The sequence below is a fragment of the Pantherophis guttatus genome, chromosome 2, assembly GCF_059756535.1.
Source record: "Pantherophis guttatus breed Tessera chromosome 2, ASM5975653v1, whole genome shotgun sequence".
Taxonomy (NCBI): domain Eukaryota; kingdom Metazoa; phylum Chordata; class Lepidosauria; order Squamata; family Colubridae; genus Pantherophis; species Pantherophis guttatus.
Window position 1 is genome coordinate 257,194,754 of NC_142064.1, and position 72,089 is coordinate 257,266,842.

Here is a 72,089-nt window from a genome sequence, read left to right on the forward strand (position 1 = left end):
CTACCCAGAGGTGGCATTTGCCAGTTTCCAAACTACTTAAAATTTTCACTACTAGTTCTCCAGAACCTGTCAGAACCTGCTGAATTTTACCCCTGGACGATAGGAACATTAGTACACTTATGCATGCTCCCTCTACTGACCACTTAAATATGAAGTAAGATCCATGGAAGTCAATTTGTGACTGAAATTGTGAAAATTTGTAGCTGAGACAACTGAATCAGGTAGGGCATTCCAGACTTTGACAAGTCTATTACAGAAATCATATTTTTACAGTAAAGTTTAGAACGATTTAAATGGAGTTTAATGCGGTTGTTCACGGACATATTATTGCAATTAACACAGAAAAAGTCATTTACAGGTAAAACAATATTATGTATAATTTTGTATTCAATACCTAGGCCTGACCACAAGTGCCACAGCTCTAAGTTATCCAAACCGAGAATTTTGAGCCTAGTAGCATAGGGAATTCTATTGTGTAAAGAATTGTGCAAGACTTTTCTCGTGAAGTACTTCTGAACCTACTCAATTGTACTGATGTCAGATTTTGGTGGGGATTCCAAACAGTTGAACAATACTCTAAGATTGGTCTAGCATAAGTTTCATACGATCTAATACTCAATAGAATGTTTCCAGAAAAAAAAAGCTTCACCAAATTAACTCTTAATGCTTTTTTAGCAATGCTGGTACAGTGAGCATTGGAGCATTAATTGTCAGAGATAAATACACCTAGGTCCTTAACAAGGTGAGGGTCATCTGCTAGATCAGGGGTCCCCAAACTTTTGGACCTCAGGGACCACTAAATTCATAATTTTAAATCCCACGGACCGCTAATATTATCTGCCTAATGACCGGCTGGGTGGGTGTGGCCAACTTGATGTCACTCACGTCAAAGGGCGCCTTGCCAGCCTCTACTTGCCACTCCTCGCCTACCCGCCTGGGCTCCTTAGGGCCCCAAGAGGAAGCAGTTGTTGGAGCTAAGCATCCACCATGAGAAAGAGTTGGCAAAACATCTGGCTCAGTTCAAGTTGGATCTGACCGAGAAGGAGGCTTAGCAGAAGCACCTCACTGAGGACTACGAGCATAGGCTTTCCAAGCAGAGGGAAGACCTGTGGGAGTACAAGGCCAGTTACCGGCGCCTGGAGGCTCAGCAGGCTGAGATGGTCAGCCAATTCCAGGCCATGATGCAGTCTCACTGGAACAAGGCCCTCTGGCTCTTCGCCACCAGCAGCACTTCCCTCCAGCCTTCACTCAAAGCCCCGCACCAGGGGGCTGAAACAGACCCCAAGTCGAAATTTCTTCCCCCCTCTGACCCACACAAGAAGACCCCAAAGGGGGAGATTCTCTGCAGCAACACAAACTTTCATTGCATGTATCTGACTCAGGGGCCGTAGTTTGAGGACCCCTGATTTAGTGCAATATAAAAAATGCAAATAATTTTTCTGAGGACCACCAAAATTTTCTCATGGACAACCTGTGGTCCACGGACCACCAGTTGGTTATCACTTGCTAGATCAATGCTACCTTTTTTATACTTGACATTCTGATTACGTTTACCAATATGTAAGACAGAGCATTTATGAATCGAAATTTGACCATTCAGACACGTAGTTGAGATCACTTTGCAAAACAACAGAATTATCTGTAAAACTGAATAATTTTACATCATTGGTAAAAAGAATGCAATTGATTTTAAGTTGATCATATAAATCATTGATATAGAAACAAAAAAAGATGATGAAATTTCTTATGTTGCAGTGAGACCATCTTCTATCACATTCTGCCCTTCTTGTTGGCTGTTCATGAAGTCAACCAGAATTCAAGGCTCTTACCCAACATCACCCTTGGCTACAACATCTATGAGAACTTTTTCAGTGCAAGAATGACATATGAGGCCATGCTGGATGTGCTGTCTACAGGACAGGAGAACATCCCAAACTACAGATGTGGAAGACAAAAGAACCTGCTGGCAATTCTTGAAGAGATGGATTCTGAACTCTTTGATCACATTTCCAATGTCTTGAGCATCTATAAAATTCCACAGGTATAAAGCCAACTGAAATTAATTCCATGTTATAAATTGTTCAGATTTGCCTAGCAGGCAGTACTTGTATATATTTCTCCCAATAAGTTGAAATTCAGAGAGTAAATATTAGAAGATATGAAAGAATTGTTAATTCACAAAGTATGTATCTATACATAAAGTGATGGGGTGCCGCTGGTTTGGACCAGTTCTAGCAAACTGGTAGTTCCAGCAATCAGTTGTCCCTGCCCACCTACCTGCCTCCACCCTATCCTGTCCTATATTTCCGTGTTTCTCAGCTCAGCTGATTTGCGTGGCATGGTGGATTTCCGCACCTCAGCTGTTTTACTTACTGGGTAAGTAAGTAAGTTCTAGAGCTTGAAATTGGTGTATTTTGAATGCTGTACACAAATGCAAAGTGTGAGCTCACAGAACCAGTTTTTAAACCGGTTGCAGTCTACCATTCTATGAATATACGTACTTTGGCTTCAGGCCATGTGGCCAACAGGCCTCTGGTAGTAGAAAAAGTCTGGGTGTGACCATTGGGAATTTTGAAAATTATGACTTTTGAAAAGTAAGACTTTGTCATAGAACGTATGAGGGTTGAATCAGTGACTTTTAAACATTTTGAAAATTTAGTGACCAATGCAAAAGAGATTTTGTTCCGTGGAATCATAGAATAAAAAGTACATCTCCTTACACAGAGGAGGAATGATCAGACCATTACAGACAAATTTCTGTCCAAGTTTTCCTTCAAAATAACCAGCAGTAGAGCTCCAGGAGGCAGGCTATTCCAACTCTTAATAACTCTCACAGTGAGGAATTCCTCATTTCGTTATAAAATTGAGAGTGAAGTAAAAAATTCAAAAGAAAGATATGAAAAAAGAATGAATAGCTTAAATGGACTCCAGAGGATGGTAGAGGACAGGAAGGCCTAGAGAAACATTGTTCATGGGGTCACGATGGATTATTGAGGGGGGAATATAACAATATTTTAATATTGTTATATTTTAAGCCCAACATACGAAACAATCAAATAAGCGGTAATAATCTATGACAAATTCATATATTTGTCAGTTTAAAAAAATATTCCATAAGTGTATAGCAGTATTCCAGTATTTGTGAGGCTGCCATAAAGAGGAGGAGGTCAATTTATTTTCCAAAGCACCAGAAGGCAAGACAAGAAGCAATGGATGGAAGCTAATCAAGGAGGGAAGCAACCTGGAATTAAGGCTTTGAGGACAATTAATCATTGGAACAGATTGCCTTCAGAAGTTGTGGGTGCTTCATCACTGGGGCTTTTTAAGAAGAGACTGGACAGTCACTTGTGTGAAATGGTCTTGGGTCTGCTGCTTGAGCAGGGGGTTGGACTAGGGCTGGGGTGTCACTCGATTTCATTGAGGGCCACATCCAGGTGGTGTCTGACTTTGGGCGGAGGCATGGCCAAGGTGGGAATGGGCAGCATGACGTCACTTGTGTCAGGGGCACCTGTGGTGGCCTGAATGCTCTGCCAGCGAAAATGGGCTCCCAAGCTCCATTTTCATCTGGGATGGCCTCTTGCAACCCTCTGCCAGCTTAAACAGAGCTCGGAGGGGGCATGCATGGCCCTCACAAGCTTTATTTTTGGCTGGGAAGCATCCTGCAATCCTCTGCTTGCCAAAACAGAGCTCAGGAGGGCCATGTCCGGCCCTCTCTAACTCCATTTTCACTGGCAGAGACACTGTGGGCTGGTCCTTTGCTATTTCAAGGGCGGCCACACAGACCAGATCTAAGCACCCTGCAGGCCAGATCCAGCCCTCGGGCCTTGAGTTTGATACCCCTAGATTAGGGTCTCCTACTTGAGCAGGTAGTTGGATTGGAAGACTTTCCGGCTCTATTCTGATTGACTAATTGACTGAGTGGATGGGTGACCCACAGAGTTATAATGTGACCAGAAGGGTGTGCTCTATGAGGACCTCCAATGAACGTACAGATAATTCAGAGCTCCCTGGTTTCAAAGGGAGCATACAAGACAACAGGACAGGACATCAAGGGAATTAGCAAAATTCATGCAGTTATCGTTTGAATTGTCTCTCAGCAGTGTGGAAAGGCTCTTAGATTTACCATCTGACTTATCATTAAAACTGGCACAAACTACTGTGGTTTTTTTGTTGTTTGTTTGTTTTTAATTTTTCCAAACTACTGTTGGAAGAAATATCCTTCTGGGTTCAGTTCCAAGGTGGGGGGAAAGACACTGGATTCAAGGAAGTTACTTGGAAAGATGGTATTAATGGTGGACAGGATCACACGCCTTGATGATGTTGGGTGAAGAAAAAAAGGGAAGAGATGCTGAGATTGACTGAGTTTTATGCCCTCTCTGGGATTTTGAATTTGAGCTTTATTCTGATTGGTTGTCAGACTCCCATGGGGCCATACAAGGGCAACTCTGTAGGTTGTGTTTTGAGTCCATGATTGGTTGAGCCTTGCTGGATGGTGATGTACTGAAAGGGCTTTGGAATTGCTATTATGGTTCTGCCTGAAGCAGGTAGATCTTTGTTATGTAGAATAGACTGGCTCAGGCCTTAATGACCCACTGACAAAGGTGGGGGGGGGCTGAGTTTCTGCCTCCCTTTTATGAGAAATATTCTTCCCTTTTAATATTTCCTAAAATATCTCATTTTCCTAGGAGGGCATGGCTGCTAACTTCCTACACTACCAGTACCTTCTCTTTTATCTTAGATTAACTATAATGTCATCAACCAGATGGCTGAGAAAAATCATCATGTTCCTTTTTCATATCGGATGACCCCAAACCAAGAACCTCCTTACTCAGCAATCATCCAGCTTCTCCTGCAGTTCCAATGGACGTGGATCGGCCTCCTTTCTCAGGACAATGAAAAAGGACAAAAATTCAAAAGACGCTTGGAAGTTCTTGCTCTAGAAAATGGGATTTGCATTGTCCTCTCAGGATTTGTCCCAGAAGCAAATGTGCCAACAAGTGCTGGAAAAATTCTCATGCAAGAAAAAAGGAAAAATTTCCGTTCTCTTATCAAGAGTCAAATAAAAATTATAGTATGCCAACTGGATTTTCAGGCCTCAGGAATCTTAGCAACAATAATAAAAATGATTGATACATCCACTGTGGGAAGGGTGTGGATTGTAACAACTTTGACAGCTTTAAGTGTAGGTAGTTTTGACCTCTTGGTTGATCTCCAAAATAAAAATGCTTTGTTTTCCTTCCTCATCCAGACAAAGAGAAGGACTCAGTATTATGACATTAAATCTTTTGAATCTATGGTCCGATTGGATGGAAAGAAAGCGTTCCAATGTTCTTATTCAAGTCCTGTGTTATCTAAGAAAGTTTGGAAAAAATGCAGAGAAAAAGAGAATTGGGAATTCCCACCCCATGATGTGATTGCAAGAATCCTGTCTCAGGATTCCTCCAGTATTTCCCAAATAATTCAAATTGTGGCCTGGGTCCTCAGTGCTGCCTCTTCCTCCCAACGGAGGAAGAGGAGAATGCAAGTTGGAGATCATCAACCACCCCAGATTGTACAGCCATGGCAGGTAAGTCTTCTCCTTTGAGGTTCCACTTATTCTCCCCTTCCAATTCCTCAATATTAAATTAGATGTAGAAAGGGGTGAGATATTCCAAAGAGCAGCTGCAGTATTTGAGAATGAATGTCAACCCTGAAACTTATCTGATCGAGGCCATGTTGAAGGCTTCAGTGTTACCACATTGGAGCTGAGAGGTAGAGAGGGAGGGGGGAATAGAGATAGCTGGAGTTTTGTAGCCAAAACAAAATACTTTCTCCTGGGAACCAAGGACATTCCCACTGTTTTTTAAAAAGGTTTTTTACAAACATATCAATGTGTGAACAGTGTGGCACCTAAGTGACTTACATTTTGGTACAAATAAAATGATATTCATCATATTTACTACAGTTGACAAGCTTATATAGTTCTGGTAATAGTAAACATATTTTTGTTGAATTATATTCTTAAATTATTAGTTATTCCATATCGTGTGGTGGGGGCACACACTCGCTATCTTCAAGCGATTGCATGCCCTGGTCCCCTTAGCTCTTCCCATTCCCCAGGTTGCTTAGAATCTCAGGGCCCGAGTCTCCGGCTGCTGTTATGCAATGCCAGGTCCATAGTAAATAAGGCCCCCTGCATTTGTGACCTTCTTCAGGAGGGGGGAGCGGACCTGGCAGGCATTACAGAGACCTGGTTGGGCCATGAAGGGGGGGTTCTCCTTGTGGATATGTGCCCACCAGGCTTCCGCGCATTTCATCAGCCGAGAGCTCAGGGCAGGGGCGGGGGGGTAGCGGTTATTATATATGAAGGTCTTGATCCGAGGGAGGCCACTGTACCTCAGATAGCCGGATGTGAGTCCCTTCTTGTGAAGTGGGGTCGTGGGGTGCAGATGGGTCTGTTGGTCATGTACCTGGCTCCCTGCCACATGGCAACGACACTGCCCGAGCTCCTCAACATCATAGCCGAGGTTCGCGGTTGATACCCCCAGACTTTTGGTCATGGGGGATTTTAACCTGCCATCCATCGGTGAAATGTCTGAGGTAGCTCAGGAGTTCATGGCTTCCATGACGGCCATGGACCTGACTCAAGTAATTCATGACCCTACTCACATAGGTGGACACACTCTGGACTTAGTTTTTATCTCTGCTCAGTGGTCGAGTGGCCTTGATATAGGGGATATAGACATTGAACCCTTGTCATGGTCTGACCACTCGCTCCTTCGGCTTGACTTTCTGACTGCTACACCCCGTCGCAGGGAGGCAGAACCAACCAGATGGTTCCGCCCCAGGCGCCTGATGGATCCTGACAGGTTCCAGATGGAGGTTGGGCCATTTCCTGAGACTGTGGCTCACGACTCGGCTGAGGACCTTCTGGCTGCCTGGGATGGTGCGGCCACCGGGGCTTTGGACTGTGTCGTGCCTTTGCGGCCTCTGACCCGGCACCGAACTCACTTAGCTCCTTGGTTCTCCGAGGAGCTGAGGGAGATGAAGCGCCGGAAAAGATGCCTAGAGAGAGTTTGGAGGGCCAGCCGGTCCGAATCTGACTTGACACTAGTAAGGTCCCATATTAAGACCTATCTAGTGGCAATAAAAGCGGCGAAATGTAGCTATTTTGCCACTCTTATTGCATCATCAGATAATCACCCAGCCACCCTGTTTAGGGTGACCCACTCCCTCCTCCATCTGGGAGCGCGGGATGACCCCTTGCAGGACTGAGCTGAGGAATTTGTACAATATCTGTATGATAAAATAACTCAGATTTGGGAAGACTTGGACGCTGACTGGGTTAGTTCAGATGAAATGACTGAGGCAGGTCTTGAGAGTGTTATCTGGGAGGAGTTTGATCTTGTGGCTTCTGAGGACATGGACAGGATCTTGGGATGGCTGAATGTGACCACATGTTTATTGGATCTGTGTCTCTCCTGGTTGGTGCTGGCTTCCCGGAAGGTTACACAAGGCTGGCTCCAGGGGATTATTAATGCTTCTTTGAGTGAGGGTGTCCTGCCGACAGCCTTGAAAGAGGCGGTGGTGAGGGCCCTCCTCAAGAAGCCCTCTCTGGATCTGGCTCTTTTGGCTAACTATTGTCCAGTCTCCAACCTTCGTTTTATTGCGAAGGTTGTTGAGAGTGTGGTGGCGCGGCAGCTTCCCCAATACCTGGATGAAGCTGTCTATTTGGACCCACTCCAGTCCGGTTTCAGGCCTGGGTACAGCACGGAAACGGCATTGGTCGCGTTGGTGGATGATCTCTGGAGGGCTCGGGGTAGGGGTTATTCCTCTATCCTGGTCCTGTTAGATCTCTCAGTGGTTTTTGATACCATCGACCATGATATCATGTTGCACCGGTTGGAGGGATTGGGGGTGGGGGGCACCGTTTTGTGGTGGTTCTCCTCTTATCTCTCCAACCGGTCACAATCTGTGTTGACAGGGGGCAGCGGTCGACCCCGAGGCACCTTGTTTGTGGTGTGCCACAAGGGTCAATCCTCTCGCCCCTCCTGTTCAACCTTTATGTGAAGCCACCGGGTGAGATGATCCGTGGTTTTGGGGTGGAGTTCCATCAGTACGCTGATAACACTCAGCTGTACATCTCCACCCCAGAGCATCCCAATGATGCCTTGGAAGTGATGTCTCAGCGTCTGGAGGCTGGGTGGGTCTGGATGGGGAGAAACAGGCTTCAACTCAACCCTTCCAAGACCGAGTGGCTGTGGCTGCCAGTGTTCCGGTATAAAAATTATTTTAACTTTTGTGTACAAATGTTTTTATTTTGGCTGTTCACTGCCCTGAGTCCGAAAGGAGAAGGACGGTATACAAATCTAATAAAAGATAAAGATAAAGATTTCAATATGTTATTTTTATGCCAATCACCATATTCTGAGTGTCATTCCTTTTACTGCAAATAAAATATTAATAATTATATTTGTTATAATTAACAGGCTTTTATGGTTTTAACAGGCTTTTATATTATAGACTTATATGGTTCTAATAGTAATACAAATATTTATGCTCAACTATAATCCTCCATTATTTAATTATTCAATATTTCAATATGTTATTTTTTTAACAATTTTTTTAAAAAAACACATAAACATACAAAAATCTTTTCAGAACGAGCCATTGATCCAGTCATAAGTAGGTACAATTACCAATTCCTCTTTATCAAAAGCTTTTTCCAAATCCCTGCTAATTAATAAAAAAGAAGAAGAAGAAAGAAAAGAAATTTCTTCCTAACTTATTTTTTTTTACACAAATCAATTACCTTCTATTATTTCACCACAAATCTTAATTTCCAAATAACACAACTTAATTTTCTCTAACATTATTGCCCTAAATTCTATCTAAAAAAAGAAAAGATTCTTAAAACCCATTACCCTAATCTTAAAATCCTTAATTCAATATCATTTCAATTTCTTTCCCTTTTAACATTGATGGATATATCTTATAGATCAACAAAATATTTACACAATATTTTAACTGTTGGCATTTATCATCTTCATTCAACTATTTATCTCAGCTTAACCCTTTTAATCATAACATAATCATTTCCTTATTAGTATCAATTCCAGCATTGTCATCTTTATTTCTAAAAGTTTATTCCAGTATATAATCTTCCTCTTAATCATCCTCTTTTGGCTGTTAATCTCAGCATAGTCTTCTTAGGTTTTACTGTTATTCCCAGTATAATCATCATTTTGCTGTCAATCCCAGCATAATTGTTTTTGTCTTTACTGTTATTCCCAGTATAATCATCTTGTGTTGCTGTCAAACCCAGCATAATTTTCTTAATATTTTACTATTATATCCAGTATACTTCTCTAAATTTTGCTGTCTGTCCCAGCATAATCACCTTAGTTTGCTGCTTATCCCAGCATAATCACCCCTTTTTTTAATTTTACCATCCATCAATACATTACTTGTTAATATTCAATCACATTGTCATTATCAACTTTATAACAATTTAACATTGAGGCTTAGTTCTTACTCCAAACACTTCCTTATATAGGTTAGTAAATTTCTGTTAATGTATTCTATTCCTCACATATTCTTACTTTTTTCTTTATTTCAGCTTTTTACATATTATATCATATTCTTCTCATATTCATATTCATTTTATTAATCTAGAGAAACATCCTTTTTATTATTACTGTCCATCTATACATTGCTTTCTTTTAAATCACATTGTTTCTATCTTCTTTTTTCCAGCCTTGTATATATCATTCCTCCTTTCCTTGTCTGTAACATATATTCCATTTCAGTTTCAATGTTCACATTTTAATTCTCCATATATCAATTTAATTCTTTTTCTTACTTCTATTTCAAACAAGTCACTTCAATTTTCTTCTTTTGTTCCTGCGCCATTTAACTTCTTTTGTTCCTGCGCCAATTAGTCCAATTATAAGAGTTCCATCATACTTTCTCTTTTTTTCAACAAAGTCAAATTGTCTACAGACAAAGAAGAAACAGTTCCATTTCAAAAATCCCACGGTTGTTATCTGAAGTATTCGCAATATTCCCAAACAAAAAGTCAGTTATAGTGTTTCTTTTTGAACCAGAAGGTGTCCCTCTACAATCCACAAATTCCTTTAGTCATGCAAATCGCCATTTTGTTTCAATTATATAACATTCCAGCCCAATTCTCTCCTTCTTCTATGTTTAAAAGTAGTAATTCTTCTTTATCTTCTTGTCTTTAAAAGTCTAAGTCAAATTTAAAGTTGTTCAATTTTGAACCAAGTCTCAATGTTTATTTTACAAGTTTAGTATATTCAAATATCAATTTTCAATTGGGTCTTTTTCTTTTCTTTTGCAAATTTCATCTTAAAATCTTCTATGCTGCTTAGCTCCGCAGCAGCTAATTTAAAGCTAGGGGTCTTTCAAATTAAAAAGCCATTACTCCAAACGTTGTTTCAAGCCTGGGTTGGTTGATATTCACCAGGCTTCAAAAGGCATCACTCTTTTCCGCTTTCCTCCTGCACATCGCTTGCCCGGTTTGTCCCAGCTTCGTGGCAGCCACCATGGCTGCCACCCCCTCCACCGACTCACAGAGAGCTCCCTCCAACCTCCGAGGAACTTGCCCATTCCTCTGGGTGTCCACAGCACCTCTCTTCCATCCCTGTCCCTGCAGGACGATTCTGGTCCGAAGACCCATCGGCAGCCGAGGTTTTTGTGGGGCTCATCAGAGCCCGCTATTTCCCCGACTGTCTTACCGCAACATCAAACTGGAAGTCTCCCTTCAATATGTTATTTTTATGCCAATCACCATATTATTCAAATATTTTGAATACTACCATTGTTCTTGTTCTGATTTCCCCTCTTATTATTACTTCACCTTATTATATAAAGATGTGTATTCTGTTAATCCCCCTCTCTCTAGTTTCTGTCCCCTTTCTTTTTCTTTGTTAATTTATTGAAATTTATTATAATACAATACAATACAATCAGTCAGACAGTGCTACTTTTCCACACAGGTTAGATCAATTCTTCCTTTATGTTTAGTTCCAGATACATATATATATATATTTTAAAATTTGTATTAACATTCACCTATTTTTTGTTTGTTTATCAATCCACTTGTACCAATCATCCCACACCATATAGTATTCTGAGTCCTCTTTTTCATTTAGTTCTAATGTTAATTTGTTCATTTTGGCACACTCTAAAACTTTCTGAATAATAAGAAACGGGCCCGAGATTACTGGGGGAAATAGGAAGTAATGGGGAGGTAGCTGGATTTAAATTGAATAAAGGGAAAACTAAAATGCTGATTAAAAATTTAACAGAAACTCAGAAGAAAGAATTAGAAAAGGAATCAGACCTACAAATAGTTAAAAAAATTAAATATTTAGGGATATGGATATCAGTGAGATGCTCAGCTCTAAAAGAAGACAACTATATACCTCTGGTTCAAAAAATAAAACAGGATTTGGAAAAATGGGGGAAACCGCAATTATCACTTTTGGGCAGGACAGCATCGATAAAGATGAATATCCTGCCCAAAATATTATATCTATTCCCCTTTCTAACTTTTAATTTTCCCACTATTATATTGAAAAGTATTCCCTTTCCACATTTTAATGAACATTTAGAGTCAGTTTTCACCAGCCTGAGCCTATATGATATGTCCAATAAAACTGACATTTGAGGAACCTGCTTGCCTCAGAGTCTTGTTTGCTATGGGCGTATTACTTGGAACCCTGACAGTGAATTAGAAAGAGATGATAACTTCCAAAGTTAAACAACCTGTGCTAGTTTGGGATGCTTATGTGACAGAATTAGCTCTATGGTGACAACATAATTTTCAAAACTAAACAAGCATCAGAATATTCCAGCAATCCTCAACCCTTTATTGTGATCACATAATGATCTCCAAGCTAAGGAGTTCAGCTGGATTGTTTGTTCTGGATTAAGATTGAATTTTGCTAGATAAACTCCGCTAGCTTCATCTTGATCAGGTCTGAGGGCAAAATTGTATTCTCCATCTTCTCCCATTACATGTTTTCCCATATCTGCAAATGGTCTTGCCTCAGAGGGGACTGTGATGGTGAAGCAGCAAAACATAGAACATAAAACATAGACTAATAAGAGTTTGAAAGGACTTCAGAGGTTTTTCTAGTCCAACCCACAAATCGAGCAGGAGACCCTGCACCATTTCAGACAAAGATGCAGCAGCTGAAGGCTTGTTGTAGCGAAAGTTACAGGAAGCTGCTCCCCTTCTTAAAAGTGCTGCCGCCATTGCCACCCTGTTCCATGCACATGCGCACACCGTTCCCTGCTGCCGCTGATAAATGATGAATGAATAAGTACCGTATTTTAAGACGCACCAGAGTATAAGACACACCTACCTTTTTTGGTTTTTTGGTTTTTTTGAAAAGGTTTTTTTTTTAATTTTTTATTTTTTAGACAAACACACATATAAACATACAATGTATTTTCTTTGAACAGAGCATTTGGCTGGTTCACAAATTTAAACAGTGTTTAGTCATTTCAATTAAATTTACAATTTTTGTTTCCTTTTTGCCATATTTATTCCTCATTTTTTAAAAAACCAATATTACCCTTCATCCTTATCTCTAATCTTAATCAAATTCAATTTTTCCCTTCTATTCTATATTATTACCCCTTCCCATTGTCTTCTATTTTTATATCCTTCCTCACATTGGTTAATTATGTAATATTACAATTGTTTAATACAAATTCAAAATTTTAATATAAATCAATTAGTTATATAACTATATTTTTTGTATAATTAATTAATGAACATGAATATGCCAATTATTTCCATGCAATCCAATTTCTTACAAATCAATTAATTATTTTACCAATAATAATAAACCAAATAATTTCCCCTCTTATGTTACTCATTTTCACATCTTAAACTCTCCCAATAATCCATATAGTTTTGCCCATATAATCCTCCAAATCACAACTTAATCATTTCTACTTTCATCACAATATATAATTAAAAATCAATCATTACAATTTTCCTAATTAAATTTAAAAATGTTTTAGCTGTTATCCAAGCTACAATTTAATCCTTTTTTACTTTACCACCGTATACCATTAAAGGTATTTCAATTGTTACAGTTTATATTTATTCATATTTCTAAAAAAAGAATAAAAAAATAAAAACTTATCATTGTCTAGATTTCAAAAATACAAAGACAAATATTCCAATTATTATTCATTTCATTTTTACAATCATGATTTCCCATTTATTTCTTACTATTATTCATATTTGAATTCTAAATATGTATAGCATTTTTCTCTTTCATTTCTTTTTCTTTTTCTCCCTTCCCATTTATATTTTTGCCTTTTTGGTTCTCCTTTTTTTCTTTTGTATTTAAAATCTTGAACTCTCCTCTTCTGCCCATTGTTTGTACCAACCTTTTTTGGTGAGGAAAAAGAAGAAAAAGAAATCTCCCTCTGTCTCTGCCTAATTTTGCCTCACTGCAGCAAAAAGCAAACAGCCTGCTTTACTTTCATTTTCGTTTTCAGCATAGCTTCATTAGCACAAGGAAAAAAAATCTGCTCCAGCAATTTAGCTCTTTGCAGCAAGCAGCAGAGCCCTGCGCAAAACAGCTGAGAGCAAATCAGCTGAGAGTCGGGAGGCCGATCTAATCAACTTAATTATTCTATGCTGAAGCTGAAAGGAGCTGTTTTTTCTTGCTGTTTGCTTGGAAGGAGGTAACTGCTGCAAGGGTGGGGGCCAGTGGGTGGGCAGGGCTACATTCGGTGTATAAGACGCACCTAATTTTTCAACCCCTTTTTGGGGGTAAAAAGGTGTGTCTTATACTCCGAAAAATACGGTAAATGATGTGTGCATGCGCACCCAGCATATGGAACAGAGCGGTGATGGCAGCGACGTGTTTAAGAAGGGGAGCGGCTCTGGTAATTTTTGCTACAAGAAGCCTGCAGCCGCTGTATCTTTCACCACAAAAAGCACCTCCAGGCGCACCAAAAAAAAAAAGAGGCTGCAGCTGCAGGCATCTCGCAACAAGGGGGGTGAGATGCGGGCTGACATTCAGCCCAGCAGCGATGTCTCAGCCCTGACTTGCCTTCCCTGGCAGCCAGCCATGAGAGGAATGTTAGGTGTTTTGTGCCAGCCATGGCAGTTTCTTCAAAGACCACCAGATGGGAGCAAAGAGGCACCTCTGATCCCACTGGTGGGTCAAGGGGGCTCCAGCCACTGCAGCCCCATTGGGGAAAGCTAATGGCCCTCTGGTCCCCCACACACATAAGTAAGGGAGAGGCCAGGGACCCCTATAAGAACCCCTGCACAGGGGCTGCTCCCCCCCCGCTCTTGTTCTACTCTCCTATGGGACTGACCCATGGGCTCAATCCAGGCATGGATGCCTCCATGCCTGGGAACTCATTTTACCTATTTTATTCCTAAATAAATATTTAACTTGATTGCATCCTTGCATGCTGACTTTTCTTGGAAGCACCCTCAATGAACCATCGATCTTCGTGAGATCCCTCACAAGGAAATTAAGGATGCATAACGTGGCAAAGGGAGAGTGGGAAGTGGCTGGCAAGTGGGTGGCAGCTCCAGGACAAGGCCAGAGCCAGGAAATGATGCATTCCCTGACCTGGTCGAGGCAGGTGGCAAGCAGGTGGTGGCTCTATGGCAAGGCCAGAGCCAGGGAATGGTGAATTACCTGAACCGGTCGAGGTGGGCAGTGAGTGGGTGGCAGGTGAAGGACCTCAGGGAATCGCATGTCCCTGGGCCTGGGCCCGGGCCACGGCACCCAACCCAATTCTAAGGGCAAGCAGGCGGCATGCATTGGTTACCTTTGGTGAGCTGAGCAGGTGAGGCAACTGTTGAGGCAAGCTGCTGGGCCACATGGCAAAGGGAACTTATATAGGGTGGGAGTGGGAGGGTGGGAGTGGGAGGGTGGGAGTGGGAGGGTGGGCCCAACAGCTAGAAGTAGCAAGTGAGCCGGAAGAGGCAAGTGGGCAACCAGGGATGATTGCTATGGTTCAGTGAACTGATGCCAATCATCCGTACCGGTTCTCCCAAACCGGTCCGAACCAGTAGGATTTTACCCCTGCTGTAACTGTTCTTGGCATGTTTTAGCCTCCAGCCCCCTAATCATTTTTCTTGCTCATCTCTACAGTCTTTCCAGTGTTTCAATATCTTTTTTATATTGTGTTGTCCAGAACTGGATGCAGTATTCTAAATATGGTCTTACTAAGGGTTTGTAATATAAGACTTTCATGTGACCTTGATTCTATCCCTTTATTAACAAAGCCTAGGATTGCATTGGCATTTTTGTCTGCTGCCACACATTGTTGGCTCATATTTAAGTGATTGTTTACTAGGACTCCAAGATCCTTCTCACAGTTACTGGCATTAAGCCAAATTTCACTTAGTCTGTACCTACACTGTTGGTTTTTTTTGCCTAAGTGTAAAACCTTACTTTTATCTATGCTGAATTTCATTTTGTTAGGTAGGGGCCCATGTTCAATTTGTGAAGATCTTTTTGGATCGTGAGCTTGTCTTTTGGGGTGTTGGCTATTCCTGCCAGCTTATTGTCATCTGCAAATTTGATCAGTTACCCCTCAATTCCCTCACCTAGATCTTTTTTGAAGATATTGAAGAGTGCTGGGCCTAAAATGGAAACTTGGGGTTCCCTGTTGCTTACTTTCCTCCATGTGGATGAGGTTCCCCAGAGGACTACATGTTGAATATAATTTGTTATCCAGTTACAAAGCCACCTGATGGTGGTGGTGTTATCTATTCCATGTTTTCAAGAATGTGAGATAATGAATTACTTGGATGACGGGATAGATGGGGAACTCATCAGATTTGCTGATGACACCAAGCTGGTAGGAATAGCCAACACTACAGAAGATAGGCTTAAGATACAGAAGGATTCTGACAGACTTGAATATTGGGCGCTATCTAACAAAATGAAATTCAATGGAGAAAAAAGTAAGGTTCTACATTTAGGCAAGAAAAACAAAGTGACAGGTACAGTATATGTGGTACCTTGCTCAATAGTAGTAACTGTGAGGGGGATCTTGGAGTCCTAGTGGATAACCATTTAAATATGAGCCAGCAGTGTGCAGTAGCTGCCTAAAAAGCCAACACAGTTGTGGGCTGCATAAACAGAGGGATAGAATCAAGATCACGGGAAGTGTTAATAACTCTTTATAATTCCTTGGTAAGGTTACACTTGGAATACTGCATCCAGTTTTGGTTGCCACGATGTAAAAAAAGATGTTGAGACTCTAGAAAGAGGGCAGAGAAGAGCAACAAAGATGATTAGAGGACTGGAGCTAAAACATATGAAGAACGGTTGCAGGAACTGAATATGTCTAGTTTAATGAAAAGAAGGACTAGGAGAGACATGATAGCAGTGTTCCAATATCTCAGGGGCTGCCACAAAGAAGAGGGAGTCAAGCTATTCTCCAAAGCACCTGAGGGTAGGACAAGAAGCAATGAGTGGAAACTAATCAAGGAGAGATACAACCTAGAACTAAGGAGAAATTTCCTGACAGTTAGAACAATTAATCAGTGGAACAACTTGCCTCCAGAAGCTGTGAATGTTCCAACACTGGACGTTTTTAAGAAGATGTTGGATAGCCATTTGTCTGAAGTGGTGTAGGGATTTCTGCCAAAGCAGGGGATGGACAAGAAGACCTCCAAGATCACTTTCAACTCTTCTCTTCTCTTCTCTTCTCTTCTCTTCTCTTCTCTTCTCTTCTCTTCTCTTCTCTTCTCTTCTCTTCTCTATTCTATTCTATTCTATTCTATTCTATTCTATTCTATTCTATAAATATTTGAAAAAGAACTGTAAAATACAGGAGAATGAAAGAACCTTCCCATGAAATGATGAATCAATCTGTTTCAGACTGTAGTGATGATTTGAAGAGGTTAAATTATACAGAGTACCTCTAATCTGGAATAATAGCAAGAAAAATATTGAATAAAGGCTCAAATTGAAATGTTTTTTTTTTCCTGCAGCTTCATAAGTTCCTGAGAAACTTCCAACATCACAATATTTCCAGAGATGGGATTTCTTTTGATGAAAATGGAGTTCCTGTTGGTGACTTTGATATCATGCAGTGGACATCCTCTTTGAACAAATCAGATGCAGGGGTGAAAATTGGGAATGTAGAAAGACAAGCCTCCTCAGAAGTCAAGATTTCTGTCAATCAAAGTGCCATCCAATGGCCAACTTTATTTAACAAAGTAGTGGAGGCTGCTTGGATTTTGCTCATTCTATTTATCTCCATCTGCTCAGAAATAATTCTTATTGAGGCCAATTGCGATAAATTCCAAATAAGAGACCTTAAAGCCTCATTAATTCATTAGATATGATTTTACTTTAGAGGTTTTACAATAATCTATCACACACTGGAACCTGCTGCATTGTATTGCGGGATTCGCAATCTACATTATTAAACTGGAATATGTTGCCATAATTTATAGTACATCAAATGATCTTGTTTTCAGAAAGAGATAATCCAGAATGTCTATGGAGATTCTCAGTCATCCAGGTCACGGTTGTGCCAAAGGTGCTTTTTCAAAAGGCACCTGGACTTGTTTTCCCTTGAAGATGTTTCACTTCTCATCCAAGAAACTTCTTCAGTTCTGACTGAATGGTGGAGAATGGAAAGATTTGGAACCAATGAAAAGACTGTGTTGTAAACAGGATATAGATTCAGCAATTGCAGGAAGGTTCCACACCCATTTGCATTATTCACGTGACCCTGAGGGCACAGATAAATTCTACGGCCCCTGGCTGTGGCCAGAGGACCGTGGCCAGGGGGGCTTTTTATCAGGTTCGCCTGATTTCCCAGTTGCGTCCCTTTCTGGATTGGGACGCCTTGCCTACAGTCACTCACGCCCTTGTCATTTCCCGTCTGGACTATTGTAATGCTCTCTACATGGGGCTCCCCTTGAGGAGCACCCGGAGGCTCCAACTGCTCCAGAATGCAGCCGCGCGAGTGATAAAGGGGGCGACTCGTCGCTTCCATGTAACACCCCTCTTGCGCGAGCTGCACTGGCTCCCGGTGGTCTTCCAGGTGTGCTTCAAGGTGTTGGTTACCACCTTTAAAGTGCTCCATGGCTTGGGACCTGGTTACTTACAGAACCACCGTTTTCCTCTCACCGACTGACACGCTCCCACAGAGAGGGCCTCCTCAGGGTGACGTCGGCCAAACAATGTCACTGGCGACCCCCAGGGTGAGAGCCTTCTCTGTGGGGGCTCATGCCCTATGAAATGAATTGCCCCCAGACATATGAAGAATCCCCGACCTCCGCGCCTTCCGTCGTGCTCTGAAGACCCTATTATTTTAGCAAGCCGGTCTGACAGGATAAATGATTTTAAATTGGGTTTTAAAAGTGCTTTAAAATGGTTTTAATTGGAAGTTTCAATTTTGGCCAAGGATTGAATTGTTTTAATTTTTTTTTTTCAATTTTGTCTTGTATGTTGTTTTATCATGGCTGTTCACCGCCCTGAGGCCTTCGAGAGAAGGGCGGTATACAAATATAATAAAACTAAACTAAACTAAACTAAACTAAACTAAACTAAACTAAACTAAACTAAACTAAACTAAACTAAACTAAACTAAACTAAACAGTTAAATTCCAAGTGGCCTCAACAATTTTCAGAAAGACTGCTAATGACCAAATGATTCCAAGGAATATAAATCTTTCCATACTCCACCATTCAGTCAGAACTGAAGAAACTTCTGGAATGAGAAGCGAAACATCTTCAAGGGAAAAGAAAGATCAGTTGTCTTTTGAAAAAGCACCTTTGGAAGAAAAATCCAGAATATGAAGGTTTAGCCCACTGATTTGCATAAGAGGCTAAAAAAGTCACTTACATATGATGATACAATGATCAGTTGTAGGAGAGAAAGATAGGGACCCTAGAAAAAGCTTCTGTAAACCACTTGATTTCAGTAAATCCTACTAATTCATATATCACCCTGACTAATCTTTCTGTTTATGTTTAGATGGTGCCTTACTCAAGATGTACAGAAAGTTGCCGCCCGGGTTATGCCAAGCTTGTGAGAGAGGGAGCCCCAGTTTGCTGCTATGACTGTTCTCTGTGTATGGAAGGAACATTCTCTGGGCAAGAAGGTACAGTAGGTGGCTCCAAAAAAATCAAGATACAATCAATATTCGATAAAGGGGATATTTGATAAAGAAGCAAGAAAAACATTAAATTTCTTGAAGGCATCCACAAGCTTCCAAGATTGGGCACTATCGCCAAATTTGGATGATGTTGAGGGCATTAAAATATATAATGAAAGGTTGCTGATTTCTATTGAGTTGTTACTTTTTTCTTGATTTTGGAAAAGAGGACAAGTTTTGAGAGCTGATAATCCCATTCATCATCATCTTTTAAAAAGACTGTTTTATTATTTTAACTAATGTTGTACAATATCACTGGGCAGAAATATTCTTTGAATATGAAGTAACTGATTTCTGGTGCAGTTTTCATGCTCCTACAGCTGCAGAAACAGATTCATGATAACCATTTTTTTTTCTCAGATGCAGCCCATTGTGAAAAGTGTCCAGATGACCAGTATTCCAATAAGAAGCAAGATCAGTGTGTCCCCAAAAATATAAGCTTCTTATCCTATCAAGAATTGTTGGGACTCATCCTGGCTTTCTTTGCCATTGCTTTGTCCCTAACCACCGCCTTTATTCTGGGAATCTTCATGAAATACCGAGACACTCCCATAGTCAAAGCCAACAACTGTGAACTCACCTACATCCTCCTGGTTTCACTCCTGCTTTCTTTCTTGACCTCCCTTCTATTCATCGGTCGCCCCGTGAAAATGACCTGTCTCCTTCGACAAACCATTTTCAGTATTGTTTTTTCAATTGCTGTGTCTTCCTTGCTGGCCAAGACTGTCATGGTGGTGGTGGCCTTTCTGGCCACAAAGCCAGGCAGCAGCATGAGAAAATGGCTGGGGAAGAGTCTGGCCAACTCTATTGTTTTATCCTGCTCTGGTATTCAAGTAGGCCTCTGTATGATGTGGCTGGGAGTCTTTCCCCCATTCCCAGATTCTGACTTTCATTCCCAACCAGAACACATCCTGCTGCAGTGCGATGAAGGCTCTGTCACCATGTTCTACTCTGCTCTTGGCTACATGGGTTTTTTGGCTGCCATCTGTTTCTTGGTGGCATTTCTGGCTCGAAATCTGCCAGGGGCTTTTAATGAAGCCAAACTGATCACCTTCAGCATGTTGGTTTTTTGTAGCGTTTGGATCTCCTTTGTTCCCACATATCTGAGCACCAAGGGGAAATACATGGTAGCCGTGCAGATCTTCTCCATTCTGGCCTCTGGCCTGGGTTTACTGGGCTGCATCTTTATCCCCAAATGCTACATTATTATCCTGAGACCTGACATGAACACCAAAGAACATCTGATGATAAAAAATCATTAAGTTTCTTTGTGTTGGTGTTTATTAAATGACATACTTTGAAGTAATGTTTTATGCATTGTCACTTATCTTTCTTCATTCCATGAGAATTTTGAATTATAAAAATTATAATAATTGAGTATTAAAGTTGCTAAAACAACTCAAACTATCAGAAATAATCATATCCTTCAATTGTCCTAATCTGAATTCATATTATGACATTAATAAAAGTTCTGGAAGCAGGACAGATAAACTGTGACCCGAGATGTTCTTATATGGTTTTAGATTAAATTGAAGACTATGGCTAATGATGATGTGTGTTTTTGTTACTATATAGGTTGATGTGCTGGTGTTATATGTTACTTTCTGGGGTGATGTTCTGACTTTGTTTTTTAAAAATAGATAATTTCAAATACTGGATATATTTGATTGATCTCTTCTGGCTCGATAATGTAAGATCATTCATAGGTAGATAAATGAGATAGACAAATGAGATAGATAGATAGATAGATAGATAGATAGATAGATAGATAGATAGATAGATAGATAGATAGATAGATAGATAGATAAATGAGATACATGGATGGGAGATATCAAGAAAGAGAAAAACAGAGAGACAGATAACATTCTATACAGTATATTAAGAATAGATAAAGTATCAACATGAACAGTAGAGCAACTTTAATTTATTTCTCTGTCCCTTTGAATAAATTAATGAGACAAATTATTATTTTTTACAGTCTTCAATGATTTGGGGAAAAAATAATGTAGACACCTAATGTCACAATGAAGATGTGCTTATGAGTACTAAAATTGGTTCTTGTTTTTTATCCACGTCCATATCCATTTCAATATCCATTTCCATTTCCATATACTGTACATACAGTGTCTGTTTGTCTCTGTGTGTGTTTCCTGCCAACCTAGCAATTCAAAAGCATGTAAATGCAAGTAGAGAAATAGGTACCACTTCAGTGGGAAAGTATCAATGTTCCATGCATCTTAAGTGCATAGTCATGCCAGCCACATGACCATGGAAGCATCTTCAGATAAAGGCTCTTCATTTGTGAATCAAAGATGAGCACCGCCCCTTGGGTTGGTCATGACTGACGGGGGAAATCTTTACCTATACCCACTAAAACCTTTACCTATAAATACATAAATTTGTTTTTGTGCATGTGTCCTTTCTTTGTCTTTGTCTTTTTGTCAGTCAGCCCTTCAGTGTATTACAGATTAGGAAAACTATATCATATAAATCAGTACTACTTTTATCTGACCTTGTCTTGATAATGGTCTCTCAATGCCATTTCCTCTGCCTTCTACACTATCTCTGTTTGGATATTGAGAAAGCATTGGAAAAGGAAAGCAATTGCAATGTATTTTTATTCACATACTGATCAGTTTCACTCACTAGAATTCTGATTTATGCTAAATCAGGATTCTAGATTGTCCTAATTTTGATTTCTTTCATTGTAGTGTTGAATCTATCCTAGCCACTTCTAGGTTATCTGCAAAGATGAGAAACATTTCCTCCCTCCAATTGTTTACCAAATCAAAGTGTCCAGAACCCAGCACTCAACAAGAATGAACTCAACAAGAATAAAATGGTATACAGAACTCCAAGGTCCCATCCAGCTCTGTTATTCTATTCTATTCTATCTCGGCTTGTCGTTCGTTCAGAACCGCGATAGTAAATAATCACCAGTAACGCACAGAGTATCAGGGTTTACTTTGGCAATGGTAAGCTCGCAGTCAGAAGTAAAGTACAAGTTGGTGTTTTGGTTCAAAATCAGCGCTGGGTGTAACCACACCACAGCGCTATTTAACAAAACTCATCCCCTTAAACATACATCCGGTGATTATCAATCAAGCACCCCCCACTCCCTTAACAGTAACAGCTGCGAGCGCCAGAGCAGCAGGGACAGCAGAATTGGATAGCCTGGCAACATCATCAATCATCGCCATGAACACCATTATCCAGGAACTGATTGTGTGTTCGCTACGGCTGCTTATCTCTGCTCCTTCGTCTCCCATACCCCGCATTGATGGCGAGCTCCGGTAGGACTCGACAGGCGCCCCCCCCTACCAGGAGCTCACCTGTAAATAGAAAGCATACAAATGTTAGTTACTGTTACGATCCTGCATTAGGTTTTTCTGGGTATTTCCGATGGAACCGTTGTATCAATCGGGAAGCATGAACGTCGGGTGCTGCCACCCACGAGGCCTGTGTTACAGGGTATCCTTTCCACCGCACAAGATATTGCAACATCCCCCTACGAACCCTGAAGTCCAATATTCGGTCTATCTCATATTGGTTGGTATGCACGGGGCCCGGTGGAGTAGTCGAGGTACCTGGCCTTTCTATCGTCACCGGTTTCACCAAACTGCTATGGAATACGGGATGTATCCTACTGAACAGAGGGGGAAGTTTAAGAGCTACGGTTACGGGATTGATGACTTGTGTTATAGAAAATGGTCCTATATATTTAGGTCCTAATTTTCTACTGGGTAGTCGGAGTTTAAGGTATTTCCTAGACAAGTATACTTTGTCTCCTATCCGGAATGGTTTTGGATCAGCCCTTTTCTTGTCTGCATATTTTTTGTACTCATCTGCTGCCTTTTGTAATGCTGTTTTTACACTTGGCCATACATGACTAATTTTATTGGCCCAACCGCGTGGCGTGTCACCGTCTGTCATAGGGGGATCTAACTCTGGAATGGCTGAAAACTCTCGGCCGTATATTACTTGGAAAGGGGAGAACCCAGTACTGCGGTGTGGTATGTTGTTATATGCGACTTCGGCGAAAGGCAGGAGTCCTGACCAATTCGTCTGCTGGTAGGAAACGTAGCATCTGATATATCTTTCGACCATGGCATTGGCCCATTCATCCGCTCCGTTAGTGCTCGGGTGGAATGCTGAACTTAACCCTTGAGAGGACCCAATTAAATGGACAAATTGTCTCCAAAACTTAGAGGTGAATTGAACACCGCAGTCGGATATAATCCTCTTAGGTGCTCCATGGAGACGATAGATATGTTGCAAAAAGAGTTCGGTTAATTGTCGCGCGGATGGTATGCTTTTACATGGCACAAAGTGGGCCTGTTTTGAAAACAGATTTACCACCGTCCAAATTACAGTGTGGCCATGGCTAGGGGGGAGATAGACTATGAAATCCATAGCGATCTCTTCCCATGGCCTGCTAGGATTCACGACTGTTTGTAATAATCCTAACGGTCGTCCAGACCAGGGTTTGGCGGTTGCACAGTTTGTGCAACCCTTTACGTATGTTTCTATGTCCTTACGCATTCGTGGCCACCAGAATTGCCTCCTCACAAGGTGTAGAGTTTTTAAGTACCCAAAATGGCCTGCTGATTTGGCATCATGCACCTGCATAACACCACGTTCCGTAAACATTCCGGAACATATATTCTATTCTCCCTCCACGCTATCCCATCATTATAGCTAACCATACAGGGGTTTTGGATTACCCATTGATCCTGTTGTAAAGCTGTTTTAAACTCAGTATGTAAGTGACCATCTACTTCCGTAAGTCTTAATAGGGTTTGGGAAGGTGCAATTAGAGGTTCTATCACTTCCTCTCGTTTGCTATTATACTGTGGCATCCGGGACAGTGCATCAGCCAGGAAGTTTTTTCCAGCAGGAACATATCGCAACCGGAAAGAGAAACGCTGGAAATATTGTGCCCACCTTATCTGTTTGGGAGATAGTCGCCTGGGTGTTTGTAAGGCTTCTAAGTTTTTATGGTCCATCCATACCTCAAAAGGATGAGACGCCCCCTCCAAGAGATGTCGCCATGTCATCAACGCCCAACGGACCGCGAATGCCTCTTTTTCCCAGATCGCCCATGCCCGCTCTGTCGTGGTTAACTTTTTAGATGTATAGGCACAAGGTTGTAACCCTCCCTGCTGTGTTCTTTGTAGGAGTACTGCTCCTACAGCCACGTCGCTAGCATCTGCCTGGACTACGAATGCCTGCATTGGGTCTGGATGTTTGAGTACTGGTTCTTGAGCAAAGAGTGTTTTTAACTGCTCGAAAGCCGTTTGACACGCTGACGACCACGTCAACGCTTGTCCCGGCTTTGGTTTAGTCGTGGCCGGTTTGGTCCGTAACAAATCCGTTAGTGGTAGGGCTATTTCAGCAAATCTGGGAATGAACTGCCGATAGAAGTTGGCAAAGCCAAGAAAGCTCTGTAATTGCTTTCTAGGTCTAGGGGCCTGCCATTCAAGCACTGCCTGGACTTTTCTGGGATCCATCTCTACCCCACTCTCTGATATTCTATAGCCTAGATAGTCTATCCTCTTTTTATGAAACTCACATTTGGATAGTTTCACATACAGCCTAGCAGCTAATAACTTGTCTAAGACCTGTCGGACCAGAGATATATGTTCCTCTTCAGTTTGCGTGTAAATCAAGATGTCGTCTAAATATACAAGGACACCCCTGTACAGATGTTCATGCAGCACTTCATTGATGAACTGCATGAACACCGCAGGGGCGCCCTGTAGTCCGAACGGCATGACCTGGAACTGATAGCTTCCTAAGGGACAATTGAATGTTGTTTTCCACTCATCCCCTGGTTTGATTCGTATCCTATAATACGCTTCGCGTAGGTCGAGTTTCGTAAAGATACAACCGGTGGCGAGGGCAGCTAACAGGTCTTTCATTAAGGGAAGTGGATAGAGGGGCTCCACAGACTGCATTGAGACCCCTGAAGTCAACGCATAAGCGTAAACCCCCGTCTTTCTTCCCCCGAAACAGGACAGGGGCAGCCATCTTTGATCGACTAGGTGTGATAAAACCCCGGGCCAAATTCTTGTCTATATATTTTGTTAATTCTTTTAGTTCGGGTTGTGTCATTGAATACATCCGGGGCTTGGGTAGCTTCACCCCGGGTATTAACTCAATGCTGCAATCCATAGGCCGGTGAGGGGGCAGGGTCTCACATTCCTCCTCACTAAAGACCCTGGCGAGATCCCTATACACATTAGGATACGTCGTGTCTGATGGTGGGCTCTCTGCTTCTATTCCCCCTGCTGGCTCCTTTTCCTCATTGGTAGGGGGAGGTCCCAATGGTAATCGGAGTTTGCGAAAAACCCCTTCCCACCATATCGTAGGAGCCCACTTGTCCAACCATGCCAATCCTAAAATCACTGGTTCTAACATTTTCTCCACTATAATAAACCGAATAGTTTCGGTGTGCTCCCCAATATTGAGGTGCACCTTTTCTGTTATATGAGTCACTGGTGCCCCTCCCAGCAATGAACCATCCATTTGTTCAATGGTAATAGGGGTTCTCAACCGCACAACCCGCAGCCCAAGTTCGTCAACTATTGCCCTACGAATTAAACAACGAGTACACCCTGAATCAATCAATGCCTCATATCGGCGTCCAGTGGTTGCCCGTGGGTTTTGGAGTACGACTGGGACCACGAAAGGTCGGATGGGGTCGCTCACCATCGGGTCGTGTGGGTCCTCATTGTCGTCATCACTATCCCCAGCCACAATCGGGAATTTTTCAGCCACCACTTTCTTAGTATCCGTAGCTAGGGGATCCCTCTCTGTACAGGATGTTCGAGTCATTTGGGACCGTTCGGATGTTGGTCGGCCTCTGCCTCTCAACGCAGCTCTAGGAGGGGCGTTCTGATCCAAGCTGCGGGGCATGGGATGAGGACAGTCGGCTGCTCGATGATCAAGGCGATTACATCTGAAGCAACGAAACGCAGGCTGCTGGATCCTTTCTCCCAAGCCGGAACCAGCATTCGGTTTAGTCTCCTTGGGTGTTTGTGTGCGTTCTGCTGGTCGTTTTCCTTGACTTGCAACCCCTTCACCCCGTATACGGAATTCTCGGAGACCGACGTCCAATTCGATGGCTGCCTTGTACCACACACTCAACTTGGGGGGCAAGCCCCGGTACACACAGGCTTGCCGTAAGTCACGGACTAGTCCTTTATGGAATTGGTGCACCAGAAGACGTTCTGGCCACCCCACCAACCGAGCCGCAATCTTTCGGAACTCCTCTACATATTCCTTTGCTGGTACGCCCCGTTGCTTAAGTGCAAAGAAATCCCCCTCTGCAACCTGGGTGCTTGTTTCGTCTTCAAATCTGGCACGAAGAGCCTCCAGAAATCATCCCATGTCCACCAGTTCTCTTGCATGTTTAGCATGGAGGCCTGCCACCCACTCAGCCGCTTCTCCCATCAGGACCCCCGTAACAGCAACCACCATAGCCCACTGGGAGGGATACCACTGTCCATATTGGTCCATATGGCTTATCACCTGGCTTAAGAAAAGAGCCACTCATTCAGGGCTTCCGTCAAAGGAAGTCTGCAGGGCAGGCGGTCCCCAAATGGCCTGAGGGACCCACAACCTTGGTGTCGAGTCCTGCCGGAGCTCGCCATCAATGGGGTGTGTGGGAGACGAAGGAGTGGAGATAAGCAGCCGCAGAGAACACACAAACAGTTCCTGGATAGCAGCATTCAGGGCAATGATTGATGACGTTGCTGGGCCTCTCCGATTCTGCTGTCCTCGCTGCTCGCAGCTGTTACTGTTAAGGGAGTGGGGGGTGCTTGATTGATAATCACCGGATGTATGTTTAAGGGGCTGAGTTTTTGTTAAATAGCGCTGTGGTGTGATTACACCCAGCGCTGACTTTGAACCAAAACACCGACTTGTACTTTACTTTTGACTGCAAGCTTATCATTGCCAAAGTAAACCCTGATTCTCTCTGTGTTACTGGTGATTATTTCCTATCGCAGTTCTGAACGAACGACAAGCCGAGAGAAAGTCAGCGCTTGGTTCCTTTTCGCAAGAGGTGAGGATTCCCTGTGGCTTTGCAGCAAAGGGGGATATGGCAGAAGGGACGGCCTTGGAAGAGCAGGAGTGTGGTGGAGATGTGGAGGGGGAGGAACCACTGATAGAGGAGGTGAAGGAGAGTGTGGAACAGTTGGCAGTGAAACCAAAAGTCAAGCAACCCAAGAGCGCCCCGCCCCGGCCGGAGGAGGAGAGTTTTCCAGGACAACGGGCTCGGACGGGGGATTGGTGGCACAGCTCTGTTCTCCTCGGGCCACGGATGCCAACACCCCCTCGCTTGGGAGCATCTTTCCAGGGCTGGAGGGAAAGACGATGGACTGAGGAGGATGAAGGGGATTGGGGGTATCCTGCTTCATCCGGTCCCAGCACCATGGATACGCTACGTGAGCGTTTTGGGGAATCTGGATTTCGTGACGCCCCATCCTGGCAGCCCTGGGTTGCAGGGCTGGAGCCTCCAGGTTCTTCTTGGCAGGATACAGGGGTGACCGCTTCGGAGACCCAGTTCCGGCTCACAAGTCCTAAATTGAGGATGGAGCGGACCTCTAGACGATCCATGGACCAACCCCCTCCAGAACAAGACCAAGGTGCCTCATCGGGAGACCTTGGAGCCGGTCCTGAGCCCCAACCAACGCAATTGGCAGGGGGCTTACCTGTTGGGGGTCGTGGGGCGGCGAGGGACCAACCTAGGCAGGACAGGAGAGCGACTGGAGCAGCGAGGACCCCAGGCCCCATGCCTTGGCCTTCGGGGGCCCCGCCGGGGCTGTGGGTCCCGCAGGCCGTTTGGGGACCACCTGCCCTGCAGACTTCCTTTGACGGAAACCCTGAACGAGTGGCTATTTTCTTAAGCCAGGTGATAAGCCATATGGACCAATATGGACAGTGGTATCCCTCCCAGTGGGCTATGGTGGTTGCTGTTACAGGGGTCCTGACGGGAGAAGCAGCTGAGTGGGTGGCAGGCCTCCATGCTAAACATGCAAGGGAACTCGTGGACCTGGGACGATTTCTGGAGGCTCTTCGTGCCAGATTTGAAGACGAAACAAGCGCCCAGGTTGCAGAGGGGGATTTGTTTGCGCTTAAGCAACGGGGCGTACCAGCAAAGGAATATGTACAGGAGTTCCGAAAGATTGCGGCTCGGTTGGTGGGGTGGCCAGAACGTCTTCTGGTGCACCAATTCCATAAAGGACTAGACCGTGATTTACGGCAAGCCTGCGTGTACCGGGGCTTGCCCCCCAAGTTGAGTGTGTGGTACAAGGCAGCCATCGAATTGGACGTCGGTCTCCGAGAATTCCGTATACGGGGTGAAGGGGTTGCAAGTCAAGGAAAACGACCAGCAGAACGCACACAAACACCCAAGGAGACTAGACCGAATGCTGGCTCCGGCTTGGGGGAAAGGATCCAGCGGCCTGCGTTTCGTTGCTTCAGATGTAATCGCCTTGGTCATCGAGCAGCCGACTGTCCTCATCCCATGCCCCGTAACTTGGACCAAAACCCCCCTCCTAGAGCTGTGTTGAGAGGCAGAGGCCGACCAACATCCGAACGGTCCCAAATGACTCGAACATCCTGTATGGAGAGGGATCCCCTGGCTACAGATACTAAGAAAGTGGTGGCGGAAAAGTTCCCGATTGCGGCTGGGGATAGTGATGATGACGATGAGGACCCACATGACCCGATGGTGAGCGACCCCATCCGACCTTTTGTGGTACCAGTCGTACTCCGAAACCCACGGGCCACCACTGGACGCCGATATGAGGCATTGATTGATTCAGGGTGTACTCGTTGTTTAATTCGTAGGGCGATAGTTGACGAGCTTGGGCTGCGGGTTGTGCGGTTGAGAACCCCTATTACCTTTCAACAAATGGATGGTTCATTGCTGGGATGGGCACCAGTGACTCATATAACAGAAAAGGTGCACCTCGATATTGGGGAGCACACCGAAACTATTCGGTTTATTATAGTGGAGAAAATGTTAGAACCAGTGATTTTAGGATTAGCATGGTTGGACAAGTGGGCTCCTACGATATGGTGGGAAGGGGGTTTTCGCAAACTTCGATTACCGTTGGGACCTCCCCCTACCAAGGAGGAAAAGGAGCCAGCAGGGGGAATAGAAGCAGAGAGCCCACCAGTAGACACGACGTATCCTGATGTGTATAGGGATCTCGCCAGAGTCTTTAGTGAGGAGGAATGTGAGACCCTGCCCCCTCACCGGCCTACGGATTGCAGTATTGAGTTAATACCCGGGGCGAAGCTACCCAAGCCCCGGATGTATTCAATGACACAACCCGAACTAAAAGAATTACGGAAATATATAGACAAGAACTTGGCCCGGGGTTTTATCACACCTAGTCGATCAAAGATGGCTGCCCCTGTCCTGTTTCGTGGGAAGAAAGACGGGGGTTTACGCTTATGCGTTGACTTCAGAGGTCTCAATGCAGTGTGTGTGGAGCCCCTCTATCCACTTCCCTTAATGAAGGACCTGTTAGCTGCCCTAGCCACCGGTCGTATCTTTACGAAACTCGACCTACGCGAAGCGTATTATAGGATACGAATCAAACCAGGGGATGAGTGGAAAACAACATTCAATTGTCCCTTGGGAAGCTATCAGTTCCAGGTCATGCCGTTCGGACTACAGGGCGCCCCTGCGGTGTTCATGCAGTTCATCAATGAAGTGCTGCATGAACATCTGTACAGGGGTGTCCTTGTATATTTGGATGACATCTTAATTTACACGCAAACTGAAGAGGAACATATATCTCTGGTCCGACAGGTCTTAGACAAATTATTAGCTGCTAAGCTGTACGTGAAACTATCCAAATGTGAGTTTCACAAAAAGAGGATAGATTATCTAGGCTATCGAATATCAGAGAGCGGGGTAGAGATGGATCCCAGAAAAGTCCAGGCAGTGCTTGAATGGCAGGCCCCTAGAACCAGAAAGCAATTACAGAGCTTTCTAGGCTTTGCAAACTTCTATCGGCAGTTCATTCCCAGATTTGCTGAAATAGCCCTACCACTAACAGATCTGTTACGGACCAAACCGGCCACAGCTAAACCAAAGCCGGGACAAGCGTTGACGTGGTCGTCAGCGTGTCAAACGGCTTTCGAGCAGTTAAAAACACTCTTTGCTCAAGAACCAGTACTCAAGCATCCAGACCCAACGCAGGCATTCGTAGTCCAAGCAGATGCTAGCGACGTGGCTGTAGGAGCAGTACTCCTACAAAGAACACAGCAGGGAGGGTTACAACCTTGTGCCTATACGTCTAAAAAGTTAACCACGACAGAGCGGGCATGGGCGATCTGGGAAAAAGAGGCATTCGCGGTCCGTTGGGCGTTGATGACATGGCGACATCTCTTGGAGGGGGCGTCTCATCCTTTTGAGGTATGGACGGACCATAAAAACTTAGAAGCCTTACAAACGCCCAGGCGACTATCTCCCAAACAGATAAGGTGGGCACAATATTTTCAGCGTTTCTCTTTCCGGTTGCGGTATGTTCCTGCTGGGAAAAACTTCCTGGCTGATGCACTGTCCCGGATGCCACAGTATAATAGCAAGCGAGAGGAAGTGATAGAACCTCTAATTGCACCTTCCCAAACCCTATTAAGACTTACAGAAGTAGATGGTCACTTACGTACCGAGTTTAAAACAGCTTTACAACAGGATCGATGGGTAATCCAAAACCCCTCTATGGTTAGCTATAATGATGGAATAGCGTGGAGGGAGAATAGAATATATGTTCTAGAACGTTTACGGAACGTAGTGTTATGCAGGTGCCATGATGCCAAATCAGCAGGCCATTTTGGGTATTTAAAAACTCTACACCTTGTGAGGAGGCAATTCTGGTGGCCACGAATGCGTAAGGACATAGAAACATACGTAAAAGGTTGTACAACCTGTGCAACCGCCAAACCCTGGTCTGGACGACCGTTAGGACTATTACAGACAGTCGCGAATCCTAGCAGGCCTTGGGAAGAGATCGCTATGGATTTCCACTGTAATTTGGACGGTGGTAAATCTGTTTTCGAAACAGGCCCACTTTGTGCCATGTAAAAGCATACCATCCGCGCGACAATTAACCGAACTCTTTTTGCAACATATCTATCGTCTCCATGGAGCACCTAAGAGGATTATATCCGACCGCGGTGTTCAATTCACCTCTAAGTTTTGGAGACGATTTGTCCGTTTAATTGGGTCGTCTCAAGGGTTAAGTTCAGCATTCCACCCGAGCACTAACGGGGCGGCTGAACGGGCCAATGCCATGGTCGAAAGATATATCAGATGCTACGTTTCATACCAGCAGACGAATTGGTCAGGACTCCTGCCTTTCGCCGAAGTGGCATATAACAACATACCCCACCGCAGTACTGGGTTCTCCCCTTTCCAAGTAATATATGGCCGAGAGTTTTCAGCCATTCCAGAGTTAGATCCCCCTATGACAGACGGTGACACGCCACGCAGTTGGGCCGATAAAATTAGTAATGTATGGCCAAGTGTAAAAACAGCATTACAAAAGGCAGCAGACGAGTACAAAAAATATGCAGACAAGAAAAGAGCTGATCCAAAACCATTCCGGATAGGAGACAAAGTATACTTATCTACGAAATACCTTAAACTCCGACTGCCCAGTAAAAAATTAGGACCTAAATATATAGGACCATTTCCCATAACACAAGTCATCAATCCGGTAACCGTAGCTCTTAAACTTCCCCCTCTGTTCAGTAGGATACATCCCGTATTCCATAGCAGTTTGGTGAAACCGGTGACGATAGAAAGGCCAGGTACCTCAACTACTCCACCGGGTCCCGTGCATACCAACCAATATGAGATAGACCGAATATTGGACTCCAGGGTTCGTAGGGGGATGTTACAATATCTTGTGCGGTGGAAAGGATACCCTGTAACACAGGCCTCGTGGGTGGCAGCACCCGATGTTCACGCTGCCCGATTGATACAACGGTTCCATCGGAAATACCCAGCCAAACCTAATGCAGGATCGTAACAGTGACTAACATCTGTATGCTTTCCATTTATAGGTGAGCTCCTGGTAGGGGGGCCGCCTGTCGAGTCCTGCCGGAGCTCGCCATCAATGGGGTGTGTGGGAGACGAAGGAGTGGAGATAAGCAGCCGCAGAGAACACACAAACAGTTCCTGGATAGCAGCATTCAGGGCAATGATTGATGACGTTGCTGGGCCTCTCCGATTCTGCTGTCCTCGCTGCTCGCAGCTGTTACTGTTAAGGGAGTGGGGGGTGCTTGATTGATAATCACCGGATGTATGTTTAAGGGGCTGAGTTTTTGTTAAATAGCGCTGTGGTGTGATTACACCCAGCGCTGACTTTGAACCAAAACACCGACTTGTACTTTACTTTTGACTGCAAGCTTATCATTGCCAAAGTAAACCCTGATTCTCTGTGTGTTACTGGTGATTATTTCCTATCGCAGTTCTGAACGAACGACAAGCCGAGACTTGGTGGGGGCCCCGGAGGCCAAGGCATGGGGCCTGGGGTCCTCGCTGTGCCAGTCACTCTCCTGTCCTGCCTAGGTCGGTCCCTCACCACCCCGCGACCCCCAACAGGTAAGCCCCCTGCCATTTGTGTTGGTTGGGGCTCAGGACCGGCTCCAAGGTCTCCCAACGAGGCACCTTGGTCTTGTTCTGGAGGGGGTTGGTCCATGGATCGTATAGCGGTCCGCTCCATCCTCAATTTAGGACTTGTGAGCCGGAATTGGGTCTCCGAAGTGGTCACCCCTGTATCCTGCCAAGAAGAACCTGGAGGCTCCAGCCCTGCAACCCAGGGCTGCCAGGATGGGGCGTCACGAAATCCAGATTCCGCAAAACGCTCACGCAGCATATCCATAGTACTGGGACCGGATGAGGCAGGATACCCCCAATCCCCTTCATCCTCATCAGTCCATCGTCTTTCCCTCCAGCCCTGGAAAGACGCTCCCAAGCAAGGGGGCATTGGCATCCGCGGCCCGAGGAGAACAGAGCTGTGCCACCAATCCCCCGTCCGACCCCGTTGTCCTGGAAGACTCTCCTCCTCCGTTCGGGGTGGGGCACTCTTGGGTTGCTTGACTTTTGGTTTCACTGCCAGCTGTTCCACACTCTCCTTCGCCTCCTCTATCAGCAGTTCCTCCCCCTCCACATCTCCACCGCACTTCTGCTCTTCCAAGGCCATCCCTTTTGCCATATCCCCCTTTGTTGCAAAGCCACAGGGAATCCTCACCTCTAGCGAAAAGGAACCAAGCACTGACTTTCTCTCGGCTTGTCGTTCGTTCAGAACCGCGATAGTAAATAATCACCAATAACGCACAGAGAATCAGGGTTTACTTTGGCAATGGTAAGCTCGCAGTCAGAAGTAAAGTACAAGTCGGTGTTTTGGTTCAAAGTCAGCGCTGGGTGTAACCACACCACAGCGCTATTTAACAAAACTCAGCCCCTTAAACATACATCCAGTGATTTTCAATCAAGCACCCCCCACTCCCTTAACAGTAACAGCTGTGGTGACTATCAATCAAGCACCCCCCACTCCCTTAACAGTAACAGCTGCGAGCGCCAGAGCAGCAGGGACAGCAGAATTGGAGAGCCTGGCAATGTCATCAATCATCGCCATGAACGCCGTTATCCAGGAACTGATTGTGTGTTCGCTACAGCTGCTTATCTCCGCTCCTTCGTCTCCCATACCCCCCATCGATGGCGAGCTCCGGTAGGACTCGACTTCTATTCTATTCTATTCTATTCTATTCTATTCTATTCTATTCTATTCTATTCTAGTCTAGTCTAGTCTAGTCTAGTCTAGTCTAGTCTAGTCTAGTCTATTCTAGTCTATTCTAGTCTATTCTACTCTATTCTACTCTATTCTACTCTATTCTAGTCTACTCTAGTCTACTCTAGTCTACCCTCTCGAAGCAGTTTACACAGCCAGCCTATTGTCCCCAACAATCTGGGTCCTCATTTTACCGAAATGGGAAGGATGGAAGGCTGAGTCAACCTTGAGCCTGGTGAGATTTGATCTGCCAAACTGCTGGTAGCCAGTGATCAGCAGAAGTAGCCTGCAGTACTGCACTTAACCACTGTGTCACCACGGCTCATCATCAACAACAATAGGTTGTTCAATATGTCATGATCTAGAGTTAACCATTCTGGAGTATCAAACCTTCAATGAAGAAGATGGCCTCATCCACCCCAGACAAAATAAGAAGGAATTATAATGGCCCACTGCCTACTTCAAGAGTGTTGAACTGTTTTTCCACATTTAAATCTTTACAATCTCAAGAATAAGTTTGGAGACTAAAAAACAATCAAACCTCCCTGAATTGTTCCTTTCTCGACTCTCAAATTAGGATTATTCTCCTGAGTCAAAGAAAACTCTTTTCTCCAACGGCACACTTTTATGACCAAGGTTCATTCCCAATTCCCCTTCTAATTATCAAAATCATGATTATTTATTCTCCTTTGAACAAGGTTTATGGGATTTCTACCACCACAATTAGTGCCCAATCAATGTGACAACAAATGGAATAAACAGCATGTGATAATCTGATTTGTAACAGCCTTCTGTGATGAGATCAGAGTTTGGGGTAAAGCTGAGCAAATACTGTAGCAGTCTGTAATTGCAGATAGTTCTTCCAAATCTGGGGGCAAATTGGACCTACTTCACTGTAGTTGTGGTCTTTTTGTGATCTCTGAGCTTTAACTCTGTGCTGAAGAAAGAACTCTAGGAAGGATCTCCTGCAGTATACTGTATGTCAAATGTTGCTGCTGCTGCATATACAGCTTTTTCTGCTTCAGTTTCTGTCTCAAATTCCCTGTGCCAGTACACTGATGAAATGTCCATTTAAGGTGATCATAGAAGAAAATGAGTGGTTCCATTACTACAAGCCAGGAGACTACTGGATTACTGGAATAATGTCTGAAATCATAGCTCGATTGTACCCATTTTCATTCTCCGAGCCTCCAACCCACCAACTGAAAACGTAATTGTGCTCCAATGTCTTTTCTTTATATATATATATAATTTTTTTTAATTTTCTTTTAATACAAACATTTTCTCTTTCAGTAAACAGTGAATACATATTTTTGTTTCATAACAATTAAAATTTACCACCATATTCACTATTTGTATCTATTCTTATATTACTACTAATATTTAACATACCTACTATTATAAGATTTATCTTTTTAACTTATTTGCCTTTATAATTCATTGATTTCATATTTATTCTCTGACCATTGATATAATAACTCGCATATATTATAATAATTAGATTCTTCCTTTCCTTTGATTGCAAATGTTAATCTATCTATCTATGTATCTTTTCTTTTATGTACACTGAGAGTATATGCACCAAGACAAATTCCTTGTGTGTCAAATCACACTTGGCCAATAAAGAATTCTATTCTATTCTATTCTATTCTATTCTATTCTATTCTATTCTATTCTATTCTATTCTATTCTATTCTATTCTATTCTATTCTATTCTATTCTACTCTACTCTACTCTACTCTACTCTACTCTACTCATTTCTGCACATTCTAATATTTTCTTAATCATATTTTCATCCATAGGGTTCTCTTCACTTTTACAATTTTGTGCAAATACAATTCTAGCTGCAGTTATTACATGAATAATCTAGTATACATTTTCTTTACTATAAGCTTCTGGTAGAATCCCCAACAGGAATAGTTCAGTTGCTGCGTCATCTTCTCCAACCAGAAACCTCCAATTTCTTTTCTAGGAATGATTTCCTTTCCCCTATTCCTCACCTTGAGAAAGGCAAGTCATTAATGATCATCCCAATTTGCTTTAGAGGAAAGGTTCCTGGGGAACCTGATGATTTTGTAAAACCTGAATTGGCAAAGTTTCTTTTTAAGTTCAATGAATTTTCCCTGGATGGGGTTCTGCCTTCTTTCAAAATGATTACCTTGGTACTGCGGAGTCAGCAACTTATTTATTCATATTTATTTTATTTATTTATTAACAATAGTTAAACAGTAACTCTCAATAAAGTGATTGAATGATACCTTAGAACAGACTGAGATCTCTTGAATTTCCTCCTCAAGTTTCTTCCCCTTCCTTACATTTACTCTATAATTCCTACCGCCCTCTCTGCTCTTTCTTTCCACCCTTTAACACTTTTGCCTCTTTTGTGGCTTCTCTGTTCCTTTTGGTTTAAATAAAAGTGATACTTCTTCAAAACCAAATTCAAGGAGGGGAGAGACTTTATGTGATAAGATAATGTTTAGTAGCAGAGGAATCCTATTAACTGTTGTTAACTGTAGAATATAGGACAATAACTCTAAAGCCATGAATGTTGTTGTTGTTAGTTGCAAAGTGGTGTCCAGCCTATGGCGACCTCATGGACAAGATTCCTCCAGGCCTTCCTGTCCTCTACCATCCCCTGGAGTCCATTTAAACTCACACCTACTGTGCCAGTGACTCCATCTAGCCACCTCATTCTCTGCTGTCCCCTTCTTCTTTTGCACTCAATCCTTCCCAGCATTAGGTTCTTCTCCAATGAGTCCTTCCTTCTCATTAGGTGGCCAGAGTATTTCGGTTTCATCTTCAGGATCTGGCCTTCTAAAGAGCAGTCAGGGTTGATCTCCTCTAGGACTGACCAGTTTGATCGCCTTGCAGTCCAAGAGACTCACAGGAGTCTTCTTCAGCACCATAGTTCAAAGGCCTCGATTCTTTTGTGCTCAGCCTTTCTTATGGAAGCCATGAGTACTTTGCAGCAAATCTCTAGGTCTAAAGAAGACTTGCTAAAGAGATATCCATCTTCAGATAGGTAATACCGCTTGAGCACTTGAATCCAACTCTTAGTCCTCTTCAGGGTGATATAACAGGAAGAAATCATATCATATGATCACAACCTATACATGTACATTTGGTAGCATCCCTTATTAGCATTCTTGAGGACTGGGAAGAAAAGGATCTTGTATAGTTCTTCTGTGTAATTTTGCCACCTCTTCTTAATCTCTTCTGCCTCTGTTAGGTCCCTGCCATTTTGGTCCTATATCATGCCCATCTTTGCATGAAACGTTCCCTTCATATCTCGAATTTTCTTGAAGAGATCTATAGTCCTCCTTATTCTATTGTTTTCTTCTATTTCTTTGCACTGTTCATTTAAGAAGGTATTCTTATCTCTTCTAGCTATTCTCTGGAATTCTGCATTCAATTTGGTGTATCTTTCTCTTTCTCCCTTGTCTTTTGCTTCCCTTCTTACCTCAGCTATTTACAAAGCTTCCTCAGACAGCCATTTTGCTTTCTTGCATTACTTTTTCTTTGGGATGGTTTTAGTTGCTACCTCTTGTACAATGTTGCGATACTCCGTCCATAGTTCTTCAGGCACTCTGTCTATCAGATCTAATTCCTTAAATCTATTTGTCACAGTGGTGGGTTGCTATCAGTTCTCCCCAGTTCTTGTGAACCAGTAGTGAAAATTTTGTGTAGTTCAGATAACCGGTAAATACTACCTCTTCCTAGGCCTGCCACCAATCTATTCGCTGCTTCCCGACTCCCAGCTGATCAGCTAGAAGGAAAAAAATCAGGGCTCATGTGACAAAGAAGAGGAAAAAAAAAAGACACTGTCGCTTTACATTGAGAAGCCAAGAAGTCTCCCAACTGATATGCTAGAAGGAAAAAAATCAGGACTTGTTTCTCAGCCAGGAGATCACTTGGCAAAGAAGAAGGGGGGGGGAAAACGATGCCATCACTTTAAATTGACAAGCCAAGAAGCAGCTGCTGGAGGGAGGTATTTGCTTTCAGAAGCGAAGTGACATTCAGCAGTTTGTTTCTGGGTCAGCTGAACAACAAACTGGATAAAAGGAGGGATTCTTATATAGTTCTATGTTTTTGAAGTTTTGGGGTTTGTGCAACATGGACTTTGTGTTTTTAAAAAGGTTTGGATGAATTCCATTGTGAAATATCCTGTTTTGAATGAGTTTTCTGTCTGCTTGTAAATGGAGCTAAACTTCTGGCTTCCACTTTCTATTATCTCTAAGCACCGATAGCTGTTTTCTTCTTTCCAAGTTTCCTTTATGCAGCTGGCAGGAATGTGGAATGAGTATCAGGCAGGTTCCTTGTTAGCAGATTGATTTTTCCTTGCTTTTCTTATGAGTAATATTTTATTTGGGGAAATGAAAAGGGGGGAGTTTGATTCTTTCTCAGAGCAGGTTAGTGGGGTGGGGAGGGAATGGAGATTTTGAAGTAACCTTCCCCTGGAGTGGGGAGGGAATGGGGATTTTGTAGTATCCTCCCCCTGTCATGCCTGCCATGCCACACCCACCATGCCACACCCACAGAACCAGTAGTAAAAAATTTTGAAACCAACCACTGCATAAGTCCACCTTAATATGCTATTCCTGGTATGTGGTGTTTTGTATACATACAGAGAAAGAAGCACTCTTGTAATCTTTGACTTTTAGGCTTGCTGTCAAACATCAGCCATAATCCTAATGACTGTTTTGAACAATATGCAGGTTGTATTACACGAATGGCTATTTCATATATGAAATTATGACTGAAATATTTCTGCACCTATATTGGTTCATACTGTCAGGAAGTTTCTTCTTAGTTTTAGGTTACTTCTCTCTTTGTTCAGTTTCCATCCATTACTTCTTATTTTGCCTTCTAGTGCTTTGGAAAATACATCCCCCCCCCTTCATTCTGGCAGCTGGGATCGTCAGAGCTTGCAGAACCACATAAAAGGAAAAAAAGTTTTTTCCTTTGACATGGCTCTGGCATCCCAGCTGAGTTGCCTGATTAGCAGGCAAAGCTGGGATCGTCAGAGCTTGGATCACCAGAGCCATTTAAGGCTCGTCAGAGTCTTTCAGGCTGGTCTGCCTGGTTACAGGAGAACGACACCCGGAGTATAAGACGACCCCCGACTTTTAAGAAGATTTTCATGTTTTAAAAAGTCGTCTTATAGGCCGGAAAATACTGTATGTTTAATTTTGGATGCAATACCTAGGCCTGGCCACAAGGGACACAGTTCTAAATTATCCAAACTGAGAATTTTGAGCCTAATAGCATAGGGAATTCTATTGTGTAAAGAATTGTGCAAGACTTTTCTCGTGAAGTACTTCTGAACCCACTCAATTGTACTGATGTCAGATATATGGTGGGGATTCCAAACAGTTGAACAATACTCTAAGACTGGTCTAGCATAAGTTTTATAAGCTCTAATGAGCAATACAATGTTTCCAGAAAAAAAAGCTTCATTAAATTAACCTTACAACTCTTAATGCTTTTTTAGCAATGCTGTTACAGTGAGCGTTGGAGCATAAATTGTCAGATATACAGTAAGTACACCTATGTCCTTAACAAGGTGAGGGTCATCTGCTAGATCAGAGATCCCCAACCTTTTGGACCTCAGGGACCACTAAATTCATAATTTCAAATCCCACGGACCGCTAATATGATCTGCCTAATGACCAGCTGGGTTGGTGTGGCCAACTTGATGTCACTCACGTCAAGGGACGCCTTGCCAGCCTCTACTTGCCACTCCTCGCCTACCCGCCTGGGCTCCTTAGGGCCCCAGTTGTTGGAGCTAACCAGCCACCACCAGTTGGTGACCACTGTGCTAGATCAATGCCACTTTTCTTATACTTGACATTCTGATTATGTTTACTAATATATAAGACAGAGCATTTATGAATCAAAATTTGAAGTTGCCAAATAGATGACCATTGAGACACCATTCAGAAACATAATTAAGATCACTTTGCAAAACAACAGAATTTTCTGTAGAATTGAATAATTTTACGTCATTGGCAAAACGAACGCAATTGCTTTTAAGTTGATCACAAAAATCATTGATATAGAGCAAAAAAAGATGATGAAATTTCTTACATTGCAGTGAGAACACCTACCACCACAATCTGCCCTTCTTGTTGGCTGTTCATGAAGTCAACCAGAATTCAAGGCTCTTACCCAACATCACCCTGGGCTACAACATCTATGAGAACTTTTTCAGTGCAAGAATGACATATGAGGCCATGCTGGATGTGCTGTCTACAGGACAGGAGAACATCCCAAACTACAGATGTGGAAGACAAAAGAACCTGCTGGCGATTCTTGAAGAGATGGATTCTGAACTCTTTGATCATATTTCCAATGTCTTGAGCATCTATAAAATTCCACAGGTATAAAGCCAAAGAAATTAATTCTGGGTTGTAAAATGTTCAGATTTGCCTAGAAGACAGTACTAGAGGGTAAGCTATAGAGATTGATATTGGTGTATTTTGAGCGCTGTACACAAATGCAAAGTGTGAGCTCACAGAACCAGTTTTTAAACCAGTTGCAGTCCTCCACTGTATGTATATACATACTTTGGCTTTGGGCCATGTGGTCAGCAGGCCTCTGGTAGTAGAAAAAGTCTGGGTGTGACCATTGGGAATTTTGAAAATTATTACTTTCGAAAAGTAAGACTTTGTCATAGAATGTATGAGAGTTGAATCAGTGACTTTTAAACATTTTGAAAATTTAGTGACCAATGCAAAAGAGATTTTTTTCCATAGAATCATAGAATAAAAAGTACATCTCCTTACACAGAGGAGGAATGGTCAGACCACTGTAGCCAAATTGCTGTCCAAGTTTTCCTTGAAAATATCCAGCAATGGAGCTCCAGGAGGCAGGCTGTTCCAACTCTTAATAACTCTCACAGTGAGGAATTCCTCATTTTTATAATGTTGAGACTGAAGTGAAAAATTCAAAAGAAAGATATGAAAAAACAATGAATGGGTCAAGATAAGTAGAAGGCACCTCCAGAAAGCAGCTTTTACATACTTTCTCTAGTGTACATAAAAAAAAATAGTGTACATAAAAAAAAATAGTGTACATAAAAAAGGCTGAGCGCCAAAGAACTGAGGCCTTTGAACTATGGTGCGGGAGAAAACTCCTGTGAGTCCCTTGGACTGCAAGGTGATCAACCGGTTAGTCCTAGAGCAGGGGTCCCCAACCTTTTGGACCTCAGGGACCACTAAATTCATAATTTTAAATCCCGCGGACCACTAATATGATCTGCCTAATGACCAGCTGGGTGGGTGTGGCCAACCTAATGTCACTCACATCGAGTGGCGCCTTGCCAGCCTCTACTTGCCACTCCTCACCTACCCACCTGGGCTCCTTAGGGCCCCAACAGGAAGCAGTTGTTGGATCTAAGCAGCCAACATGAGAAAGAGTTGGCAAAACATCTGGCTCAATTCAAATTCAATCTGACCGAGAAGGAGGCTCAGTAGAAGCACCTCACTGAGGACTACGAGCATAGGTTTTCCAAGCAGAGGGAAGACCTGCAGGGGTACAAGGCCAGGTACTGGTACCTGGAGGCTCAGCAGACTGAGATGGTCAGCCAATTCCAGGCCATGAAGCAGTCTCACTGGAACAAGGCCCTCCGGCTCTTCGCCACCAACGGCACTTCCTTCCAGCCTTCACCCAAAGCCCCGCACCAGGGGGCTGAAACAGACCCCAAGTCAGAATTTCTTCCTCCCTCTGACCCCAAAGGGTGAGATTCTCTGCAGCAACACAAACTTTCATTCCACGTATCCGACCCTGGGGCCGTAGTTTGAGGACCCCTGATTTAGTGCAATATAAAAAATGCAAATAATTTTTCTGAGGACTACCTAAATTTTCTCCATGTACCATCACTTGGTGACTACTTTCCTAGAGGAGATAAACCCTGACTGCTCTTTAAAAGGCCAGATCCTGAAGATGAAACTCAAATACTTTGGCCACCTAATGAGAAAGAAGGACTCACTGGAGGAGAGCCTAATGCTGGGTAAGGAAGAAGAAGGAGACGATAGAGAACGAGGTAGTTGGATCGAATCACTGAAGCAGTAGGCGTGAGCTTAAATGGACTCCAGAGGATGGTAGAAGACAGGAAGGCCTGGAGAAACATTGTCCATGGGGTCACGATGGGTCAGACACAGGGGTGAGATGCTCCCAGTTCAGACTGGATCGCCTGAAAATCCCTGCTCCCCCTGTTAGGATATGGTTTGAGCGTAACAAGTTGTCCAGGCAATATATGTGTTCTGTGACTTTAATATGAATATGTATTGTGTGACTTTAAAGTTTTCCTGCTAATTCATTATAATGCTGAGTCATGCTGTAATTAGTTGTGAACGTATTTAAGGAAGGTACTGTAAAGTATTCAGTTGATGATAAGCTACCATTGTGTGAGGAGTGCTATCCATTGTGCTATCATCGTTGGATGGATCTGTTACCATCGTGGTTTGTGAACTAGAGTGAGTTTGTTATTCTAACCAACTACTGTTTGTGTGGTAAGAAGATTTCTGTATCACTGGACTGATTTAACTGGCAAAGACTTGGATTGATTTAAAGACTATGAGATTGTTTTTTCACTATAAACTAAGCTTTTGATAAACCAGTTTGCACATCTCTTATTCATTGCTCTCAGCAACGTTTCTCTGTGCTCTACACTCTGCTGGTTGGTAACACAACAACAATATCCTTAACACCCCCCCACCACCACCATGCCCAGCTGAGCCGCACGATCATCAGAGGCTTTTTTTTTTTCCTTTTAAAAGCACTTTTTTTTACAACTTCTTCCTTCTTCAGTTCCAAGTGGGGGGAAAGACACTGGATTCATGGAAGTTGCTTGGAGAGATGGTTTTAATGGTGAACAGGATCACATGCCTGGATGATGTTGGGTGAAGAAAAAAAGGGAAGAGATGCTGAGAGTGCCTGAGTTTTATGCCCTCTCTGGGCTTTTGAATTTGAGCTTGTGTTCTGATTGGTTGTCAGACTCCCATGGGGCCATGCAGAGGCTGTAGGCTGTGTTTTGAGTCCAAGTTTGGTTGAGCCTTGCTGGATGGTGCTAGAATAGAATAGAATAGAATAGAATAGAATAGAATAGAATAGAATAGAATAGAATAGAATAGAATAGATTGGAATGGAACGGAACGGAACGGAACGGAACGGAACGGAACGGAACGGAACGGAACAGAACAGAACAGAACAGAACAGAACAGAACAGAACAGAATTCTTTATTGGCCAAATGTGATTGGGCACACAAGAAATTTGTCTTGGTGCATATGCTCTCTGACTACATAAAAGAAAAGATACATTCCTCAAGAATCATAAGGTACAACACTTAATGATAGTCATAGGGAAACAGTCAATATAAATCTTAAGGATTCCAGCAACAAGCTTACAGTCAGACAGTCATAAGTGAGAGTGTAGAATAGATTGGCTCAGGGCTTAATGGCTCATTAACAAAGGTGTGTGTGTGGGGGGGGTGAGTTTCTGCCTCCCTTTTAGGGGAAATATTCTTCCCTTTTAATATTTCCTAAAATATCTCATTTTCCTAAGACGGGGTGGGTGCTAACTTCCTACACTACCAATACCTTCTCTTTTATCTTAGATTAACTGTAATGTCATCAACCAGATGGCTGAGCAAAATCATCATTTTCCTTTTTCATATCGGATGACCCCAAACCAAGAACCTCCTTACTCAGCAATCATCAAGCTGCTCCTGCACTTCCAATGGACATGGATCGGCCTCCTTTCTCAGGACAATGAAAGAGGAGAAAAATTCAAACGACGCTTGGAAGTTCTCGCTCTAAAAAATGGGATTTGCATTGTCCTCTCAGGATTTGTCCCAGAAGCAAATGTGCCGACAAGTGCTGGAAAAACTCTCACGCAAGAAAAAAGGGAAAAGTTCTTTTCTCTTATCAAGAGTCAAATAAAAATTATAGTATTCCAACTGGATTTTCAGGCCTCAGGAATGTTAGGAGTAATAATACAAATGATTGATACATCCATTGTGGGAAGGGTGTGGATTGCAACAACTTTGACAGCTTTAACTGTAAGTATTTTTGACCACTTCGTTGATCTCCAAAATAAATATGCTTTGTTTTCCTTCCTCATCAAGACAAAGAGAAGGACTCAGTATGATGACATTAAATCTTATGAATCTATGTTCTCATCGTATGGAAAGGAAGCTTTCCAATGTTCTTATTCAAGTCCTGTGTTATCTAAGAAAGTTTGGAAAAAATGCAGAGAAAAAGAGAATTGGGAATTCCCAACTCATGATGTGATTGCAAGAATCCTGTCTCAGGATTCCTCCAGTATTTCCCAAATAATTCAAATTGTGGCCTGGGTCCTCAGTGCTGCCTCTTCCTCCCAACGGAGTAAGAGGAGAATGCAAGATGGAGACCATCAACCATTCCAGATTGTACAGCCATGGCAGGTAAGTCTTCTCCCTTGAGGTTCCATTGATTCTCCCCTTTCAATTCCTCAATATTAAATTAGATGTAGAAAAGGGTGAGATATTCCGAAGAGCAATTGCCCAGTTTGTGATATTTGAGAGTGGGTGTCAATCCTGAAGCTGACCTGACCAAGGCCATTTTGATGCTTCAGTGTTGCCACATTGGAGCTGAGGGATAGAGAGGGAGGGGAGGAATAGTCATAGCTGGAGTTTTGTAGCCAAAACAAAATACTTTCTCCTGGGAACCAAGGACATTCCCACCGATGGCCAGAGGGAGGATGAGTGAAGTCACCAGGCAACCGGATGACACCTTGATTGGATCATGTGACTGTTTGGAAAAAGGAGGAAAACTTTTACTTTTAATTAGGTGAAAACCGTGGAAACATTTAGAGTCAGTTTTCACCAGCCTATGCCTCTATGATATGTCCAATAAAACTGATATTTGAGGAACCTGCTTGCCTCAGAGTCCTGTTTGCTATGGATGTATTACTTGGAAACCTGAAGGTGAGTTAGAGAGAGATGATAGAGAAACATCTTCCAAAGTTAAACAACTTGTGCTAGTTTGGGATTCTTTTGTGACAGAAATAGCTCTATGGTGACAACGTAATTTTCAAAACTAAACAAGCATCAGAATATTCCAACAACCCTCAACCTTTTATTGTGATCACAAAGTGATCTCCAAGCTAAGGAGTTCAGCTGGATTGTTTGTTCTGGATTAAGGTTGAATTTTGCTACCTAAATCTGCTAACTTCATCTTGATCAGGTCTGAGGGCAAAATTGTATTCTCCATCTTCTCTCATTACATGTTTTCCCATATCTGTAAATGGTCTTGCCTCTGATGGGCTGTGATAGTGAAGCAGCAAAACATAGAACATAAAACATAGAATAAGATTTTGAAAGGACCTCAGAGGTTTTTCTAGTCCAACCCACAAATCGAGCAGGAGACCCTGCACCATTTCAGACAAAGATGCAGCAGCTGCAGGCTTGTTGTAGGAAAAGTTACAGGAAGCTGTTCCCCTTCTTAAAAGTGCTGCTGCCATTGCCACCCTGTTCCATGCACATGTGCACACCGTTCCCTGCTGCTGGTGATAAATGATGAATGAATAAGTAAATGGTGTGTGCATCTAAACGCAGCACATGGAACAGAGTGGTGATGGCAGCGACATGTTTAAGAAGGAGAGAGGCTCTGTTAACTTTCACTACAAGAAGCCTGCAGTTAATGCATCTTTCAGCACAAGAAGCATCTCCAGGTGCACCAAAAAAAAAAAAAAAGTGGCTGCGGCTGCAGGCAACTCGCGACAATGGGGAGGAGGCAAGATGCGAGCTGGCATTCAGACCAGTGGCGACGTCTCAGCCCTGGCTTGCTTTCCCTGGCAGCCAGCCATGAGAGGAAGTTAAGGACACATAATGTGGCAAAGGGAGAGTGGGCAGTGGGCGGCAAATAGGCGACGGCTCCGGGACAAGGCTGGAGCCAGGAAATGATGCATTCCCTGACCAGGTCGAGGCGGGTGGCAAGCAGGAGGTGGCTCTATGGCAAGGCCGGAGACAGGGAATGGTGAATTCCCTGACCCGGTCGAGGTGGGCAGTGAGTGGGTGGCAGCTGCAAGGACTCAGTGAATCGCATGTTCCTGGGCCCGGGCCGTGGCACCCAACCCAAATCGCAGGGCGAGCAGGCGGCATGCATTGTTTACCTTTGGTGAGCTGAGCAGGAGAGGTGACTGGTGAGGCAAGTAGCTGGGCTGCATGGCAAAGGGAACTTACATAGGGTGGGAGTGGGTGGGTGGGCTGAGCAGCCAGAAGCAGCGAGTGAGCCAGAAGGGGTGAGAGAGCTGGAAGAGGCGAGCGGGCATGTGTGGGCCACCAGGGATGATTGCTATGGTTCGGCAAACTGATGCCAATCATCCCTACCGGTTCACCCAAACCGGTCCGAACTAGTAGGATTTTACCCCTGCTGTAATTGTTGGTATGTTTTAGCCTTCAGCTCCCTAATCATTTTTGTTCCTCATCTCTACAGTCTTTCCAGTGTTTCAATATCTTTTTTATATTGTGTTGATCAGAACTGGATGCAGTATTCCAAATGTGGTCTTACTAAGGCTTTGTAAAGCAATATTAGAACTTCATGGGATCTTGATTCTATCCCTTTATTAACGCAGCCTAGGATTGCATTGGCATTTTTGTCTGCTGCCACACAGTGTTGGCTCATATTTAAGTGATTGTTCACTAAGACTCCAAGATCCTTCTCACAGTTACTGGCATTAAGCCAAATTTCACGTAGTCTGTACCAATACAGTTGGTTTTTCTTGAATAAGTGTAAAACCTTACTTTTATCTATGTTGAATTTCATGTTGTTAGGTAGGGGACCATGTGTCATCTGCAAATTTGATCAGTTACCCTTCAATTCCCTCACCTAGATCTTTTTTGAAGATATTGAAGGTATCTTGGAGTCCTAGTGGACAACCATTTAAATATGAGCCAGCAGTATGCAACAGCTGCCAAAAAAGCCAACAAAGTTGTGGGCTGCATAAACAGAGGGATAGAATCAAGATAACGGGAAGTGTTAATAACACTTTATAATTCCTTGGTAAGGCCATTCCTGGATTACTGAATCCAGTTTTGGTTGCCACAATGTAAAACAGATGTTGAGACTCTAGAAATAGGGCAGAGAAGAGCAACAAAGATGATTAGAGGACTGGAGGCTAAAACATATGAAGAACGGTTGCAGGAACTGGGTATATCTAGTTTAATGAAAAGAAGGACTAGGGGAGACATGATAGCAGTGTTCCAATATCTCAGAGGTTGCCACAAAGAAGAGGGAGTCAGCTATTCTCCAAAGCACCTGAGGGTAGGACAAGAAGCAATGGGTGGAAACTAATCAAGGAGTGATGCAACTTAGAACTAAGGAGAAATTTCCTGACAGTTAGAACAATTAATCAGTGGAACAACTTGCCTCTAGAAGTTGTGAATGCTCCAACAGTGGAAGTTTTTAAGAAGATGTTGGATAGCCATTTGTCTGAAGTGGTGTAGGGTTTCCTGCCTAAGCAGGGGATGGACAAGAAGACCTCCAAGATCACTTTCAACTCTTCTCTTCTCTTCTCTTCTCTTCTCTTCTCTTCTCTTCTCTTCTCTTCTCTTCTCTTCTCTTCTCTTCCCTATTCTATTCTATTCTATTCTATTCTATTCTATTCTATTCTATTCTATTCTATAAATATTTGAAAAACAGCTGTAAAATACTGAAGAATGACTGGAAGAACCTTCCCATGAAATGATGAATCAATCTGTTTCAGACTGTAGTGGTGATTTGAAGAGGTTGAATTATTCAGAGTACCACCAATCCGGAATAACAGAAAGAAAAATATTGAATAAAGGCTCAAATTGGAATGTTGTTTTTTTTCCTGCAGCTTCATAGGTTCCTGAGAAACTTCCAACATCACAATATTTCCATAGATGGGATTTCTTTTGATGAAAATGGAGTTCCTGTTGGTGACTTTGATATCATGCAGTGGACATCAGCTTTGAACAAATCAGATGCAGGAGTGAAAATTGGGAATGTAGAAAGACAAGCCTCCTCGGAAGTCAAGATTTCTGTCAATCAAAGCGCCATCCAATGGCCAACTTTATTTAACAAAGTAGTGGAGGCTGCTTGGATTTTGCTCTTCTATTTATCTCCATCTGCTCAGAAATAATTCCTATGGAGGCCAATTGCGATAACTTCCAAATAAGAGACCTTAAAACCTCATTAATTCTTTAGATATGATTTTACTTTAGAGGTTTTACAATAATCTATCACACACTGGAACCTGCTGCATTGTATTGCGGGATTCGCAATCTACATTATTAATCTGGGATATGTTGCCATAATTTATAGTACATCAAATGATCTTGTTTTCAGTAAGAGAAAATCCAGAATATCTATGGAAATTCTCAGTTATCCAAGTCATGGTTGTATTAAAGGTGCTTTTTCAAAAGGCACCTGGACTTTGTTTTCCCTTGAAGATGTTTCACTTCTCATCCAAGAAACTTCTTCAGTTCTGACTGAATGGTGGAGAATGGAAAGATTTGGAACCAATGAAAAGACTGTGTTGTAAACAGGATATAGATTCAGCAATTGCAGGAAGGTTCCACACCCATTTGCACTATTCACGTGACCCTGAGGGTACAGATAAATTCTACGGCCCCTGGCTATGGCCAGGGGGCCGTGGCCAGGGGGGCTTTTTATCAGGTTCGCCTGATTTCCCAGTTGCGTCCCTTTCTGGATCAGGACGCCTTGCCTACAGTCAGTCATGCCCTCGTCATTTCCCGTCTGGACTATTGTAATGCTCTCTACATGGGGCTCCCTTTGAGGAGCACCCGGAGGCTCCAACTGCTCCAGAATGCGGCCGCACGAGTGATAATGGGGGCGACTCGTCGCTCCCATGTAGCACTCCTCTTGCGCGAGCTGCACTGGCTCCCGGTGGTCTTGCGGATGCGCTTCAAGGTGTTGGTTACCACCTTTAAAGGGCTCCATGGCTTGGGACCTGGTTACTAACAGGACTGCATTCTGCCATCATGTTCCTCCCACCGACCGACACGCTCCCACAGAGAGGGCCTCCTCAGGGTGACGTTGGCCAAACAATGTCACTGGGAACCTCCAGGGGGAGAGCCTTCTCTGTGGGGGCTCATGCCCTATGGAATGAATTCCCCCCGGACATACGAAGGATCCCTGACCTCCGCGCCTTCCATCGTGCTCTGAAAACCCTATTATTTCAGCAAGCCGGTCTGACGGGATAAATGATTTTAAATTGGGTTTTAAAAGTGGTTTAAAATGGTTTTAATTGGAAGTTTCAATTTTGGCCAAGGATTGAATTGTTTTAATATGTTTTTTTAAATTTTGTCTTGTATGTTGTTTTATCATGGCTGTTCACTGCCCTGAGTCCTTCGGGAGAAGGGCGGTATACAAATATAATAAAACTAAACTAAACTAAACTAAACAGATAAATTCCAAGTGGCCTCAACAACTTTCAGAAAGACTGCTAATGACCAAATGATTGCAAGGAATATAAATATTTCCATACTCCACCATTCAGTCAGAACTGAAGAAGGTCCTGGAATGAGAAGCAAAACATCTTCAAGGGAAAAGAAAGATCAGTTGTCTTTTGAAAAAGCACCTTTGGAAGAAAAATCCAGAATATGAAAGTTTAGCCCACTTAATTGCATAAGAGGCTAAAAAAGTCATTTACATATGATGATACAATGATCAGTTGTAGGAGAGAAAGATAGGGACTCTAGAAAAAACTAGATGTTGGAGGTTTCCTGAAAAGCAAAGATGGAGAAAATATATATATATTGTATTTTTCAGAATATAAGACACTCCAGAGTATAAAGCGCACCTTAGTTTTGGGGGAGGAAAATAGGGGAAAAAATCTGTCTACCAGCATCCATCATTATTCAACTGGCTAGCATCCTGTCAGTCTGTGAGAGAGTTGAGAGCTGTTTGGAAACTGAAACAGTATTTGCTGTGGGAGCAATAAGGAAGGAGCCTGGGTGGGGTTTAGGTCAATTGTTCTAAAGCTGCATGCTGTGCTGATCTCTGAAACTGAAACTCCTCTCCTCTGCTTGTGTTTTCCTTGCTGCTACAAACTCTGACAGTCCTTGCACAAACAGCCAGGTCAGCTTCAGCACATTATTGCAGTTTGATTCAGTATGAGCAGCTGATTGGCGGGTAGATTGGTTTCCCAGAATACCCCCAATGAGCTGTTCCAGACTGCAGGGATTGCCGAAGACCATTGCTTCCTCTGTGCCTTGCATTTTTGGCTACGTTCGGTGTATAAGATGCACCGAAATTTTCACCCTCTTTTGGAGGGGGAGAGTGCGTTTTATATTCCAAAAATTATGGTAAGTTATAGCATTCTTCAGCATGCCCTCAGGAGTAACACCTTTTTTAATGGAACTACTTTCATTGGGGGGGAAATTAAGGCAATGAGACTGTTTTGAGATCTACAATGGAGATTGAAAGAGAAAGAGAATGATCTTTCATTTCCCCCTTGCAAGTAGAGTAATTAAAGTTCATGCCACTACTTCTTGACTGATTTTGCTCAATATGCTCCTGAGCTTCTGTAAACCACTTGATTTCAGTAAATCCTACTAATTCATATATCATCCTGACTAATCTTTCTGTTTATGTTTAGATGGTGCCTTATTCAAGATGTACAGAAAGTTGCTCCCCAGGTTATGCCAAGCTTGTGAGAGAGGGAGCCCCAGTTTGCTGCTATGACTGTTCTCTGTGTATGGAAGGAACATTCTCTGGGCAAGAAGGTACAGTAGGTGGCTCCAAAAAAATCAAGATACAATCAATATTCGATAAAGGGGATATTTGATAAAGAAGCAAGAAAAACATTAAATTTCTTGAAGGCATCCACAAGCTTCCAAGATTGGGCACTATCACCAAATTTGGATGATGTTGAGGGCATTAAAATATATAATGAAAGGTTACTGATTTCTATTGAGTTGTTACTTTTTTCTTGGTTTTGGAAAAGAGGACAAGTTTTGAGAGCTGATAATCCCATTCATCTTCATCTTTTAAAAAGACTGTTTGATTATTTTAACTAATGTGGTATAATATCACTGGGCAGAAATATTCTTTGAATATGAAGTAACTGATTTCTGGTGCGGTTTTCATGCTCCTACAGCTGCAGAAACAGATTCATGCTAAGCATTTTTTTTTCTCAGATGCAGCCCATTGTGAAAAGTGTCCAGATGACCAATATTCCAATAAGAATCGAGATCAGTGTGTCCCCAAAAATATAAGCTTCTTATCCTATCAAGAATTGTTGGGACTCATCCTGGCTTTCTTTGCCATTGCTTTGTCCCTAATCACCGCCTTTATTCTGGGAATCTTCATGAAATACCGAGACACTCCCTTAGTCAAAGCCAACAACTGTGAACTCACCTACATCCTCCTGGTTTCACTCCTGCTTTCTTTCTTGACTTGCCTTCTATTCATCGGTCGCCCCGTGAAAATAACCTGTCTCCTCCGACAAACTATTTTCAGTATTGTTTTCTCAGTTGCTGTGTCTTCCTTGCTGGCCAAGACTGTCATGGTGGTGGTGGCCTTTCTGGCCACAAAGCCAGGCAGCAGCATGAGGAAATGGCTGGGGAAGAGTCTGGCCAACTCTATTGTTTTATCCTGCTCTGGTATTCAAGTAGGCCTGTGTATGATGTGGCTGGGAGTCTTTCCCCCATTCCCAGATTCTGACTTTCATTCCCAACCAGAACACATCCTGCTGCAGTGCAATGAAGGCTCTGTCACCATGTTCTACTCTGCTCTTGGCTACATGGGTTTTTTGGCTGCCATCTGTTTCTTGGTGGCATTTCTGGCTCGAAATCTGCCAGGGGCTTTTAATGAAGCCAAACTGATCACCTTCAGCATGTTGGTTTTTTGTAGCGTTTGGATCTCCTTTGTTCCCACATATCTGAGCACCAAGGGGAAATACATGGTAGCTGTGCAGATCTTCTCCATCCTGGCCTCTGGCCTGGGTTTACTGGGCTGCATCTTTATCCCCAAATGCTACATTATTATCCTGAGACCTGACATGAACACCAAAGAACATCTGAGGATAAAAAATCATTAAGTTTCTTTGTGTTGGTGTTTATTTTTGTATAGTTTACATGCAGCATAAAATCACATACTCTGAAGTAATGTTTTATGTATTGTCACTTACCTTTCTTCATTCCATGAGAATTTTGAATTATAAAAATTATTATAATTGAGTATTAAAGTTTCTAAAACAACTCAAACTATCTGAAATAATCATATCCTTCAATTGTCCTAATCTGAATTTATATTATGACATTAATAAAAGTTCTGGAACCAGGTCTCGGCTTGTCGTTCGTTCAGAACTGCGATAGGAAATAATCACCAGTAACGCACAGAGAATCAGGGTTTACTTTGGCAATGATAAGCTTGCAGTCAAAAGTAAAGTACAAGTCGGTGTTTTGGTTCAAAGTCAGCGCTGGGTGTAATCACACCACAGTGCTATTTAACAAAAACTCAGCCCCTTAAACATACATCCGGTGATTATCAATCAAGCACCCCCCCACTCCCTTAACAGTAACAGCTGCGAGCACCAGAGCAGCGAGGACAGCAGAATCGGAGAGGCCCAGCAACGTCATCAATCATCACCCTGAATGCTGCTATCCAGGAACTATTTGTGTGTTCGCTGCGGCTGCTTATCTCCACTCCTTTTCCTCCCACACCCTCCATTGATGGCGAGCTCCGGTAGGACTCGACAGGCGGCCCCCCCTACCGGGAGCTCACCAATAAATAGAAAGCATACAAATGTTAGTCACTGTTACGATCCTGTATTAGGTTTGTCTGGGTATTTCCGATGGAACCGTTGTATCAATCGGGCAGCGTGAACATCGGGTGCTGCCACCCACGAGGCCTGTGTTATAGGATATCCTTTCCACCGCACAAGATATTGTAACATCCCCCTACGAACCCTGGAGTCCAATATTCGATCTATCTCATATTGGTTGGTATGCACGGGACCCGGTGGAGTAGTCGAGGTACCTGGCCTTTCTGTCGTCACCGGTTTCACCAAACTGCTATGGAATACGGGATGTATCCTACTGAACAGAGGGGGAAGTTTAAGAGCTACGGTTACGGGATTGATGACTTGTGTTATGGGAAATGGTCCTATATATTTAGGTCCTAATTTTTTACTGGGCAGTCGGAGTTTAAGGTATTTTGTAGATAAGTATACTTTGTCTCCTATCCGGAATGGTTTTGGATCAGCTCTTTTCTTGTCTGCATATTTTTTGTACTCGTCTGCTGCCTTTTGTAATGCTGTTTTTACACTTGGCCATACATGACTAATTTTATCGGCCCAACCGCGTGGCGTGTCACCGTCTGTCATAGGGGGATCTAACTCTGGAATGGCTGAAAACTCTCGGCCATATATTACTTGGAAAGGGGAGAACCCAGTACTGCGGTGAGGTATGTTGTTATATGCCACTTCGGCGAAAGGCAGGAGTCCTGACCAATTCGTCTGCTGGTAAGAAACGTAGCATCTGATATATCTTTCGACCATGGCATTGGCCCGTTCAGCCGCCCCATTAGTGCTCGGGTGGAATGCTGAACTTAACCCTTGAGAGGACCCAATTAAACGGACAAATCGTCTCCAAAATTTAGAGGTGAATTGAACACCGCGGTCGGATATAATCCTCTTAGGTGCTCCATGGAGACGATAGATATGTTGTAAAAAGAGTTCGGTTAATTGTCGCGCGGATGGTATGCTTTTACATGGCACAAAGTGGGCCTGTTTCGAAAACAGATCTACCACCGTCCAAATTACAGTGTGGCCATGGCTAGGGGGGAGATCGACTATGAAATCCATAGCGATCTCTTCCCAAGGCCTGCTAGGATTCGCGACTGTCTGTAATAGTCCTAACGGTCGTCCAGACCAGGGTTTGGCGGTTGCACAGGTTGTGCAACCTTTTATGTATGTTTCTATGTCCTTACGCATTCGTGGCCACCAGAATTGCCTCCTCACAAGGTGTAGAGTTTTTAAATACCCAAAATGGCCTGCTGACTTGGCATCATGGCACCTGCATAACACTACGTTCCGTAAACGTTCTGGAACATATATTCTATTCTCCCTCCACGCTATTCCATCATTATAGCTAACCATAGAGGGGTTTTGGATTACCCATTGATCCTGTTGTAAAGCTGTTTTAAACTCGGTACGTAAGTGACCATCTACTTCTGTAAGTCTTAATAGGATTTGGGAAGGTGCAATTAGAGGTTCTATCACTTCCTCTCGCTTGCTATTATACTGTGGCATCCGGGACAGCGCATCAGCCAGGAAGTTTTTCCCAGCAGGAACATACCGCAACCGGAAAGAGAAACGCTGAAAATATTGTGCCCACCTTATCTGTTTGGGAGATAGTCGCCTGGGCGTTTGTAAGGCTTCTAAGTTTTTATGGTCCGTCCATACCTCAAAAGGATGAGACGCCCCCTCCAAGAGATGTCGCCATGTCATCAACGCCCAACGGACCGCGAATGCCTCTTTTTCCCAGATCTCCCATGCCCGCTCTGTCGTGGTTAACTTTTTAGACGTATAGGCACAAGGTTGTAACCCTCCCTGCTGTGTTCTTTGTAGGAGTACTGCTCCTACAGCCACGTCGCTAGCATCTGCCTGGACTACGAATGCCTGCGTTGGGTCTGGATGCTTGAGTACTGGTTCTTGAGCAAAGAGTGTTTTTAACTGCTTGAAAGCCATTTGACACGCTGACGACCACGTCAACGCTTGTCCCGGCTTTGGTTTAGCCGTGGCCGGTTTGGTCCGTAACAGATCCGTTAGTGGTAGGGCTATTTCAGCAAATCTGGGAATGAACTGCCGATAGAAGTTTGCAAAGCCTAGAAAGCTCTGCAATTGCTTTCTGGTTCTAGAGGCCTGCCATTCAAGCACTGCCTGGACTTTTCTGGGATCCATCTCTACCCCGCTCTCTGATATTCTATAGCCTAGATAATCTATCCTCTTTTTGTGAAACTCACATTTGGATAGTTTCACGTACAGCCTAGCAGCTAATAATTTGTCTAAGACCTGTCGGACCAGAGATATATGTTCCTCTTCAGTTTGCGTGTAAATTAAGATGTCATCCAAATATACAAGGACACCCCTGTACAGATGTTCATGCAGCACTTCATTGATGAACTGCATGAACACCGCAGGGGCGCCCTGTAGTCCGAACGGCATGACCTGGAACTGATAGCTTCCCAAGGGACAATTGAATGTTGTTTTCCACTCATCCCCTGGTTTGATTCGTATCCTATAATACGCTTCGCGTAGGTCGAGTTTCGTAAAGATACGACCGGTGGCTAGGGCAGCTAACAGGTCCTTCATTAAAGGAAGTGGATAGAGGGGCTCCACGCACACCGCATTGAGACCTCTGAAGTCAACGCATAAGCGTAAACCCCCATCTTTCTTCCCACGAAACAGGACAGGGGCAGCCATCTTTGATCGACTAGGTGTGATAAAACCCCGGGCCAAGTTCTTGTCTATATATTTTCGTAATTCTTTTAGTTCGGGTTGTGTCATTGAATACATCCGGGGCTTGGGTAGCTTCGCCCCGGGTATTAACTCAATACTGCAATCCGTAGGCCGGTGAGGAGGCAGGGTCTCACATTCCTCCTCACTAAAGACTCTGGCGAGATCCTTATACACATTAGGATACGTCGTGTCTGCTGGTGGGCTCTCTACTTCTATTCCCCCTGCTGGCTCCTTTTCCTCCTTGGTAGGGGGAGGTCCCAACGGTAATCGAAGTTTGCGAAAACCCCCTTCCCACCATATCGTAGGAGCCCACTTGTCCAACCATGCTAATCCTAAAATTACTGGTTCTAACATTTTCTCCACTATAATAAACCGAATAGTTTCGGTATGCTCCCCAATATCGAGGTGCACCTTTTCTGTTATATGAGTCACTGGTGCCCCTCCCAGCAATGAACCATCCATTTGTTCAAATGTAATAGGGGTTCTCAACCGCACAACCCGCAGCCCAAGTTCGTCAACTATTGCCCTACGAATTAAACAACGAGTACACCCTGAGTCAATCAATGCCTCATATCGGCGTCCAGTGGTTGCCCGTGGGTTTCGGAGTACGACTGGTACCACAAAAGGTCGGATGGGGTCGCTCACCATCGGGTCGTGTTGGTCCTCATCGTCGTCATCACTATCCCCAGCCACAATCGGGAATTTTTCCGCCACCACTTTCTTAGTATCTGTAGCCAGGGGATCCCTCTCCATACAGGATGTTTGAGTCATTTGGGACCGTTCGGATGTTGGTCGGCCTCTGCCTCTCAACACAGCTCTAGGAGGGGGGTTTTGGTCCGAGTTGCGGGGCATGGGATGAGGACAGTCAGCTGCTCGATGACCAAGGCGATTACATCTGAAGCAACGAAACGCAGGCCGCTGGATCCTTTCCCCCAAGCCGGAGCCAGCATTCGGTTTAGTCTCCTTGGGTGGTTGTGTGCGTTCTGCTGGTCGTTTTCCTTGACTTGCAACCCCTTCACCCCGTATACGGAATTCTCGGAGACCGACGTCCAATTCGATGGCTGCCTTGTACCACACACTCAACTTGGGGGGCAAGCCCCGGTACACGCAGGCTTGCCGTAAATCACGGTCTAGTCCTTTATGGAATTGGTGCACCAGAAGACGTTCTGGCCACCCCACCAACCGAGCCGCAATCTTTCGGAACTCCTGTACATACTCCTTTGCTGGTACGCCCCGTTGCTTAAGCGCAAACAAATCCCCCTCTGCAACCTGGGCGCTTGTTTCGTCTTCAAATCTGGCACGAAGAGCCTCCAGAAATCGTCCCATGTCCACGAGTTCCCTTGCATGTTTAGCATGGAGGCCTGCCACCCACTCAGCCGCTTCTCCCGTCAGGACCCCCGTAACAGCAACCACCATAGCCCACTGGGAGGGATACCACTGTCCATATTGGTCCATATGGCTTATCACCTGGCTTAAGAAAAGAGCCACTCGTTCAGGGCTTCCGTCAAAGGAAGTCTGCAGGGCAGGCGGTCCCCAAACGGCCTGCGGGACCCACAGCCCCGGCGGGGCCCCCGGAGGCCAAGGCATGGGGCCTGGGGTCCTCGCTGCTCCAGTCGCTCTCCTGTCCTGCCTAGGTCGGTCCCTCGTCGCCCTGCGACTCCCAACAGGTAAGCCCCCTGCCAATTGCATTGGTTGGGGCTCAGGACCGGCTCCAAGGTCTCCCGACGAGGCACCTTGGTCTTGTTCTGGAGGGGGTTGGTCCATGGATCGTCTAGAGGTCCGCTCCATCCTCAATTTAGGACTTGTGAGCCGGAATTGGGTCTCCGAAGCAGTCACCCCTGTATCCTGCCAAGAAGAACCTGGAGGCTCCAGCCCTGCAACCCAGGGCTGCCAGGATGGGGCGTCACGAAATCCAGATTCCCCAAAACGCTCACGTAGCATATCCATGGTGCTGGGACCGGATGAGGCAGGATACCCCCAATCCCCTTCATCCTCCTCAGTCCATCGTCTTTCCCTCCAGCGCTCCACATCTCCACCACACTCCTGCTCTTCCAAGGCTGTCCCTTCTGCCATATCCCCCTTTGCTGCAAAGCCACAGGGACTCCTCACCTCTTGCGAAAAGGAACCAAGCGCTGACTTTGTCTCGGCTTGTCGTTCGTTCAGAACTGCGATAGGAAATAATCACCAGTAACGCACAGAGAATCAGGGTTTACTTTGGCAATGATAAGCTTGCAGTCAAAAGTAAAGTACAAGTCGGTGTTTTGGTTCAAAGTCAGCGCTGGGTGTAATCACACCACAGTGCTATTTAACAAAAACTCAGCCCCTTAAACATACATCCGGTGATTATCAATCAAGCACCCCCCCCACTCCCTTAACAGTAACAGCTGCGAGCACCAGAGCAGCGAGGACAGCAGAATCGGAGAGGCCCAGCAATGTCATCAATCATCGCCCTGAATGCTGCTATCCAGGAACTATTTGTGTGTTCGCTGCGGCTGCTTATCTCCACTCCTTTTCCTCCCACACCCTCCATTGATGGCGAGCTCCGGTAGGACTCGACACCAGGACAGATAAACTGTGACCAGAGATGTTCTGATATGGTTTTAGATTAAATTGAAGACTATGGCTAATGATGATGTGTGTTTTTGTTACTATATAGGTTGATGTGCTGGTGTTATATGTTACTTTCTGGGGTGATGTTCTGACTTTTTTTAAAAAAAATAGATAATGGATATATTTGATTGATCTCTTCTGGCTCAATAATGTAAGATCATTCATAGGTAGATAAATGAGATAGACAAATGAGATAGATAGATAGATAGATAGACAAATGAGATAGATAGATAGATAGATAGATAGATAGATAGATAGATAGATAGATAGATAGATAGATAGATAGATAGATAGATGATAGATAAATGAGATACATGGATGGGAGATATCAGGAAAGAGAAAAACAGAGAGATAGATAACATTCTATACAGTATATTAAGAATAGATAAAATATCAACATGAACATTAGAGCAACTTTAATTTATTTCTCTGTCCCTTTTAATAAATCAATGAGAGAAATTATTATTTTTTACAGTCTTCAATGATTTGGGGGAAAAATAATGTAGACTCCTAATGTGACAATGAAGATGTGCTTATGAGTACTAAAATTGGTTCCTGTTTTTTATCCATGTCCATATCCATTTCAATATCCATTTCCATTTCCATATACTGTACATACAGTGTCTGTTTGTCTCTGTGTGTGTCCTGCCAAACTAGCAATTCAAAAGCATGTAAATGCAAGTAGATAAATAGGTACCACTTCAGTGGGAAAATATCAATGTTCCATGCATCTTCAGTGCATAGTCATGCCAGCCACATGACCATGGAAGCATCTTCAGATAAAGGCTCTTCATTTGTTAATCAAAGATGAGCACCGCCCCTTGGGTTGGTCATGACTGACAGGGGAAATCTTTACCTATACCCACCAAAACCTTTACCTATAAATATATAAATTTGTTTTTGTGCATGTGTCCTTTCTTTGTCTTTGTCTTTTTGTCAGTCAGCCCTTCAGTGTATTACAGATTAGGAAAGCTATATCATATAAATCAATACTACTTTTATCTGACCTTGTCTTGATAATGGTCTCTCAATGCCATCTCCTCTGCCTTCTACACTATCTCTCTTTGGATATTGAGAAAGCATTGGAAAAGGAAAGCAATTGCAATGTATTTTTATTCACATACTGATCGGTTTCACTCACTAGAATCCTGATTTATGCTAAATCAGGATTCTAGATTGTCCTAATTTTGATTTCTGTCATTGTCATCGAATCTATTCTAGCCTCTTCTAGGTTATCTGCAAAGATGAGAAACATTTCCTCCCTCCAATTGTTTAACATATCAAAGTGTCCAGAACCCAGCACTCAACAAGAATGAACTCAACAAGAATAAAATGGTATACAGAACTCCAAGGTCCCTTCCAGCTCTGTTATTCTATTCTATTCTATTCTATTCTATTCTATTCTATTCTAGTCTAGTCTAGTCTAGTCTAGTCTAGTCTAGTCTAGTCTAGTCTAGTCTAGTCTAGTCTAGTCTAGTCAGGTCTAGTCTAGTCTACCCTCTCCAAGCAGTTTACATAGTCAGCCTATTGCCCCCAACAATCTGGGTCCTCATTTTACCGAAATGGGAAGAATAGAAGGCTGAGTCAACCTTGAGCCTGGTTAGACTCCTAAGATTGTCATGTGGTAAATTGAATACTTTTTCACTACCCAGGGGAGACATTTTAATTTCTTCTTATTCTGTCCTGTGTGGATGAGACCATCTTCTTCAATGAAGGTGGTCAGATTTTCCAGAATGATTACTTCCAGGTGACATCAGTATTGTTTTGAATATTAATGGACATAATGAATTAATTTTTATTAAGATGTTGGATGGTATTATTTGAGAAAATTGATGGGTATAATAATAGGGATACCATTTAAATACCTATAATAATTGTAATAATTTGAATATTTTCAACAATATATTTATCTAAGCAAAAAAGAAAAGAAAATCGAAGTGATTTAATTGGCTTTTATATAAATGGTATTGTTAAATAGACAGAATTTAGGGAAGTAATTGGGAATTGTATTATGTTGCATTATTTGAATTAAGAACTCTGTTTAACTGTTAAATTGGTATATTTTTAAGATTAGAGATAAGATTTAAATTTGATGAAGTAATAATTAAATAAAGATTTAATGAATATTATATGAAGTAATAACAAAATGTAGGGAAGTTTTAGAAATTGAAATAAGATTCAGAAATATAAACGTGTTTGAACTGTATTGTTAATAGTGAGAATTTAGGATAATAATTATGAAATGTATTATGAGGTATTATTTGAATTAAGATTTAAGGTGGATTAATAGAAGGGTAACCGTTTTGATTAAGTCAACATGAGTAAGCTTACTATAAGATAGTAATAGTTGAGATATGTGAGCCAAGATTAAGAAATAAATGTTATGGCAATAACAATAAAATTGTGTCAAAGATGGAACAAAAAGTTGAACAAATTCATGACCGGATCAATGCTCTATTTCGAAAAGATGTATTGTATGTTTGTCATGTGTTTTAAAAAAAAAAAAAAATTAAAAAAAAAAAAGAATTGTTTTGAATGTTGCATTCTTTAGGCCTATATAGAAAATAAATGGATATGGATTGATTATCAACTCTCGTGTGGGCATCAACATCTACTGACATCATAGCTGGACCATCTTCAGGATGATCTGTCCATAATTTAGGCCTTCATATATCTCAGTGACACACACTTTGACACTAGTTGAGTCTATCCACCTTGATGCTGGTCATGTTTTTTCTTCTTTTCTTCTACCTTTTCCCAGATCTGTCTAGTACATCTTTTACAACACTATCTGGAACTTTCCAAGTAACTCAAGCCCCTTTTCTGGACTACTCCAAAGTACTGTACATGGGTGTTTCTTCAAAGACCATTCAGCAGTTTCAATTGGACTAGAACGCAATTACTCAGCTTTTGGTAGGTCAAAGGGATTCTGCGCTGACTTCCTTTGGTCCTTATTAGCTTCTAAATGCAGTTCAAAGTGTTGGTTTTGACCTTTAAAGCCATACATGAGAAACTGGTACTGTTGCAGAAGACTGTTGCTGTCAAACCCCGCAATGCTGCCCCCTGCTTCCAACACTACCACCACCTCCATCCCTGATGCTGCTGCCACCCTGCCCTTGGTGCCACTCTGCCTATCCTGCCCTCTGCACCAACACCACATTGACACTTTGGGCCCATCAACATCCTGCCCCCAATGCTCCCAATGCCCTGCCTCCCAACACTGATGCTGCAGACATTGCAGGCCAGACTGGGACCACCTGTAGGCCCTAAAATGACCAGGTCTGGCCTAATGTCATTACATTTCCACAGTCTAAGTCTAATCCCTTTTAACTTCCATTGACCTTATCTAATGACTGTTTTCCATTAATGGAAGGAACAATCTCCACCCAGGAAGGTAGGTGGCTAAGAAGCAATGAAAGGATACTATTCAAATCTGTATCAGGTCCAATCCTGTTTAACCTCCTAGGCTGTCATAGACTTCCATGTTCTGGGGGACCTACATTGCTATTAATTTGCCAGTTTTTGTCTCCCACAAAGTGCCCTAGAAGCCCAGACATTTGTTTTGGAAATGTATATAGGCATTCCTGTGTGCGGGAATCAGATCTTTGCAGAAATTAGTACAGCAGAAAATTCAACTAATCCTTTAAGAAAAGACCAGGTAGTGTGACAATGAGACCAACCTAAAATAAATCTTTAATGCTTTGTTTATGCATGCTACAAAATTGTGGGATTTGTGGGTTGCTTGTGTGATGGTGCAGTGGTTAGAGTGCAGTACTGCAGGTTACTTCAGCTGACTGCTAGCTGCACAACAGCAGTTTGAATCTCACTGGCTCAAGGTTGACTCAGCCTTCCATCCTTCCAAGGTGGGTAAAATGAGGACCTAGATTGTTGGGGGGGGGGGCAATATGTTGACTCTGTAACCACTTAGCAAGGGCTGTAAAAGCACTATGAAGTGGTATATAAGTCTAAGTGCTACTGATGTTGCTATTTCAGATGCAGCCCATTGTGAAAAATGCCCAGATGTTCAGTATTCCCACTTTGAATCAAAATAAATGTTTCCCTAAAGTTATCATTTTCCTATCTTATAAAGAAATACTGGGTATCATCCTGACTCTCTTTGTCATTGCTTTATCCATAACTACTGCCTTTATCCTGGGAATCGTCATTAAATACTAAGAAACTCCCATAAATAAAGTCAACAATCATGTATTCAACTACATCCTCCTGGTTTCACTCCTGATTTCTTTCTTGACCTCCATTCTATTCATTGGTTGCCCCATGAAAATAACCTGTCTCCTTCGACAAACCATTTTCAGTGTTGTTTTTTCAGTTGCTGTGTCTTCCTTGCTGGCCAAGACTGTAATGGTGGTGGTAGTCTTCCAAAGTACAGAGTCTAACACAATATGAGACTGAAAGTCCATTGTAGTAATAACTGTGTGCATAATTTCTGCAATGCCACACATGGTTTTCTGGGGATACCTGTCTTCAAACCTGGTGGGAGCCTCATAGCACAGAGCTCACAGGTGGATTCTGTCAGGAACCACAGCTGCAGAGGTGGGTTTCAGCAGGTTCTGACCAGTTCTGGAGAACCGGTAGCAGAAATTTTGAGTAATTCAGAGAATCGATAAATACCACCTCTGACTGGCCCCGCCCCATTTATTATCTGCCTCCCAAGTCCCAGCTGATCAGGAGGAAATGGGGATTCTGCAGTATCCTTCCCCTGGAGTGGGGTGTGAATGGGGATTTTGCAGTATCTTTCCCCTGCAATGCCCACCAAGCCATGCCCACAGAACCAGTAGTGAAAATTTTTTGAATCCCACCACTGCACAGCTGGCCCATATCTTTGGAGTCCATACTTTGGAGACTAGACCTTTGGAATCAGAGCTTCATCCTTGAAGCAACTGATTGTCCAGGCAATATATATATGACTAATTTATTTATTAATTTACACTCCATCAAATGGTTTCGGAGGATTCAATGGAGAGAGGTCTCAGGTGCACACTTAGCAGAAGAACTCATACCTGTACATCATATAGCAGTGGCCTTGGGCTCAGGTCCTCAAATTTTGTTTAGCCCTTCACCTTCCACCATTGTGGTATTGTACTCATATAGCATCATCTCTTGGTTCCCTACTAAATACCTTGTCTAAGAGACAGCAAATGTCATCATATCAGGAGGAGGAGGAGGAGGAGGAGGAGGCACAGTGGTTAGAATGCAGTATTGTGGGCTATTTCTGCTGCCTGCTGGCTGCCTGCAATTTGGAAGTTCAATTCTCACCGGCTCAAGGTTGACTCAGCCTTCTGTCCTTCCGAGGTCAGTAAAATGAGGACCCAGATTGTTTGGGGCAATAGGCTGACTCTGTCAACCACTTAGACAGGGCTGTAAAAGCACTGTGAAGTGGTATATAAGTCTGCTATTGCTATTGCTATCGTGAAGAAGTCAGTAACATGCCATTGTTTCAGATTAATGCCCCAGGGAAATTTGACAAGATCTTTATAACATGGATGGGTTATAAATATTTTTTACTACCGGTTCTGTAGGCATGGCTTATTTTATGGGCGTGGCTTGGGGGGTAATGTGATTGGGCATGGCCAACTTTTTTTTTTTTTACTTTTAAAAGCATTATTTCTACAACCTTAAGAGGTTGCAGAAAAAAATGCTTTTAGAAGCTTCTGAGGATCAGGCAAATCTGCTGGGATCACCAGAAGCTTTTAAAGGGATTTTTTTTTTCCCTACAACCTCCTCGGCTGAAGAGGTTGCAGGAAAACATGCTTTTAGAAGCTTCTGAGGATCAGGCAAATCTGCTGGGATCGCCAGACGCTTTTAAAGGGATTTTTTTCCCTACAACCTCCTCGGTTGAAGAGGTTGCAGGAAAACATGCTTTTAGAAGCTTCTGACGATCAGGCAAATCTGCTGGGATCACCAGAGTCTTTTAAAAGGATTTTTTTTCCTATAACCTCTTTGGCTGAAGAGGTTGCAGAAAAAATGTTTTTAAAAGTTAAAAAAAAAAAGCCTCTGATGAGGTGGGTGGAGTAAGCAAGCGGCGACCGGGCTGGGGACCAGTTCAGGGGCGTGGCCAGCCAATGTTATTACTGGTTCTCTGAACTACTAAATTTTTTTACTACCGGTTCTTGCGAAATGGTGCAAACCAGGAGCAACCCACCATTGCTTTATAACCATGAAGACTGAGTGTTTAGAGTTTAGAGTTTATTGGATTTCTATACCACCCTTCTCCCAGAGGACTCAGGGTGGTGTACAGCCACATTAAAACACATGAATTTATAAAATTTAAAACCAATTAAAACAAATATATACAATTTGGCCCTGATAGTCTCTTCTACATTTTGAAAGATACAAGACATTTAACAGGGGGCTCCAATAGGTTGTTCAATATGTTATGATCTGGAATTAGCCATTCTGGATTATCTAACCCAGCAGTGGGATTCAAATTATTTTACTATCAGTTCTGTGGGTGTAGTTTAGTGGGCATGGCATGGCTTGGTGGGTGTGGCTTGGTGAGCATGGCAGGGGAAGGATACTGTAAAATCTCCATTCCCTCCCCACTCCACGGAAAGGTTACTGCAGAATCCCCATTTCCTCCCGATCAGCTGGGATTCAGGAGGCAGAGAATAGATGGGGGCGGGGCCCGTCAGACGTGGTATTTATCAGTTCTCCGAACTACTAAAAATTTCTGCTACTGGTTCTCCAGAACTGGTCAGAACCTACTGAATACCATCTCTGATCTAACCTTCATTGAAGAAGATGGCCTCATCCACACCAGACAAAATAAGAAGGAATTATAATGGCCCACTGCCTAGTTCAAGAGTGTTGAACTGTTTTTCCACATTTTAATCTTTACAATCTCAAGAATAAGTTTGGAGACTAAAAACAATCAAACTTCCCTGAATTGTTCCTTTCTCAACTCTCAAATTAGGATTATTCTCCTGAGTCAAACAAAACACTTTTCTCCAACGGCACACTTTTATGGCCAAGGCTCATTCCCAATTCCCCTTCTAATGATTAAAATCATGATTATTTATTCTCCTTTGAACAAGGTTCATGGGATTTCCACCACTACAATTAGTTGCCAATCAATGTGACAACAAATGGGATAGACAGCATGTAATAATCTGATTTGTAACAGCCTCCTGCGATGAAATCAGAGTTTGGGGTATAGCTGAGCAAATACTGTAGCAGTCTGAAATTGCAGATAGCTCTTCCAAATCTGGAGGCAGCTTTTCCAAATCTGGAGGCAAACTGGACCTTCTTCACTGTAGTTGTGGGTTTTTTGTGATCTCTGAGATTTAACTCTGTGCTGAAGAAAGAACTCTAGGAAGGATCTCCTGCAGTATACTGTATGTCAAATGTTGCTGCTGCTGCATACACAGCTTTTTCTGTTTCAGTTTCTGTCTCAAATTCCCTGTGCCGGTACACTGATGAAATGTCCATTTAAGGTGATCATAGAAGAAAAGGAGTGGTTCCATTACTACAAGCCAGGAGACTACTGGATTACTGGAATAATGTCTGGAGTCGTAGCTCGATTGTATCAATTTTCATTTTCCAAGCCTCCAACCCACCAACTGAAAAGGTAATTGTCAGCTTGTCCAAGGATTCTGGTGATTGATTTTACCTGCTCCAATGTCTTTTCTATATACACACACACACATATAATTTTTAAATTTTTCTTTTAATACAAAAATTCCCTCTTTCAGTAAACAGTGTGTCATCAGAGTATGTATTTTTGTGTCATGACAATTAATATTTACCACCATATTCATTATTTGTATCTATTCTTATAATACTACTAATATTTAACATACCTATTATTATATTTATTATATTATATTTAATATAAATATTATTATATTTATTATATTATATTATTATATTTGTGATAGACTCACAAAGGAATTACAAAATAGGGAAGAACATGACTTTTACTTAGTATGGGAAAAGTGATATAGTTGGTTGAAAGATAGGAAAGAGATGAAGCAATAGGAAGTAAATAAAATGACCAAATATAATATGATGGAAACAAAGAACAGACATAGGTCAACAAAGATCAATATTAGATAGATAAAAGGGAATGACCAAATAAGGAAGAGTCAAAATACAAAGAGAAATGTATATTATAGTTGTGACAAACTCGACATGTATTGAAATGGATGTTTATATGTTTTTATGTTTTGTACGTTTCATTGTTCTGTTTAGTTTATACTTATTAAAAAAAAAAAACATGCTAAGGCAGTCACAGATTGTCACAACATCTCCAATCTCATTGTACTCTGATTTAGGATGTTGCCTGAAGTCAACAAGTTAGCTACTAGCCACTTATTTAAAAAAAAGAGATATAGTTTTACTGTTAGTTATTTCTCATGGAACATAACTTACTTGGCATTCCCCACCCACAAGATTAGCAAAAATAAGCAAAAAACATTCATCAATGTGTTGGGAATGTGAGGTAGTGCCAGGGACCTTTTATCACATGTGGTAGGAATGCCCAAAAGCTGAAAGATTTTGGCACCAGATAAGACAATGGATAGAGGAGATACTAATGCAAAATATAGAAGCAAAACCAGAATTCTTTTTGCTGGGTATTATTGAGGGTAAATACAATAAGAGCACAATTTACCTAATATTACACATTCTAACAGCAGCAAGATTAGCTTTTGCACAAAATGGAAAAACAAAGAGACTCCCACAGAAGAAGAAGTGTTAGCTAAAAAATATTTTGTGTGGAAATGGACAGACTGACCTTGGAACTTAAAGATAAGGATGAATCAGAGTATTATGAAATCTGGAACAAATTTTATTATTGGCTGGAAAGAACGAGAAATGCTGGGATATAGGACCATTGACGAGTAAAATGTTTGGAAGTTTTTATGCTAATTTGTTATGATAGATACGACTGAATTAGATATTGAAATAATTTATATGGATGAAAGAATATACGTATTTGAAATGTGATAATTAGTGTAAATAAGTGTATTATTTATATGACAAAATTTGATGAAAATGTTTAAACCGGAGATGTCACACTATGTCCATTGTTTTTAATTTGTATTATAAATAAAAAAACTTTTTTAAAAAATGGAAAAAAAAAACATACCTATTATTATAACATTCCTCTTCTTAATTTCATATTTATTCTCTAACCACTGATAGAATAACTCCCATATATTGTAATAATGAGATTCTTCCTTTCCTTTGATTGCAAGTGTTAATCTATTCATTTCTGTACATTCTAATATTTTCTTAATCATATTTTCATCCGTGAGGATCTTTTCACTTTTCTAATTTTGTGCAAATACCCTGTTTCCCACAAAATAAGACATTCCCTGATAATAAGCCCAATCAGGCTTTTGAGCTCATGGCAATAAGGCCAAGCACTTATTTCAGGATTAAAAAAATATAAGACAGGGTCTTATTTTGGGGGAAACATGGTACAAATCTAGCTGCAGTTATTAAATGAATGATCAAGTATACATTTTCTTTACTATAAGCTTCTGGTAGAATCCCCAACAGGAATAGTTCAGGTTTTAAATTGATATGTTGCTGTGTCATCTTCTCCAACCACATACCTCCAATGTCTTTTTAGGAATGATTTCCTTTCCCCTATTCCTCACCTTGAGAAAGGCAAGACATTATTGCTCATCCCAATTTGCTTTAGAGGAAAGGCTCCTGGGAACCTGATGATTTTGTAAAACCTGAGTTTGCAAAGTTTCTTTTTAAGTTGAATGAATCTTGCCTGGATGGGGTTCTGCCTCCTTTCAAAATGACTACCTTGGGACTGTGGAGAGTCAGCAACTTATTTATTCATATCTATTTCATTTATTTATTAAGAATAATTAAACAGAAACTCCCAATTAAGTGATTGAATGATACCTTAGAACAGAGTGAGATCTCTTGAATTTTCTCCCCAATGTTTCTTCCCCTTCCTTACATTTACTCTGTAATTCCTACCACCCTCTCTGCTCTTTCTTTCCACCCTTTAACACGTTTGCCACTTTAGTGGCTTCCCTGTTCCTTTTGGTTTAAATAAAAGGGATACTTTTTAAAAACCAAATTCAAGGAGGGAAGAGACTTTATGTGATAAGTTAATGTTTAGTTGCAGAGGAATCACATTAACTGTAGTTAACTGTAGAATATAGGACAATAACTCTAAAGCTGTGAATGTTGTTGTTGTTAGTTATGAAGTCATGTCCAGCCTATTGCAACCCCGTGGACAAGGTTCCTCCAGGCCTTCCTGTCCTCTACCATCCCCCAGAGTCCATTTAAGCTCACGCCTACTGCTTCAGTGATTCCATCCAGCCACCTCATTCTCTGTCATCCCCTTCTTCTTTTGCTCTCAATCGTTCCCAGCATTAGGCTCTTCTCCAGTGAGTTCTTCCTTCTCATTAGGTGGCCAAAGTATTTGAGTTTCATCTTCAGGATTTGGTCTTTTAAAGAGCAGTCAGGGTTGATCTCCTCTAGGACTGAACAGTTTGATCACCTTGCAGTCCAAGGGACTTGCAGGAATCTTCTCCAGCACCATAGTTCAAAGTATAGTAGCACATTATCTTTTTGGCATTGCACTATATAGATATAAAGCTACAGTAAATATGACATGCTTTCATGAAAATCCAAACTGAAGATAATGAAATTTCTTATGTTGCAGTGAGAACACCACCTCTCACCTTCTGCCCTACTTGTTGGCTGTTCATGAAGTCAACCAGAATTCAAGGCTCTTACCCAACATCACCCTGGGCTACAACATCTATCAGAACTTTTTCAGTGCAAGAATGACATATGAGGCCATGCTGGATGTGCTGTCTACAGGACAGGAGAACATCCCAAACTACAGATGTGGAAAAGAAAAGAACCTGCTGGCGATTCTTGAAGAGATGGATTCTGAACTCTTTGATCATATTTCCAATGTCCTGAGCATCTATAAATTTCCACAGGTATAAAGCCAAATGAAATTAATTCTGTGTAGTAAATTGTTCAAATTTGCCTAGAAGGCAGCACTTGTATATATTTCTCCAAACAAATTCAAAGTCAGAGAGTAAATATAAGAAGAGCTGAAAGAATTTTTAATTCACAAAGTATGTGTGTGTGTGTGTGTGTATACACACATATGTGTAGATCGATAGATATAAATATAGATATACACATATACATATACATACATATATATATACACATACACATGTATGTATATGCTACACACACACACACACACACACACAAGTGTATAAGTGAAAACCACTCACACCGCGATCACCCCGTAAAGCCTACAAACTTGAAATTTGGCACATATGTTCCTCTTGGCTTCTAAGTGCTCACTAAGAAAGGATTTTTCAAAATGACCATCAGATCATTAGTATTTTATATACAGTATATTCATATATAGTATATTAACACTCTCTGATTCTAAGGAGTTAGATGTTCTACTCCCCCTTCCCACCTGAAAAGCTCCAACTGCCACTTGCCTCACATTCCGTTACCTCAGTTCAAACTGGCAGACGTTCCAATCCTTCACTCAGGAGTGGTCTGGGGTTTATTATTATTATTATTATTATTATTATTATTATTATTATTATTATTATTATTATTATTATTAATTGAATTTCTATACTGCCCTTCTCCCGAAGGACTCAGGGCGGTGAACAGAATAAGATTTCATATACATATAATAATTTTTATTTTTTTTTATAAACAGTAAATAATAAATTGAGTCAACTTAGTGTATCTGCTAAGACCTTGGCATAGAATTTAGATGTTTATACTAGCCCTGCTTGTTGAAACAGAAAGGTCTTCAGGGCATGTCAGAAAGTGCGAAGATCTGGGATTATTCATATTCCAGGGGGTATTTTGTTCCAAGGAGTAGGTGCCCCCACAGAGAAGGCTCTCTCCCTTGGAACTACTAGACAACATTGTTTTAATGATGGTACTATGAGTAGGCCTACTCTGTGAGAGTGTATTGGTTGGTGGGAGGTAATTGGTTCCAGCAGGTGGTCTCGTAAGTACTCAGGTCTTAAGCCATGGCGCACTTTAAAGGTAAGAACCAACACCTTGAAGCGCACTCGGAAGGCCACCGGAAGCCAGTGCAGCTCGCGTAGAAGAGGTGTTACATGTGAGCGCCATGTTGCTCCCATAATTACTCGCGTGGCCGCATTCTGGACCAGTTGGAAATTTCGGGTGTACTTCAAGGGGAGCCCCATGTAGAGAGCATTGCAGTAGTCAAGTCGGGAAATGACGAGGGCTTGAGTGACTGTGCGTAATGAGTCCCGGTCTAGAAAGGGACGCAATTGGTGAGTAAGGTGAACCTGATAGAAAGCTCTTCTGGCCATGGCTCTTATATGATCTTCTAAAGACAGTCGTGCATCCAGGAGGATGCCTAAATTTCGAGCTTTCTCTGCGGGGATCAATGACTCATCCCCAATAGTTAGTGATGGGACTAACTGGCTGTACTGGGATGCCGGCAGCCACAGCCACTCAGTCTTAGAAGGGTTGAGTCGAGACTTCCGGTTGGTGACTTGCAGCGACAGGGTGTTGAGTGAGTGCTCGCTGCTCCTCAACACCTCTTTTCACCGTGTTCTGGGGATCCCTTGGGGGGCGCGGGACCCGGAGAGTCCTGCGGACAAAAGAGGAAGCCAGGCGAGTGGGAACGTGGGGTGCGACCACCTCTCGCTGGACCAGGTGGCTCTGTCGATCCAACGCGGTGAGCCGGCCATTGATGGCGGGCTTGAAGCTGCAATAGCCAACAAAAGACGGGAAGCTAAGAAGAAGATTAGAGGTGCCGTGGCAGATTTAAAGCCTTTTTTCCCATACCTGAAGTGATTGAGCGTTGAAAGAGGAGATCGGTGGAGTCGGGAGAGGAGTGCTCGGATCGGCGAGAGGCGGCGACGAAGAGGGTAGAGCAGATCGTATTCACGGAGACCCGACAAGCCGACGAGCGGACGAGAGAAACAGAGGGAGTGGATTGCGTTTGTAAAGAGTCCCGGCGGATGCGGTGAGAGGGAAGAGAAAGAAAGAAAAGACCATCGGTGTGGCTGGCTTTGTGTCTTTTGAATGAGTGGAAAGGAAGCAGGAGAAACATAGTGATTAGTTTATTGAGACCTTCAGCGAAACAGGAAGTGCGCCCATTGAACTGGAAAAGAGAAACAGCAGAAGACGAACAAGAAGACGTTCTAGCAGAGAGATTTACCATCGAGGTGCGTCGGAGCCCAGCAGAACGGCGAGCTGAAGACTTATAACTTACAATCTTGTAAATACTATAAAACAACATACTTACACTTATATGTAGTCTCCCCCATCCTCCTTTTGAGTATCTGTGACTTTAATATTTAAATTTTGTTTTTTATATCACTTTATAACTATCATTAACTAGACTTGTTGATTGTTAAGAATATAGAACATAGATATATAAAAATTAGGTACTAAGTACTGATTACAAATAAGAACTTAGATTTGTATTTAATTAATTAACTTATTATATTGTATATTATATCCACAGTAACCTATTTATATCAAAACTTTTTATTAAGACCTGAATTTAGAATTTATTAATTTATCAATTCATCGTTATTAACTTATCTAATCTAGAATAATTATCTCTACTGGTAGCATTTAGCAACTTATTTATATCAATACTTTATATTAAGATTTGAACTTAGAATTTATTAATTTATTAATTTATTGTTATTAATGCTTAATTTAACTAGAGAAGACTTATATAATCAGTGATTGTTGTTTGCTGGAAACGTTTAATTATCCTACTATAGTAATCTAGAAATTTAGAAATTAAGCATTAACTGGAATTTATTGAGAGCGTATTGAGAATCAATAAAGGAGCTAAATAAGGATTTAAGAAAGTACCCCGGAGAAAACATGGCAAGTGCCACTGGATGATAATTTGGAGAAAGATAGAGGAGATAATAAGAGATCAAAAATCGGTTTTGAAAGAAATGGCAAGTTTGACATCAACAATTGCAAAAAACGG

General features: G+C 42.6%; 1 protein-coding gene across 1 annotated transcript; it reads left to right on the top strand.

Annotated features, from left to right (window-relative positions):
* The first annotated feature begins 19,488 nt into the window (after positions 1 to 19,488).
* On the top strand, positions 19,489 to 20,479 carry LOC148115637 (vomeronasal type-2 receptor 26-like). The gene has a single exon (XM_087885194.1). The coding sequence runs from the start codon at positions 19,489 to 19,491 to the stop codon at positions 20,440 to 20,442; it is 954 nt and encodes a 317-aa protein (XP_087741320.1). The 3' UTR covers positions 20,443 to 20,479.
* The last annotated feature ends 51,610 nt before the right edge of the window (positions 20,480 to 72,089 follow it).

Coding starts and splice junctions, on each gene's coding strand:
- LOC148115637 (XM_087885194.1), top strand. CDS start 19,489: ATGCTCCTACAGCTGCAGAAACAGATTCATGATAACCATTTTTTTTTC.